The 71,651-nt window shown below is 40.6% G+C and overlaps 3 protein-coding genes and 2 pseudogenes across 4 annotated transcripts; 3 read left to right on the top strand and 2 right to left on the bottom strand.

Moving 5' to 3' along the window:
- The first annotated feature begins 7,141 nt into the window (after positions 1–7,141).
- LOC105732374 (importin subunit alpha-1-like) lies at positions 7,142–8,730 on the top strand (annotated as a pseudogene).
- Positions 8,731–26,535: 17,805 nt separating this feature from the next.
- On the bottom strand, positions 26,536–29,357 carry CUNH7orf25 (chromosome unknown C7orf25 homolog). Of its 2 annotated transcripts, none has more exons than XM_012473462.3 (2): positions 29,201–29,357; positions 26,536–28,202 (listed from the first exon to the last, which is right to left on the bottom strand). In XM_012473462.3, exon 2 carries the CDS (start codon positions 28,179–28,181, stop codon positions 26,916–26,918), a length of 1,266 nt encoding a protein of 421 aa, XP_012328885.2. In that variant the 5' UTR covers positions 28,182–28,202; positions 29,201–29,357; the 3' UTR covers positions 26,536–26,915. The 2 variants fall into 2 exon arrangements, with proteins under 2 accessions (XP_012328885.2, XP_012328881.2); XM_012473458.3 differs by lacking the exon at positions 29,201–29,357 and adding an exon at positions 28,358–28,671.
- A 5,567-nt stretch (positions 29,358–34,924) lies between these two features.
- Positions 34,925–49,260, bottom strand: PSMA2 (proteasome 20S subunit alpha 2). Its single transcript, XM_012473437.2, has 8 exons — positions 49,177–49,260; positions 44,466–44,542; positions 43,638–43,770; positions 41,958–42,080; positions 40,893–40,974; positions 38,994–39,067; positions 35,290–35,347; positions 34,925–35,202 (listed from the first exon to the last, which is right to left on the bottom strand). Exons 1-8 carry the CDS (start codon positions 49,215–49,217, stop codon positions 35,086–35,088), a joined length of 705 nt encoding a protein of 234 aa, XP_012328860.1. The 5' UTR covers positions 49,218–49,260; the 3' UTR covers positions 34,925–35,085.
- On the top strand, positions 35,937–37,365 carry LOC105731599 (serine-threonine kinase receptor-associated protein-like; annotated as a pseudogene).
- A 179-nt stretch (positions 49,261–49,439) lies between the features above and the next one.
- Positions 49,440–54,595, top strand: MRPL32 (mitochondrial ribosomal protein L32). The gene is made up of 3 exons (XM_012473426.3): positions 49,440–49,600; positions 51,758–51,939; positions 54,068–54,595. The coding sequence occupies exons 1-3, from the start codon at positions 49,471–49,473 to the stop codon at positions 54,320–54,322; spliced, it is 567 nt and encodes a 188-aa protein (XP_012328849.1). The 5' UTR covers positions 49,440–49,470; the 3' UTR covers positions 54,323–54,595.
- Positions 54,596–71,651: the final 17,056 nt, after the last annotated feature.

Raw genomic sequence — 71,651 nt, 5'->3', positions numbered from 1 at the left:
ATGAGATAGGCTGAACAAAAATGATCCCCAAAGTCCGTTTTGTTTCCAGCATTCTTCATTGCACCTAGTAAGGAAAGTACGTTCACATATCAAATTGATTTTTAAATATCTTGACCTCATGACCAAAACGATAGCAGTTCGTTCAGCGTAGAATTTATAAATTACATGTAATGAACAATTAGTTGCACAGCCCAGTCCTGAAAAATGGAATTCGTAGAATATACAAAGCTCCATGAGAACCAGAAACAAGTTAACTTCATTCGCCTCTGTGTTCCTGGCATCAAGAACATCTTTCACACTAGACAGGCTCACAAATGACTGGTGAATACTAAGGGATTAACGTAAGATCACTAAACCACCTCTATGATCCTCTTTTTGAGAAAAAGAAAAGAAAAATGGGAAATAGTGGGTCTTCAGAGCTAAGTTGAAGTTAAGGATTACTTAGTTTACTCTCTTTGTTTTATAAGTAACTAAAATAGGCCCAGAGAGGACATTTTTATCATTGATACTGCTATGATTAGTACTGTTGTTGCTGTTATCATTGTCTTCATGTTCTGGGGTAATTCCATTGGCTGAGAAATCTTCCTTTTTCATCTGCTTCTTTCTTCAACTAGAGATTTAGGAACCACAGCCCTCTGCCCACCAGTCACCCTCCTGCACTCCCCACTCCTTAAGGGTAGAATTATTCATTGAGTTATATATATGTGTGTGTGTGTGTGTGTGTGTGTGTGTATGTATATATATAAAACTATGTATATATATACACAACAATATATATTCATTGAGAATTATTTTTTGAGTTATATATATATATATGTATATATAGATACCTAACTTTAAGGGTAGGATTATTCATTGAGTTATATATATATATATATATATATATATATTCATTGAGTTATATACATACAACTCAACAAATATATATATACACATATAACTCAATGACTATATGTATGTGTGTGTGTGTGTGTGTGTGTGTGTATCAATGAATAATTCTACCGTTAAAGGTGAGGAGCTTTATCGAACAATAAAGGGGGCGGGTCCCTGGTGAGGTCCCACCTTCAGGCCAAGGAGGGCCTGAAGGCTGAGGGCCAGTCTGCCAGTCCCACAGACCAGAGTGGGAATTTGTGGTGCCTTTTCCAGGCCTGCCCATGGCCACACATGGATCAATCAGCACATAATTCCCCCTCTCCAGGGCCCATAAAAGCCCCAGGATCAGCCAGAGCAGAGCAGACATCAGGACAACCAGCTGTAGAGAGGAGCAACCCACTTCCGGGCTGCCTCTCTGCTGAGAGCTAGGCAGACAATGGGACCACCTACCTGCACAGAGGAGCTTCCCACCCCAGGGTCTCCTCTCTGCCAGGAGCTGAACACTTGTCGGGACACCCTGGCTGTGGAAAGGAGCTACTCTGTTGCTCAATAAAGCTTCTCTTTATCTTGCTCACCCTCCACTTGTCTGTGTACCTCATTCTTCTTGGTCACAGGACAAGAACTTGGGACCCATCAAGTGGTGGGGACTTGTCAAGTGTTGGAGCTGAAAGAGCTATAACACAAACAGGGCTGAAACATACCCCTTGATCACCAAATTGCAGGGAAAAAGAAGAAGAGCTATAGTCCTTTGGGGACCTCAGACCTGGGAACTGTCCGAGCCAGGTCGGTGACTTCCTCTTTGAAGCTCTGTGGTTCCTGGTGTCTCCAAGCTTCCATGTTCCCTGGTTCCAGCTGTGGAAGCTGCCTGCGGTCCACCTGGTCCAGCCGCAACCTCACAGAAGAGTAGCACCTGGAGCTGCCCGCCCACTCCGGCAGCCAGCATGTCTGACTGCACAGTGGCTGGACAGCAGGCTCACTCACATACCTCTTGCTTCTCCACACAGTCTCCCTTGGCAGGCATGGGATCCAGGCTGGTAGTGTGAGCTGAGCACAGCCTGCCAGGCTGAGTGGGCAGAACAAGCCCCACAGGATCGAGTAAACTTGAGCAAAGGTGACTGGCCACAGGTTTCCAGCCAGAAAAGCAACACCCCAAAGATCCTCTAACATAAAGACCACACCTTAGCATAAGGGCTGTGCTGTAGCACTAACAGCAAAACTGAAAGTCATGCTGCCCAGTAGACCAAAACCAGACTTCGACGGGATCAAGTTATCTGTAAGTAATGAGCTGTCCACCAGAAAAAAATTCAGCAAATCTTTAGAGGAAGAATCTCCAAAATTATAATCCACAATGTCTGCAAAAAAAAAAAAAAAATGATTATGATGAGGCACATAAAAAAGGAAAAACTTAAAGATAATTGAGAGAAAAAATAACCAAGAGAAATACTGATCTAGAAGATATATATTTGGGAGTTAGCATGCAAGGACTTACTTGAATAAAATTTTTAAAAATATGAAAGATACATTAGTTAGGGATTAACAGAACAAATTGTGTGTGTGTGTGTGTGTGTGTGTGTGTGTGTGTGTGTAGAGAGAGAGAAGAAAGAGAGAGATTTATTATAAAGAATTAACTCATGCAACTATGGAGGCTGAGAAGTTCAGACCCAGAAGAGCTGATGGTGTCAGTTCCAGTCTGAGTTTTAGTCAAAGGCAGGAGAAGACCAGTGTCCCAGACTGAAGACAGGCAGAGAAAGAGCTCTTTCTTACTTAGCCTTTTATTCTATTCAGGCCTTTAACAAACTGGGTGAGGCCCATTCAAAATAGAGACAGCAATCTGCTTTCCTCGGTCTACCCCTTCAAATATGAATCTTACCCAGAAACACCCTCACAGATATACCCAGAAATAGTGTCTAACCGACTATCTGGGCATCATGTGGCCCAGTCAAATTAACATGTGCAGTTAATCATCACACACAGAAACTGGGAAAATTTCAACACACCTGTGTGTCTACATATCCATATATAAATTTCACACAAGACATTTACCACAGACCACAAGATGGAACCATATCCTAGGTTCATATAACAAGTTGACAAATTTCAAATGATTTAGATCTTATATTATGTTCTTTCACCACTATGGAATTGAGCGCTCAGTAAGAGAAAGATAAATAGAAGATAAAAAAGCAATATCTTTCAAATTACTCATGAGTTAAAAAAGAAATCACAATGAAAAAATAGAAACTATTTTGAGCTGAAAGATAAAGAAAATATAATAAACCAAACTTGTGGTGTATACCAAAAAGTGCTTTGGGGAATATTAATAGCTTTAAATACACATATTAGGTAAAAGGAAAAGACTGAACATCACTGAGGTAAGCTTCCATCTCAATATATGAGGAAAAGAACAATTAATTAAACCCAAGGATAAGAGGAGGAAATAATAAAAATAATAGCAGAAATCAATAAAATATAAAAAGCCAACGAAGTCAAAGTTGCTTCTTAGGAAACTTTAATAAATTAGTAAGTCCCTAGGTAGACTAATCAAGGGGAAAAAAGGAGAAAATTCAATTTATCAGTATCAGGCATAGAAAAGGAAAAATCACACAGATCTTAGAAATATTAAAAAGGCATTATGAAAAACTTCATGCCCATACATTTTGTAAATTTTGTATCAAAAACTAGATTACACGGAGATAAAAAAAAAATCTTCAAAATCCCAATATAGCACCATTGGCACAGGATGAAATAGAAAATGTGAATGATATTAAATCTGTAATAATTGTTGTTTTTAATTTTTTAAAAAAACTCTTTTACAAAGAAAACTTTAAGCCAGATGGCTTCATTAGTGAATTATCCTTCACATTTAAGAAATACTAAAAACCATCTTATCCATACTCTTAAAGAGAGAGAGAGAATAAAAAGAAGAAATAACATTCCAACACATTTTATGAGGCCATCAGAATTTTTCTTTCTAAACCTACGAGTGCATTATGTTAAAAAAGGAAAGCACAAACTAATATATTTTATGAACACAGGAGAAAATTGTAGTAAATCAAATGCAAGTACATATAAAAAAGATAATACATCTTGAACAAGGGTAGTTTATTTCAGGAATAAAAGGCTAGTTTAACATTTAAAAATCAATGTAGTTGATCATATTAACAAAACAAATGAGAAAAATCAACTGGTAAAATTCAAATAAACCTAGAAACAGACTATTCGTAAAATAATTTATCAAGGTCACTATATAAATCTAATGAGGAATGTGTAAGACTTTCATACCAAAAACTGCAAAACATTAATAAGAAAACGCTTGAAATACTTAAGTAAGATGTATCCTGTTCATCGACTGGAAAACGCAATGTTGTTAAGATGTCAATTCTCCCAAAATTGATCTATAGATTCAATGTAATTAAAAGTAACCCCAGTAAAACTCCCTTGGTTTTCTGTTGTTGTGTTGGGGGTGGGGGGTGTGGAAATTGACAAGTTGATTCTTCGTTTTTTTCCCCACTGGCTAGGCTCACTCCAGGCAGACAAGCTGATTCTAAAATTTGTATGGAAATACAAAGAGCCTAGATGCCCAAGGACATAGGGAAGTAGACCACAGCTCACATATTTAAACCATGAATATAAAGCCTATTCGAAAACTACAGAACTTAAGACAGTGCAGTACTGATTCTAGAATATGGAGACAGACCAATGCAATAGGAAGAGGAGTTCAGAAACAGACCCACAAGTCTCCACACCTTAATGGGGAGAGAGGGAACTCCATTGCAATCCAATGGGAAAAGGTACATGGTGCTGGGTCACCTCGCCAGGCATATATGGAAAATAAAAACAAGAAACCTTGGCCCCCTACTTTATGAAAGCTGAGAAAATCAAGTTTCTATAAGAAATGCAGGATAATGTCTTCATAAGCTTAGAAGAGGCAAAATATTTCTCAAATGTGACACCAAAACTGAAACTGCTTTTGCAAAACTATGACAATAAGAGATATCCATCCGATATGGCTGAGTTCGTCTTGCTTCTAGCCTCACAGGCTGGCTGTCTTCATTCATTCCTGCGTATAGACCAAGCTTACTTTGGGAGGAATTTAGTTTACAGGTTAAATGATAATGGCCCTTCCCAAAAACTAAACTTCCTTTGTAAAACTAATGAAAGGCCACAAAGTTAGGAGGATGAAAGGCACCTGAATTCTACCAGATGTAGACCTAATTAAATAATTACTAGTCATTATTCTGGAGATCCCAAGATTTACAACTTCCCCAATTACTCCTGCCGATAACATCACTGTTGTAGAACCTAAGATTGACCTTTTGAGATGTCTTTTAAGGCTTTGCATTTCTGACAACCAAGATGGTTCCACGTGGACCTAGACATTGGACCTGGACTCCTGTAGTAACCCCCACTCAGAAACAGCCTCAGCACACAAGGATCATTTTCCACACCCCTATGATTGCATCCTCAACCAATCAGCATGCCCCCTTCTGGACCCCTTTGCCCAACAAACTCTCCTTGGAAAACCCTAGTCTACAAATTTCTGGGGAGATTGATTTGAGTAACAACTGTCTTCCATGTGGCAAGGCCAGCCAAGTGTTAATTAAACACTTTCTTCACTGCAATGTCATGGTCTCAGCAGATTAATGTTGTTTGTGCAGCAGGCAGGAAGAACCTATCAGGCAATAATAAAATTACTATTAAGAAAGTAAAACAGGCCGAGCATAGTGGCTCATATCTATAATCCCAGCACTTTGGGAGGCTGAGGCAGGAGGATCATCTGAGCCTAGGAGTTTGAAACCAGCCTGGGCAACATAGGGAGACCCCACCTCTACAGAAAAAAAAAAAAACCTAAAATTTAGCTGAGTGTAATGGCCTGCATTAGTTCCAGTGTCACGGGATTTGGGGGGTATTGCTTTGCCATCCAGAAACCTCTGTGGCCACTGGCACCTTTGCCCGAGTATCACTTGGACTTACTGGGGTCATTCTGCCCACTCGGGCTGGCAGGCTACGTTCAGCTAGAACAACCTGCCTGGATCCCATGCCTGCCAAGTGCAAGTCAGGCACAGAGCAGCAAGGGGTGTGTGAGCGAGCGTTCGGTCCAGCCACTGTGCACAGTCAGGCATGGCAGCTGCAGTGGGGTGGGCAGCTCCAGGCACCGGCACAGGTGCCAGCTCCCTGAGAGTCTGTGGCTGGACCAGGTGTACCACAAGCAGCTTTCATGGCTGGCACTAGGGAACATAGTGGCACCTGAAAGAATAATTAAATAAGCAATGTAAGATATTAAATAATACCACAAATACAAAAATCACAACTCAGAAAACAGATGAACAAACAGTGAAATAACTAACTGGCCGATCACCATGGCTCATGCCTGTAACCCCAGCACTTTGGGATGCCGAGGTGGGCGGATCACTTGAGGTCGGGAGTTTGAGACCAGCCTGGCCAAAATGGATAAACCCCGTCTCTATCAAAAATACAAAAATTAACCAGGCGTGGTGGTGCATGCCTCTAATCCCAGCTACTCGGGAGGCTGAGGCATGAGAATCACTTGAACACAGGAGGCAGAGGTTGTAGTGAGCCAAGATTGCACCACTGCACTCCAGCCTGGGTGACAGAGCGATACTCTGTCTAGGAAAAAAAAAAAAGAAGAAGAACTGACATAATTAAGACTTCAGAAAAAGACAAATCTTAGAAACAAAAATTGCATTAGTAGGTAGCCAAGGGAGAATAGGAAGACAAAAAAGTACAGTAATAGACATAACAGAAATTATAAAAGCCAAGAAAATGAAAGCAGAGAGAACAGGATGCAAGCACACTCTAACACAAATGTCATTAGAGAACCTGAAGAAGAAACAAGCAAACAATAGACTAGCACTAATATGTAAAACTATAATCTAGAAAACTTTTCTGGGAAAAAAATAAGTTCTGAATCTACATATGGCAAAGATAAAGCACACATACGAAAAATAGACTGCAAAGCATATCTTAACAAATTATTGTGATTTATAGACCACTAAAAGCCTAGACTTCACCACTACACAATATATCCATGTAACACAACTGCACATATACTCCCTAAATCTATAAAAAATAAAATAAAATAAATAATCATTAATGATTCCCCAATGGATACCTTCCAGAAGACATGGAATCAGTCGGAGCCGAGGTGGTGGCTTTCAGCACAGCCGCCCCACAGCTGCCGATCCCCGCATAGCCTCCTGTGGAAGCCCAGGCCCGCTTCGCAGCTTTCTCCCTTTGTCTCATAACCATGTCCACCAACGAGAATGTTAATACACCAGCTGCTCGTCCTAACGGATTCAAGAACAAGGAAAAAGACAGTACAGAAATGAGGTGTCACAGAACAGAAGTCACTGTGGAGCTGAGGAAAGCTAAGAAGGATGACCAGATGCTGAACAGGAGAAACATAAGCTCATTTCCTGATGGTGCTACTTCTCTGCTGCAGGAAAACCACAACAACCAGGACACTGTAAATTGGTGTGTTGATGGCATTATCAAAGGCATAAATAGCAGCAACATGGAAAATCAGCTCCAAGTTACTCAAGCTGCCAGGAAACTACTTTCTAGAGAAAAACAGCCTCCCATAGACAACAAAATCTGGGCTCGTTTGATTCCAGAATTTGTGTCCTTCTTGGGCAGAATTGATTGTAGTCCCATTCTGTTTGAATGTGCTTGGGCACTCACTAGCATTGCTTCTGGGACATCAGAACAAACCAAGGCTGTGGTGGAAGGAGGTGTCATCCCAGCATTCATTTCTCTGTTGGCATCTCCCCATGCTCACATCAGTGAACAAGCCGTATGGGCTCTAGGAAACATTGCAGGTGATGGCTCAGTGTTCCGAGACTTGGTTATTAAGTACGGTGCAGCTGATCCACTGTTGGCTCTTCTTGCAGTTCCTGGTATGTCATCTTTAGCAATGTGGTTACTTACATAATCTTACCTGGACACTTTCAAATCTTTGCCGCAACAAGAATCCTGCACCCCCGTTAGATGCTGTTGAGCAGATTCTTCCTACCTTAGCTGGGGTCCTGCATCATGATGATCCAGAAGTATTAGCAGATACCTGCTGGGCTATTTCCTACCTTACTGCTGGTCCAAATGAATGAATTGACATGGTTGTGAAAACAGGAGTTGTGCCCCAACTTGTGAAGCTTCTAGGAGCTTCAAAATTGCCAATTGTGACCCCGGCACTAAGAGCCGTAGGGAATATTGTCACTGGTACAGATGAACAGACAGGTTGTGATCGATGCAGGAGCACTCGCCGTCTTTCCCAGCCTGCTCACCAACCCTAAAACTAACATTCAGAAGGAAGCTACATGACAATGTCAAACATCACAGCTGGCCGTCAGGACCAGATACAGCAAGTTGTGAATCATGGATTAGTCACATTCCTTGTCAGTGCTTAAATCTAAGGCAGATTTTAAGACACAAAAGGAAGCTGTATGGGCTGTCACCAACTAGATCAGTGGTAGAACAGTTAAACAGATTGTGTACCTTGTTCATTGTGACTTAATAGAACCGTTGATGAAACTCTTAACTGCAAAAGAAACCAAGATTATTCTGGTTATCCTGGATGCCATTTCAAATATCTTTCAGGCTGCTGAGAAACTAGGTGAAACTGAGAAACTTAGTATAATGATTGAAGAATGTGGAGGCTTAGACAAAATTGAAGCTCTACAAAACCATGAAAACGAGTCTGTGTATAAGGCTTCATTAAACTTAATTGAGAAGTATTTCTCTGTAGAGGAAGAGGAAGATCAAAATGTTGCCCCAGAAACTATCTCTGAAAGCTGTACCTTCCGAGTTCAGGGGGGGAATCCTGGGACCTTTAACTTTTAGATCATGTAGCTGAGGCATAAATTTGCTGTGTACTATGTTTGGTATTTTGTCTTCTTGTTTCTCTACAAAGAACTCTTCTAAATGTGGTTATTGTAGCACTTTTTACACTGAAACTATACTTCAACAGGTCCAACTGTACATACTGTATAAAGCTTGTCCGATGGCTAGATTTCTTATTTCTATGTGGAATTTCATATTTTACAGCCTCCTGTAAATAAACATTAAAGTCCACCCTTTACTTCACCATGGAAACAAAGAAATAGAATCAGTCTTCCCCCTTGTGGATAACTAGAAAAGTACCTTATTTTCCCCACTAAAATTAGCATGTTAAAGTTTTGTGGGAACCACAAACTGTGAGTTTTTTCCTTCTCATCTAAAAGTAATAGCAAGTCATTTTATGTAAAATCTGTGAGCTGGGCACGGTGGCTCATGCCTGTAATCCCAGCAGTTTGGGAGGCAGAGGGGGGCAGGTCACTTGAGCCCCCGAGCCCCCGGGCCCCCGAGTTAGAGACCAGCCTGGGCAACATGGTGAAACCCCTTCTCTACTATAAATACAAAAACTTACTCAGGAGGCTGAGGTGGTGGTTTCGCTTGAGTCTGGGAGGTCTAGGCTACAGTGAGCCCTGATCGCACCACTGAACTACAGCCTGGGCCACAGAGTGAGACCCTGCCTCACAAAATATATAATAATAGTAATAGCAAGAACAATAAATCAAATAAAATAAAATTTGTGTTAAAGTAACTACATATATCTTTGTAATCGCTAGCTGACTTTATGACTAGTATTATTTATTTATTTATTTATTTATTTATTTTTGAGAAAATGTCTCACTTTTGTCTCCCAGGCTGGAGTGCAATAGTGAGATCTCAGCTCACTGCAGCCTCCACCTCCTGGGTTCAAGTGATTCTCCTGCCTCAGCCTCCTTAGTAGCTGGGATTACAGGTGCCTTCCACCATATCTGGCTAATTTTTGTATTTTTAGTAGAGACGGAGTTTCATCATGTTGGCCAGGCTGGTCTCAAACTCCTGACCTCAGGTGATCTGCAGGCCTTGGCCTCCCAAAGTGCTGGGATTACAGGCGTCAGCCAACGCACCAGGCCATGACTGGTATTTTAAAACAGCACTTAAAAAGTAAAAGGGAGTCAAAGAGAACAAAATGGAAGAACGTTTACAAGAAAACATGGAGGCATGTTTACAAGAAAACAAGGAAAGTGTGAAGTGAGGCTTCCGTAACCAAGCAAGATTCTTTCACATATTCAGGCTATGGAGAAGCAATTTTGAACATGCTGAAACTCAGGGGATGCTGACCCAGGAGCTCTCTTTGAGAAACCTGACACCGGGGAAAACTGGTGAAACAAGATTAGTAGTGAGTGTTTCATATATTCAACTGAAGATCTAAGACTAAAACAAAGGTGAGATAAGAGTCAGAGGATGATATGGAAACACATTCTCTGACAAAGTTAGAAAAAGCACAACCTAAAAAGAGAAAGAGGGAAAAGCATAATTAGCTCGCTCATTTACTTACAAGAGTTGGGAAACAAATGACATCATTTCAAGCTAAAAAAAAAAAAAAAAAAAAGCAGAAGCTTAAATATATTTAGGCGCAGAGAGTGAAAGCAAAGAAAGAGAATATGCATTTTACAATAATTAAAATTGAATGACAGAGAGAGGGACGAGAGGAAAGAAGAATTTACAAAACAAATTATATTCTTGCTTACAGTAGAGATCCAGTCAATATCATCTAAAGGAAAGAAGGAAGAATGGGTATTATAAAAAGCTAAGTACTAATGCAAAAGTTCAAACATTTCCAATTATCAAGAGCAAAAAAAAAACAGAGCAGAAAAGCTAAGAAAACAGAACAGAAGGTAAAAGTTTTTTATAACTTTTTGGGAAAAAATGAAGCATTTTTTAATGCCAGAACTCAGTATCAACATGTTGTGAGTGCTTATAATTTTATGTTGCCTTGGCATTGTTAAAAACTTGCGCTTTGAATGAAGAGACCCCCCCAAACAGGCTTTGTGTGAGCAACATGGCTGTTTATTCACCTGGGTGCAGGTGAGGGTGAGCTAAGGCCAAAAAGGGCATTAGCAAAGGACAGTGGGACGAGTTGGTTTTATAGGTTTGGGGTGGGCAGTGGAAAGTTACAGAGTAAGATCAGTTATAGTGGCGGGGGAAGGGGCAAGGAGTATACATTGCCGTAAGTTCAGTTACAATGGCGGGTGTGGGTGAGGCAGAAAAGCAGTTAAGATGGCAGGATGGGTGAATGGCAGGGTTGGGTGAGGGGTTTGTCCGGGGAAGCTCCGCTGGGCGATCAGGGACAAGGGCGAACGCGAGGGTGAGGGGTGGGGGTGAGGGGTGGGGGTGGGGGGTGATGATCAGCCAAGGCAAGCAGGACTTCAGACTTGACTTTCAGGCTCCAGGCTTGCGTATGGAGATCTGACAGGCATCCATCTTAAAACGTTTTAACTTTCTCATACCAGAAGCAGGGCTCAGTCAGCCTTGGCACCGTTTCTAACACTATTCCCTACTAGAATGGCTCCAGTCGGTGGCCAGAGATAAAACACAGAGGCATCTTTCTGCCTAGTCGGATGGGCTTCTACCTTCCTGCTGCTTCCTTTCAGGGGACCACTCAGACATTTGCCTGCAAACTTTAAGTGACAGCCTCTCAGTCAGGGGGACCCCCTGGAACCAGTGCCTGCTTGCTTTAAATTCACCAATTAAACCCGTTTGGATAACAGTCTGAATCCAATAAAGGTATTAGCCCAAGGGTCCCTTCTCTCTCTCTCTCTCTCTCTCTCTGCCTGTGCTCCGTGTGTGTGTGTGTGTGTATGAGCGCGCGCGCCCTCCAGGATCTGTAAGTACCAAAAACGCTTAAACTTTCACACTGCGGTGGTGTCACTGAAGCAGTGCCTGAAATCTAATCCCTGAGGGTGAAGCCGCCCCAAAGGGCCCCAAGCAGGTGGATCCCATGCTGATGCTCTTTTATCCTGGCCTCTCCGCTGCTGAGGACCGTAATTGCCGGGCTAAATTGGTAAAGATTCATTCCAAAGAATTGGCCTAGTCAGCCGGACTGCGGTCGCGGCTTGGGCACAATCCCGGTGTCTGTCCCCAGCAGAGGGCTTGCTACCTTGCTGTATCAGCTGGTCCAGTAGGTCTGGTCTGCGCGCTGCTTGCTGGCGCTGGATCTCGCTACCAGGTCCTGCTGTCATCTGTGTTGCCTCCGGGACTCTCCGGAATTGCGGCGGCTGTAGCCGGCTCTTTGCCTGCAGCGCGGAGGGCAGGTCCCGGTGGTAGGAGGATGTGTTTCCCTTTGCAGAATCAGACCCCCTCCTCGGACCGTGGGGACCCTCGGTCGCCGGCCTCCATTGGAGGATGCGTTGTCTCTTGAGCCGGGTGCGCCCTTGCGTGGCCTGGGGCCTCGGTGCGAGGCGCGCCTGTCCCTGGCGAAGTGCACCGCGGCGCGCTGCTTTTGGACAACCCATCAGCGGGTTTCCGGGAGGCAGCGATTTCTCCTTAGCCACAGTCGGAGAGGGTGATGCAACACGGGTTCACTGTGTTGGTAAAATGGAGCCAGGGTGAAAGGATTCGATGGCCTAACCCTAACCCCAATGGGAGTAACTTCACCTGCGTCCCGCGGGCCCCGGGAGAGTACGTGCTGCCAGGCAAGCGCCTTCCTTGTCGGTTCCTGCTGCTGTCGCTCCTCGCTCCCGGCTCCCCACCACCTCCAGAGCTCCAGTGGGTCACCCTGGAAAAGGAAGCTGCTGCCTGCAAGGCCAGCAGACACAGAGGTCACCCCCGCACCGCCCCAATTTTTTCAGGTAACAATCTGTGAGGCCAGAACACCAGAAGGCTACTCATACCACCAGGAGCTTGTCAGGTAAACATCCAGAGAGAGGAAGGAAGAAAAATTTTTATTTTAGCCACCTAGAAATACAGGCTGTTCTAAAGATCATACTTAAAAGGAAAAAAAAAAAGAAGGAAATAGGAGACCAAAGCCTGCCTAGAGACACTGGGCCCTTCCCTCCTCCCTCTTTTTTTCTTATTAACCATAGACAAAGAACATCTTCAAGCAACTAAAGACTAAAATAAAAAGGAAAGAAGAGAGAGAGAGAGAAAGAAAGAGAGACAGACTGTTGCTTAGGCTACTACCAAGTCCAAGAAAAAAAAAAAGGGATGAACTTTAAACTTTTAAGTACTGAGTGACTACCAGGTCTAGCAAACATGTTAGCCCTAGATCACTTACTGATTTATGAACCAATCCCTAGATACAGAGGGGGGAAACAAAGGTAATTAAATAAAGTTATGGCCGGGTATCGTGGCTCACACCTGTAATCCCAACACTTTGAGAGGCCAAGGTGGGTGGATCACAAGGTCAGGAGTTCAAGACCAGCCTGGCCAAGATGGTGAAACCCCATTTTTACTAAAAATACAAAAATTAGTGTGGCCCGGTGGCAGTCTTGCAATCTCAGCTACTGGGGAGGGTGAGGCAGGAGAATCGCTTGAACCCGAGAGGCAGAGGTTGCAATGAGCCAAGACACCACCACGCTCGGCTAATTTTGTAGAGACAGGGTTTCTCCATGTTGGTCAGGCTGGTCTTGAACTCCCGACCTCAGGTGATCCGCCTGCCTCGGCCTTCCAAAGTGCTGGGATTACAGGCTTGAGCCACCACACCCGGCCCACACACAATCTTTATAGACGAGAATTTAATGACATCCACCTTCTCTAAGAGCACTAGTATGAGAGTACATCCAGGACATTCCCAGCTAAGGAGACTCATTTAATACACACATTAATGATATTTAAGACCAATATTTCTTAATACTTTTGGGTTTTGGTGGCCACATATTCCTCCTTTATAAATTTTCCTTCTAAATCAAAGTCTATATACACTCCTGTAAGTACCTTCCAAAAAAAAAAAAAAAAAGCCTTTACTGTAGAGTCTTTGCAACCTTTTCAAATGCCGCCTGCAGTCTCTTGATCATTTAGGATGGCCATCAGTTGCCCCAGGATTTCTGGCCTCATGTTATACAGCATTAATACAACAGATGACTGGCCCCCACTTACTGGGCTCTCCCAAAATAGAGGCTCGCACAGACCCTGAGCTCGCGACCCTCTATACCCACCTGCTTTGGGCCATGGAACAGATCCCACAAGTTCAACACAGCTATTGAGACTCCCCTAAGACAGATGGGAACAAATCTGAGTCCTCTGGTATATTCTACCCACAGAAAGGCATGGCTTCCCCTGTTCTAAACTTCTTGCCAGATGCCAGGGTGCTGGAGGATAACATCCCTTCCCCAAACCCCTGGACTACCTAGAAAGCCCTGTGGGTTAACTGAGTGATCAGTAAAGGCAGTTCACAGACTATGTGAATGGCACTGCCAGCCCTTGTGTGTGGTGAAGCCGGGATGTGCTGCTTTCTATTCCTTAGCCAGGATGCCCCTAATAAAGGATGAGCCCAAACACAACACACTTGGCCGAAACCCCAGGAGGTCATCTTAGCACTGGATACCCTGATCAACAACCAGTCCTGTCTTCATGTTTATTATAAACTATTAGGCCATTATCAAAAAATTGTCCCCTTCAAGGTTAAAAAGAAAAAAGAAAAAAAAGTCTCTGGGAATCTCTTCTAATATCTTAAGATAATTAAAATATTAACTATATTAACTGGGGGTACAAGGGGTTCCATTTTCTTAAGCCAATTTGTAAGTGCCGAAGACTTACTTAAATTTTAATTTATTATTTATTGTGTCAGAGCATCTATGCATAATATGGAATACCATACTTTACATACACACCAAGTACAAATTAGAATCACACTTCTCCACTTAAGAGTAAGGCCACAACGCAAGGCCTTGCTAGGCCACCCCTTCTTCCCTTCAGAGTCACAATTGTTAACTAATAGTAACCAAGACACTTGGTTCGCTTCTTAGAACATATCATGCTAGGCTCTTGAGAAACGTTCAATAGACCTTTCATGTCCATGACAGGACCCAAATAACTGGTCTCGATAAGAGACATCATGATGGCCTTAAACAACTCCTTTTCAAACTTCAATACCACAAATAAACTGAAGTCCTCTAGTTTGCCCCAGGCCTTAACCTATTTTTTTAACAGATTTTTTATCTTGTCCCCATCCCTTAAGGGCTGTAGGTCAGAACAAGGACACAGACTCTCTTGGGACTCATTAACCATACATTGTCCCACAGGCCTGACAGCTGCTCATCTTATATGAAACCTATGTGAACCTAAACTTCCACCCAAAACAAAACCCTGTCAGGTACAGCTGCTCATCATTCCTTTGATTGTTGGTCTTATTTCTGTCAGTTTGGGTGCTTTCATCGGTTTATAATCAGACACCCAAACTCTCCAGTAGATCGTTGTTTCAACCAGTTATGACAAATTCTGAGGTCCACACCAACTCAGGTGACTACCCATTAGAAAGAACACCCCAGCCCCACCTCCTGGAGGACACTTCCCCAATTTAAGACCTCAGCATTGGAGACGACTTTGCTCCCTGTGCCAGAGATGGCTTCACTCCAGACACTAAAATCTCCACCCAGTGACACTCACAGACTGCCTCTCCAAAAGCAGAAAATGCACACAGGACACTTACTATTTTTCTTCCTGAACTCATTGTCTGCCAGATCTGGATATTCTTCTTACTCTCTGCTACCTCCACACTCCCATACAGGTTACTAAAATGAACAAAGATTATTGTCTTTCCCAGGAGGAACCAACCCCATGTCAGTCAGTCCTGTGACTCCCTGAGAAGACGACAACCTGCTCCCTGAAATCTTTCCTACTAAGCCCCTCCAGTTTTCACCACAATATCTTGCCCTGCATCTCCGAACATAACCACTATGATCCCACTCTCCCCTTATTCTTGAGAAATCTCCAGCACTCAACCACAACTACCTTACTTTTGAATAAGATGCCGAGGCATCAAGAGGTGAATTGCAATGAATTTCATTCAAAATGAAACATAAAGTCATATATGAACTTAATTGACCAATTAAATATCATGATTTTCAAATTAAATATCGTAATCACATAGCAAAACTCAAACCTGTGCTATAAAACAAGAGACATATTTCAAATATAATAACTCAGAGGACTAGATTGTAGCTCTGGACAAAGCAGCATGTGGAGGCTTGCACTGTGAATTTTAGCTCCAGATCAACTGCAAGAAAAATCCAGCAATCCCGAGAGGACCCACAGACCCTCTGAAGGAAGTGGGTTGCTCCTGCAGGACCCCAGAGACACCCCAAATACTGTGAGTGCCCCAACTGTGTAAGTGGGTAAGGGAGACCCTCCTCTCCAAAACATGTACCCTCACTGGAGAAGCTGAAGGTCTGTTTGTGGGAGAAATTTCCGACTTCACCTGGACCTGAGTCAGGTTAGAGAGCTGAGCAAAGTTCAGGGGTAGAGGAAGCAGCAGAAAGGCACTGGGAGCTCACTGGGTCCCCAACTAGCCCATTCCTGCCTGGAACCACAGGAATCCATCAGGAGGGTGGCCAGAGGAGCAGGAGTAAAACTCCATGGGGAGAAGGAATTCTCTAGCTGAACTTTCTAACAATTTGAATGGGGTGAGAAGCCTCCTGGCCAGAACTCGGCGGGGAGGGCACAAACTGGGTATGCAGACTTCACAGGCAGGGGAAGAACTAAAGCCCCTTTCTCTCAAAGCTGGGAGGCAGATAGCCTCAGACAAATTTTCAAGCCAGTCTCACCCTCCACCTGGAAATGGACTCCAGAAGTTGCAGGGTGGGAAGTGTGCCTGGTGGGGATGAGACCAGCCCTTCAGTTTTCGTGGGAGCTGGGTGAGGCCTGTGATTGCCAGCTTTCCCCCACTTCCCTGACAACCTGCATGACTCAGCAGAGGCAGCCATAATCCTCCTAGGTACACAATTCCAGTGACCTGGGAATCTCATCCCATCCCCCACAGAATCCCCAGCAAGATTGGCCCAAGGAGAGTTTGAGCTCAGACACACCTAGCCCTGCCCCCGCCTGATGGTCCTTCCCTACCTACCCAGCAGCAGAAGACAAAGGGCATATAATATTGCGTGTTCTATGGCCCCACCCATAGCTGGTCCCTCTCCACACTACTACAGCTGACGCTTTCTGGAAAGTGCCACCTCCTAGCAGGGGGCCAACCAGCACAAAAATAGAGCTACTCGGGAGGCTGAGGCAGGAGAATCAATTGAACCCGGGAGGCAGACATTGCAGTGAGATGAGATCATACCACTGCACTCCAGCATGGGCAACAAGAGCAAAACTCCATCTCAAAAAAAAAAAAAAAAAAGAAAAGAAAAAGAAATGAATAATATAATCAAAAAGGTAGACCCTAAGAACACATGAAAAGTTCACAGAAAAAAAATAAAAATGCAAATTTCCCCTAATCGCAGAAAAAGTTTCTCAAGTTCATTCTTAAAAAGGAAAATGCAAATAATTAACTAATTAAATAATGCCATAGCGAGACAATACACTGTACTGATGAAGCTATGGAAAAACAGTCACACTCACATCGCCGGTGAGAATGCAAACTGTTAAAATCCCCAGTGAGAAACATTGGATAATACCTGGCTACCAAGACACCCTTTGATAATGAATTCTCACTCGTATAGATGCACTTACACAAAAACAAACGACAACAAAACAAAACAACCAAGATGCACAAGCTATCCTACTGGCTTTATTTATGAAAGCGAAAGACTGAAAACAATGCAAACATCCATCAGGACGGGGTAGTGGCCTACGCTGTGGCCGACCCTCACTTTCAACTACTATGCCCCTTCCATAGGCTTGATGAGGACCGCTGTCTCAAGGAGTGACCTCAGGCTTATACTTTTAAATAAATTTTTTTTAAAGGCAAATTTCTACCTCTTACGGAGAAAAGGAATGGAAAAAAGGAGTATTTGTATGCATGTGCTTTATGTGAGACAGGAAAGAGGGAGAAAGGAAGAAAGAGAGGAAGGAAAGAAGGGAGGGAATGGGAGGGGAGGGGAGAGTAATGAGGTGGAGAGAGAGGAACATATAGAAACAATACATTTGTGATGGCAATTTTTATATAGTTTTTACTTTTGAGCCACAAATTTTATATCCTTATATTTTAAAGAATAAAATTAAGTTAAAAAAGAAAACTCTCCAATTGAAAATAAACAAGAACAAATGAAGCTCATTAGATGTCAAATTAGTAACACAGTCCCACAAGAAAAAAAATACATAATCATATGACTTTAAAACAGTGCTTTAACCTTATATCTGGGCTAAAAGGACACAAGAACTGCAAATAAATATTCATATTCATTCACTGACTTTATTGTAAGCAGTAATAATCATATTTTGAAACTTTTTCATGTATAGCACAGCATAAAGCAAATAAGTATGTTAGGAAAAAAGATATGTAGAGAAAGAGAAAAAAGTTTGAAATTAATGCTAAGTAAAAATCTAAGAATGTTCTATAATGTTAATTTTGGCCTTCCCCATCAGTCGAAGATATTTTAATTAATTTGAAATACATAAACATTTCCATTTTTGTGCGCTGCAAGAGCCCATGATCAATGACAGCTGAGTGGCACTGAGTACCCCTAATAGCCCTTGGACTTTTCTTCGGAAATGCCACGAACTAGGAAAGGCTCCTTGAAGAAACAGTGGATTCCAGGTCTCCGGCAGAAAGCACAGGCAACTCTGAGACATCTTGTTCTGCCAGAAAGCATGAAATCAAAGAGAATGGGATTATGTGAAAAAGACACAGGGATCTTGAAGGTGTTTCTACTGGCCAAAGTTTGGACAGTTAAAGCATCAAAAACAATAATAAATAAAAGGACAACATGAGAGATCACAGTGATGGAAATACTTGGCATCTTGACATAATCAATATCAATATCCTTGTGATATTGTACTACAGTTTTTCAAGATGTTCCCAATGGGGAAAACTGGGTACAATTTACATAGGTTCTCTCTGTATTATTTCTTACAACTTCACATGAATCTATAATTATCTCAAAATAATAAGTTTAATTTAAAAAAGTGAAGTAATTGATTTGGGCATATTTGAATATATAATAATTCATGAGTCCAACATAGTACTTACAAGATAGAATCTTCCTCCTGAAAGGTTCACATGATGTTATTGGAGGTGAGCATAACAGGAATCCCTCTCTGAAATCATTAACTGGAGAGAATCGAGGATACATACTGCCATTCCAGAAGGGGAGCCAAATGACCCCAGTTCCTAAGGCAAAGTGCTTCTTTATGAAAGAATGATAACTAATAAGTGTAGAGGAAATGATAGAATCGGGGAAATCACCATTTTGTCACTTGAATGGAAATATTTGATTAGGGTAATAATCATCAACACATGCTAAAATCTTAGGCAAAAGGGCAATCGGTAACTGAACATTCACACTGGTGCCAAAGCATGACTTCACAGTTTACTTGTCACAAGGGCAAAAACGGAACTTCACAATGGAGAGTTCTGGCTGTTACCACCTTATTCAAGGGACAATACTTGACATCACTAACGGTGGAAAAAACAGATATTATGTGCCCCCAGGTGTAACGAAAACGAGGAACACAGTATCAACTACAAAGTGTTCTTGCCTAAAATGTTTAACCAGAATTGAATTAGATTTCCTTTTCAGTTTACAGGAAATAAAACTGACCACTGGAAAACAACCAGAGAAATCAAGAAGATAGGATATTCTGTAAGACAACTGTCCTGGTGTCTTAAAGAAACTCGAAGTCATAAAAGGGTAGGGTAGTACTATAGATTGCAACTGAATTAAGAAACATTAAACCCAAATGCAGTATCTGGTGTTTCACTGGATTCTGGCAGACAACTCCCCCGACATCTGAATACAGATTGGGCACTAGATGATGCTCAGAATTATTAATTTCGTTAGATGTACTCATGGAATCATGGTTGTATAGAAAAAGGTTCTTTTTAGAGCCAAGTACTGAGGGATATACAGGTTAAATATCATAATGTCTATAATTTATTTTAAAATAATTTCAGCAAAAGAAAAACCAAGATAAAGCAAATACAGCAAAATAATCACTCTGTTTAAACCTTAGCGAATGGTACACCGGTGTTTGTATTCTAATTTTTTTCTGTATGTTTGAAAAATGAATTCGTTCCGTCTCCCCCATTCTGTCTATTGCGTCTTTTTAGAACAAATAAACTTTAATAACAGTTAGAAATATTTTCAACTACAAGTAATGGAAAAGCCAATTACAGTGGCTTAAATAAATTGGGACTGATCTTCTCACATAGCAAGAATTCCCGCGGGAAGCATACGTCAGCCCCAAAGCCTACACGCTACACTTGGTCTCTCTCTCATTACCATAACATGGAGGCAAGCACAGCTATCAACCACATCCAACCCTGCGGTGGAAGGAGAAGGCAGCGCTACTGCACTTCCACCCGTGTCTCAGAGGCAAGGAATCCGGCCGCCCAGCTAAATGCAACATTGGGAGCCTGAGGGTGTTAGTCTCCAGCCTCTATGGCACAGGCAGGCAAAGGCAGTGAGAACCGGGAGCCCGGTTTTATGCTCATATTCTCTGCCAGAACCTTTGATGGAATGCACTCATCTTTTCTCCATGTTTCAACATCTTGTTTATATTTTTTTATTGTTTAATTTCTTTTTGAATCCTGGGAAATTTACTAAGATTTATTCATTTCAGAATTTTTTTTAGCTTATCTACCTACTATTTTAAGGTTTATTTCTGAGATTTTTTATTTTAGTGAGTCTTTCTATTTCCTGAAGTTTTATTTGCTTGTACTCTTTTTTTTATACTTTCTTGTTTTTTTCTTTTTCTTTTTGCTCTGTTGCCCAAGCTAGAGTGCGGTGATGCAATCTCAACTCACTACAACCTCCAACCCCCGGGTTCAAGCGATTCTCCTGCCTCAGCCTTCCTACTAGCTGGGATTACAGGCACACGCCACCATGCCCAGCTAATTTTTGTAGTTTTAGTAGAGATGGGGTTTCACCATGTTAGCCAGGCTGGTCTCAAACTCCTGACCTCAGGTGATCTGCCTACCTTGGCCTCTCAAAGTTCTGAGATTACAGGTGTGAGCCACCATGCCCAGCCCCTTATAGTTTCTAGGCCTTCTTTTATCCTCTTTAATCATTTGCTATTTAGGTGAAGAGGGAAATGCCGTTTTTCCCCCTTTCGGATTTGCATGATGGTGGGGAAGTGCGGTTATATCCCCCAGTATACTCCTAGCCCTTCTCTCCTGGGAATATAGAGAAATGTATTTGATTGCAAGTTTGAGAGGAATGACCAGAGGCTTGGCTTGGCTCATCACTGCGCTTTTTCCTCTTGCGAACAAGCTTGCCACAGGGTGAGGTGTTCTCTGCAGCCCTTTTGGGACAAGCTCTCCTGCCACATGCCCCAGAACTACCTGCAACCAGGTAGTTAACGCCTGCCTGATTCTGGGCTTCATTATTAGGAAGCATTCGTGCTGCACATACAGACCACATCCTCCACCTCCACTGTGTGTGCAATGTTTGGTTGCAGGTGGTATTTTCAGCCTCCCTCTGCCACTTTGAATTTCTACATCTTTTTTTTTTATACAAAGGATAAATAAGGAACACTTCGAAGACCCCCAAACTTACTTTATATTATATTTTGCTATTATATATTTTTACCTATTATATATTCTATTTTATGTATTTTGTTATAATCTTACATTCTTGAACTAATGCTCCTCTTTATGTGTTGCTGATTCACTGGTGGTGAAAGGTTTCCTTCTACGTTTTGACAATTTCTCACTGTAAGCGCATCCAATCAAAGCTCAGTTCTTCTATAGAAATTTGTGTAGCTGGGAAACCGAAAAATCCCTAAGTCCAGAATGAGGTTGCATATGTTGCTCTCAGGTGTCTGAGGGAAAGTACTTGCCAGCGACCAATTTTTATACTAAGTTCACATCTCTAGATTTCCCCTGTGATACTATTAAAAGATTTGAACTCTGTGGGGCACAAGCTGGGCTTTGATTTCTTTCAGACTTTTCCCCCTCCCCCACTGAGAACCACTAGAGTCAAATCCTTGCTGTGTCCCTAGGCAATGTTTACAAGATCCTCTTTCATGGCACTACAGCCTTAAGGTTCTGAATCATGCAAAGGAGGTCTTGGGGTTACCTCTTTACCTCAAGCAGGCCTTACGCCTCTGATTCTATCCCAGCATAAAGGTTAATCCCCATGTCCCTACAATTAAAGTTGGGAACTCATCCTTGCCTTTTTTCCTCTTGGGAACAAGATTCTCAGGCTGGGTGCGATGGCTCATGCCTGTAATCACAGCATTTTGGGAGGCCAAGGCAGGGAGATCACCTGAAGTCAGGAGTTCAAGACTGGCCTGGCCAACGTGGCGAAGTCCTGTCTCTACTAAAAATACAAAATTAGCTGGCCATGGTGGTGTGTGCCTGTAATCCCAGCTACTCAGGAGACTGAGGCAGGAGAATCACTTGAACCCGTGAGGTGGAGGTTACAGTGAGCCAAGATTTCGCCACTGCACTCCAGCTCGCGCAACAAGAGTGAAACTCCATCTCAAAAAACAAAAAAATAAGATTCCCACAGGGTGAAGTGTTCTCTGCCTGAATCCATTTTATCTGCAAGGCCATTTTGTCTGGGATGTTTATGTATCTTTTTAAACTGAAATTTTGCTCCAGTTTCTTTTTTATGCAATCTTGTCAGGTTTTAGTATCAGAGTTATACTCATCTTCTGTAAAAAGAGTTTGAAAACATTTCCAATACAGTGGTGACCTAAGACAGTCATCCTATTATAACATAAGTCAAGAAACACCCCATGGGGCCTGCACCCAGGCCCTGTTCTCAAACAGGAGAGCAGGCCAAAGTTCTCCTCCTGGAGCAAGGGATGGGGAGTAAGCAGAACACCGCATCTTACCACTTTACATATTTCAAAACCACAATCCCAGCACTTTGGGAGGCTGAGGCGGGTGGATCACGAGGTCAAGAGATCGAGACCATCCTGGTCAACATGGTGAAACCCCGTCTCTACTAAAAATACAAAAAAATTAGCTGGGCACGGTGGCGCGTGCCTGTAATCCCAGCTACTCAGGAGGCTGAGGCAGGAGAATTGCCTGAACCCAGGAGGCAGAGGTTGCGGTGAGCCGAGATCGCGCCATTGCACTCCAGCCTGGGTAACAAGAGCGAAACTCTGTCTCAAAAAAAAAAAAAAAAAACCACTTATGGGGCTGTGCTCCATATTACCTTTTACAGCACAAGGATTATTAGGTATTTAAAAAGTTTTTTCTTGCCTAATAAAGTTAAACAACTTGCCTAATAAAGTTAACTGGACCTGCACATATTTTGGAGAACTTATTTAACTACTTTAACAATTTTTTAAATGGTTATTGCTTATTTAGGCTTTCTATTCTTCAATTCTAATTTACATTTTCTAAGACAGTCATCTGTTCCAATGAGATTTCCCAGTATATCACAATTATCTATATATTTCCCTCAAAGCTGTTTTATATCGTTCTTGGGCTTGCAGCTAGCACTCTTATTTTATGCTGTCTGGTTTTTATGCCTCATTCACAATTCTTTTGATTTATCTTTTTTCTTGTTTTCTTTTTTCTTTTTTTTTTTTTTTTTGAGAAGGGGTTTCACTCTGTTGCCCAGGCTGGAGTGCAGTGGTACAATCACAGTTCACTGCAGCCTCAACCTCCCAGGCTCAGGTGAACCTCCCACCTCAGCCTCCCTGGTACCTGGGACTGAAGGAGCACACCACCACGCCTGGCTAATTTTTGCATTTTTTTTTAGAACTGCGGTTTCACCATGTTGCCCAGGCTGTTCTCAAAGTCCTGTGCTCAAGGAATCCACTCTGTCTCAGGCTCTCAAAATGCTGAGATTACAGCTGTGAGCCACAGTGCCCAGCCTGACTTGTCTTTTTCTACATGGACTACATTTATTCTCCATCCTCACCCTTCATTTGAAATTTATTCAGCTATTCAGATTGGTTTAATTAATACTATCACTTATGTTCCCTGTTTGATACTCAAAACTAAATAGTTCTATTTTTCAATAACAGAATTTCAAAGTGTCTGTTGACTGTAAGAAAGATGAGGATTTTTAGCTTGTTTTTACTTTCCTCGACCACTTCCAATTCCCAGGCATAATGATAGTTTATTACACATCTACACTCTTCAGAACTATTTGGACATTTGTTTGCTTTATAGCTGTGATTCCTTTGACTTGCCAGTTAACTGATATTTAATTGAACCTTCCTTTTATAACTTCCCTCATTGTTTTTATTGTCTTTTTTTTTTTTTTGAGATGATGTCTTGCTCTCAGCTTACTGCAGTCTCTACTTCCTAGGTTCAAGCGATTCTTTCTCCTGCCTCAGCCTCCTGAATAGCTGGGATTACAGGCACCCGCCACCATGCCTGGCTATTTTTTTTTTTTTTTTTTTTTTTTTTGAGACGGAGTTTCGCTCTTGTTACCCAGGCTGGAGTGCAATGGCGCGATCTTGGCTCACCGCAACCTCTGCCTCCTGGGTTCAGGCAATTCTCCTGCCTCAGCCTCCTGAGTAGCTGGGATTACAGGCACGTTTCACCGTGCCCGGCTAATTTTTTGTATTTTTAATAGAGACGGTGTTTCACCATGTTGACCAGGATGGTCTCGATCTCTTGACCTCGTGATCCACCCGCCTCGGCCTCCCAAAGTGCTGGGATTACAGGCTTGAGCCACCGCGCCCGGCAATTTTTGTACTTTTAGTAGAGGTGGGGTTTCACCACATTGCCCAGGCTAGTATCGAACTCCTGACCTCAGGTGATTTGCCCACCTCGGCCTCCCAAAGTGCTGGGATTACAGGCATGAGCCACCGCGTCCAGCCTTTATTGTTTCATTTTTTACCTTTATGAAAGGAATGTTCTGGCCAGTGGGAATAGACCTTGAGTGTAGGTCATGTGTGTGGTTTCTAGGGAAGATGCCGTTTCTTACATTCCAGGATCCAGTGCCCTCCTATTTGCGCCTATCTATTGCTTGCGTTATTTATTATATTGTTAGGAATTGTAATCACTAGAATGCTAAGAAGAACATCATGGTTTTTGGCAGGGCCACATCTGTGGCCACTTCACATAGCAGTTTCTTCAAAGAGTGCTGTGGCCTGTCCACTTTCTAGTTGGCAAAGATCCCAAGTTCTTAGTACTGACTGATTCATAGAGAGCAGGGATAGAAATCTACCTTCTTCCTGCTACTCCTTGAAAACAAGTATTTTATATGTCATTCCTTTTGTACTGTGTCTGGCATATGGCTGTCACTCAATGCTTATTAATGAATGAGTACATTAATGTCAATTCTGCCTCAAACAAATCCAAGATGTATCTATGACTCTACAGTCCATCATTCCTGCTCTAGCTAAGGGCATTATAGTCCGAGCTTTACTTCCTTCTTTCTCCACACTACAGATTTTTGAGTTTTCCTGAAGAGACCTGATCATAAGCCACCCTTTCTTAAAAATTACCAATTGTTCTCTAACGCCAAACTCTTTAAAGAACGACTATTTTTCTAGCTCCAGCTCGTTTTATAAACTGTCCACTTGAGCCTGGTCCCTGAACAGGTCTTAATATTCACAGCTGTGTACTTTTCCAATCCCACTCCCCCATGTACTTTTGAGTACCCTTTCTCACACATCTTGTGAAATTTCACACCCCAAACCCTCAAAATGTCACTTCCTCTCTGACTTCCTGACCTCATAGCAAGTATTCCTTTACTCTGTCCCCATAGTATTTTCAACATAACCTAGAGAATTTAGTAAATTTAATTGCACTTCAGTTGTTTACTTCCATTTTAGACGTAAGAATTCCTTAGAGCAAATATTCATCTTTTCATACCAAACTATTATAATGCTTGGTACCTAATAGTAGTACGAAGCACTACATGACCTTAATAGGTGTTCAGAAAGCTTAAATTCAATTTCTAACACTAGACAATATACCACTCTACACTAAATTGGAAGCAAATTACAGCCTTTCTGCTAGGAAATGTATTCTGACTTAGTAAAACACTCTCTCCCCAGAGAACCACCCCCATACACTTAAATTTGCATTCATTTCAGGGTGTTCATGAATGCCAATAATCAAATTCCACCCCCTCAACAAACACTGTGGCTGTAAATTGAGATTCTCTTCACACAAATAGGACATTTGGCATGGTAGAAGATCAGGCTGTGGCTACAAACATCCAAGTATTAAAACCAGCTCCTACACTAAGCATAAGTTAATATTTAAGCTCCAAGACTCAAATTCCAAATTTTTGTGTGAATACCTATCAACTTCACTAATTAGTTTTGCTTTATTGAAAACTGATAAAGTATCTAGTGCAATGTAGCCATTAAAGTGTATTATTAACCACAACTTGTGTCACGCAATTGGCATGGAATATCCTGTCACTATCTCATGAAAGTGAGGTAGTGCATTTGTCACTTGCCACTTGCAAATGAAACATGACAGTATTCATTGTTCAAATACTTGCAATATGGGGGCTCTTTGTATTTAAAAATCAAATTTGAATTTTTAAAATCTTTTACATAGTCCTTTTTCAATTCATTCAAATTAGTATTTTACCTTAAGTGTTCTATCTTATAGTAGTAAGACTGTTGGCTTTTTCACAAAAGTATACCAATGGTTTCATGGCACTCAGATAACCATAATTCACTTTTTGCAAATACACCTATCAGACTGCACCTGATATATAGCAATCAATTAAGTTTTTCATTAATGGTTAACTTTAGAATCTAAAATTAATTATAAACAACTACCTCCCAGCCTAAACCACATAAAGCAATACAATGAAAAGCAGACTTTAGTTTTCTCCAGATATTTAATGCAAGATGCAATGTAGCCATATTCCATGAAACGTGGTTACCAGTAGGGGAGTTGTAGCCCTACCGAATCAAAGTATTACAATACAGCTGAAAGCTTTATATAGACGTATTTCTGTTCTTACTTGCACTAATGTAGACAGTTTGATAGATAAGCTTGTCTCTTGTGCTTTTTCTACCTTGGGGAGTTACATACTTTAGATGAGACACAAAGAAACTCTACTGGTTCAAGAGTTCTAAGTTTTACTTTGACTACAGCCTTTTTTTCCCCCAGTTTAGATGGGAAGAGCCAGCCTTTGGTATAAATAACTTACTTCCACAACAATATTTAAAGGGCATCTTTAGTGTTCACTGTCAGTTGTGTAGTCTTTTGGTAAGGGGGTGGCTAGAGCCTCTTTACTCTCAGTAAGTGCTCTGGGCTGATGGATAAACACACTGAATTTAACACCCTGGTTGTTTGCAGCTCTGACAAAACCACTATTAGCAGTCATTGTGATGGCTTTTAGGGTGTCTCCTGTCCCAAAAATTGTTAATGAGCGGCTATTAATTTTTGAACTGGCCACTAGTCTCAAGGCACGCTCAGAAGGCTGATCTGGTACTACATTAATTCGCTTAATTAACATAGTGGCCCTCTCTCTCTCCCCACGTCCTCCTAAGGTATCTAAAATAGACTGAAAGTCCTTGACAGCAGATTCACAAGCAAACAACTCTTTGTCCTTCATAAAGGCCTCCAGCTGAGGTAGAACCTGCTCTTTCCTCTCTTGCTCTGCTTGTTCTGTGAGCACTTTTTCTTTGAAAATAAAGTGGCAGCCTCCATAGCTGAGGGCAGATACATATGTGATTAAAGTAGTAATGTCCAGATTTACCCTTCTGCACACATCGACCTTAATTTCTGTTGGAAATGCAACACTTGCTAGTATATTTTCTCGGTCTACTCTGGTCACCTGCAAAAGTTCAGGGCCCTCATCATCTGATTCACTCTCACTCGGTTGGAGCTCTTCAGGGTGATCTAACAGAGAGTTGACTGCTACTATGTCTCCTCTCACAGATATGCCCATTTCTTTCAACTTCTCTGCCATGGGACTGGAGACACTGTTGTAAAATGCAAAGATGATGTGAGGGTTGCTATATTGCACGGGCTGCTGGTGACTGGCCTGGAGGAAGTCTTCGGCCTGCTCAATGATGCTTTTGTCACCATACTGGCCCCTGCCCAGCCAGATGTTATGAAGAGCTTCAGCCTTCCGGCCAATGGCTTTCACCCAAGTATGACCACCATTTGCAACTACATCTACCACAAGGGTCTGCTTTTCTCCCAAGGTATCCGTGTAACCAAAGACGTGAAGAACACTAACAACTTCTTCCAGGTTTTCTGCTGATTCCACAATGGCTCTCAGGTGTGTTAGGTTAGTGCTCTGTAAATGAGATTCTTTAATAGCTACTTTCCCAGCTTCTACTTTCTGTAAGAATTTTAATTCTGCCTTCAATTTGCTGCACAGCTTTGCACCACCTTCTATGCCACCTTTTCTTGACCTAGAAAGTGATTCTGCTCTCTTGATCAGTTCCTTGGCTATGGCGATTCGTTCACAGAGCATGGAATGTGCAGACATGCTGTCAGCATTATTCCTTTCCTAGGGAAAGAAACAAGGCAAATTTGAGTAGTCTCCTAAAATTATGACAATCAATTCTTCACTGATGATTAAAAACTTCAATCTAGCAAGACAGCTTATGGAGGCTGAGTCTAGAACCTGGGCTTGTGTATGTCTCATTTTGGTGTGACTCTCACCTCTGATAGCTAAGGAAAGGATGGCAGCTATACTTTTGAACTCTTCTTCAGCTATGTCTGACACACTTTAGACCTTCATTTCTTCAGCTTGAAAGCCATGGGGACACGGCATGTCCTAGGTTAGGATAAAATGCAAGATTTGGGCAATCTGCTATATAAATAATTCCTTTATGTCTATCAGCGGCCTAACTGCTGAGAAATTTTAATAGAAAGCTTGGAGGTCAAGGTAAAAATGCTGAAAACAAAAATACACACAAACTGTCCAAACCAAGTGTCTGTCCTAAACTGAGCACTTCAGCCTCCCTAACCTTTTACTCCTTCCCGAGTTGGTCTCCTTTAACCGGTTGCCTCATGATTTTCCCCCAGGCTTGGGGTACTTACAGCAAAAAAAAAAAAAAAAAAAAAAAAAACCTGCCTCACTTCTGCATTTGACGTCAACCCAGACTATTTTAAAAGACCAAAGAAGACCACCAACTTAGTCCCACTCCCACTCCGACTCCGACTCTGAAGGAAAAACCCGAAGATGAAACTAAACTCCAAGCTGCACCCCGCGGCGGCCGTGCAGGCGCCCACAGCGCAGGTCGCCAGGTGGGCGGGCCAGAGGCCGGCGTGGCCTTCCCGGTGGGCTGCCGGCCCTAGGCCCTGCCAGGCTATCTGCACAGCTGGGCCCTGCCTGGAGGGGCCTGGCGAAAAGCTCCCACGGCTAGCGCCGCGACTCAGGGGCGAGGCGCGGAGAGCGCGCGGCCGACCCCCTTCCCGCCGGCCCGGCCCGGCCCAACCCCCTCTAGCCTCACAAGGGGCGCCCCGCTCCCAGCCACCCCGCCTCGCTCCCCGGCTCCTCACCGGCAGCGCCCAAAACCGCGAGCGCGAGCACGCAAGCGCGTGCACGCAAAGGCCAGGACCCGCCGGAAAACCTCAACCGGGCAGCCCCCACCCCGCTCGAACGCCGAGGCGGCTCCACCAGCGCGAGCCCCGCCGCCTCGGGCGCCTCTTGCGTCACGTGGTTCCGGGCCGAGTGACGCCAAACCTGAGATTCCCAAGCGGCAGCGCGGCCTCCAGAGCTGGGTTGACGCTGGCGTGACGTCCATGTTTGTTGAGGGCACCTGGCTTCTCCCGCTTTCGCCGTCGGGTGAGCCTGGAAGTGCGCACCCACCTGGCTCCAGGAAGAAGCAGGGACCTAGCTCGCAGGCTGGGTTCTCACTCCCACTGGGGGTGTCGGCCACTGGATCGCAACCGGGTCCTAGGCATTTGGGGGGCTCATTTTAGCAGAAGAAACACGCTGGAGAAGCTTGTCATTGTTGACAGCTGAGAAGCACTGCCGCTGGGACTTCTGCCTCCGAACCAAAGCACTTCCACTGCATTGTCCTGGGCCCTCCACACAACGTGTGCCGTCTTTCTGAAGAGGAGAAATGATTGCATAGCTTCCTAGGAGCTGGGATATTCATGTTAGCCTAGTAGAGTGTCCAAAGTCACCCAGAAAGATTAGGGCTATAATAAGGTAAAGCTAATTTAAAATATTAAAGAGGACTTCCAGTTGTAATTAATCCTGTGTATCCTGCTCCTTCTCCAAATCTTAAATAACAGTAAAGCAATGACAAAGGAAATAAACCCACAAAGACAGAAAGAACAAGAGATGACTGCTGACAGGTTCTACCAACATTTTTGGAGGACAAGAGCAGTAACTTATTCAGTCCTTACAACGTGGCAGACATTGTTCTAAGTGTTTTACACATTATTCAATCCTCTAAACTACCTAAAAGGTGGATATTAAGTATATTTTACAGATAAGTGAGCCATAGAGAGGTTACCTCCTGACACCCTCTCTGCAGATGGAGGTGTCAGGAGAGCTGAGCAAACTGCCTGTAGAAGGGGATATTTAGCCAGTGATTCACAAAGCAGGACCCCAGAAGGCTTCAGGTGCCTTGTAGGTAGAAAGAAGGGGAGGCAGGATTGAAAATGTAGATTGTTCAGGCAGAAGACTAGTTTTAAGAAGCTGAAGATAGGGCATCCAGACACAAAGCCTAACAGTATGAGAGGTGCCATCATGAAGTTTTCCTACTGAATAGTGCAATGCCAGTATCCACTTCTCTGCCCCTCCCATAATGAAAGCACCCCTCTACCACTCCCTACCACTCTCCCCCCAAAACCCTATTTTTCTTTGAAGAAATAAGTAGATGAGAGACCCTAGAGAAATGTCTTGGAGATACCAACATTCTGCATCCCCCTGGTGTGAGCCTCACAAACACAGCATTTTCCAACATTTTTGTTTGGAATTTGAAGGAAATGGAAAACGGAACAAAATGGTCTCAAAAAGTATTCTATAACTAACATCTTCTAATAAAAGATATTTTGGCTACAAAACAAGAGGATTTCTTTTTTTAAGGGGAGACAGCAGAGCACAGGAAATGGTTCTTCTATAGTAAAAATTATATCCCAAATTTTAAAACATCAATGTAAGAGTTGGAAAAACTTAGAAAGTAGAAATAGATGAAAAATGAGCAAAAATGAAAGGATTCAATATCCAATTAACAGGAGTTTAGAAACAAAAACAAAATGAAGAGAAAAATTTTCAAAAACTTAATACTAGAAAATTTATCAAACAGAAAGGTTGTTTTTCACAGTGCAAGGGCCTACTGAGTGCTCACCACAATGACTATTAAGAAACTCACACAAAGGAGCATGGTTGTAAAACTTCAGAACACAGCAGATAAGAGAAAAACTAAGAGCTGCAGAGGGGGAAACTTACAAAGGATTTGGCATCACATACACAATAGTATCAGGCTTCCCATCAGCAACACTGGAATTTAGAAGGGAGTAATGCTTTCAAAACGTGGAGATAAATTTATTTCTAACTTAGAATTTTTAACCCAGCCAATTCAGAGAGAAAGCAAGGAGAATAAAGATAGTTTCAAACAAGCACCTAGCCTGGATTGGAACAGGAAGTCAGAGGGTTCTAGAGAAACTTCTCTGAGGTGTGGGGAAGAGAACTGTTACAGACTGCCTAATACCTTATTTATGAGGTAAACAGTATGCAGAGGGTGTTTTCTCTGAAAACAAAGTAACCAAAAAAGTGGGCTGGGTGCCGCCATGGCTCATTTGATTACAAGTGTTGGGATTACTACAAGTAGTGAGATCTGTCTCCACAAAAAATAGAATTAGCTGGGCATGGCAGCTGACATCTGTATTCCCACCTACTGCAATGACTGGGCTGGGAGGATCATTTGAGCCCAGGAGCTCAAGGCTACAGTGAACCGACTTGTGCCACCTCACACCTCACTCTAGCCTGGGAGATAGAGCAAGACAGTCTCGAAAATTAAAAAAAGCAGTATCATCCCCCAGGAATGTTGTTTAGGAATGTAATAGTAGTATACCATCATAAGAAAAACCCTCAACATGATTTAATTGAGGTAAGGAGAGGGAAGTCAGTGTGATATGATTCTAAATTCTCATCTTGCACAATGGAAAGTTTGGCAGCTCAACTCCAGAAATCCAAGAAAAAGGCATATAATCCTATTTTGAAATATGGAGACAAGTACCTGATGAAATACCTAAAAAAGTCAAAACTGATAGCTTTCAGGGAGAACTCACATGTTACTTAACTTTTTAAATATGCTCATGCTTAAGTTATCAATTAATTGGCAGCAGATATTGCCAGGTCCATAAGTTCTTTGAGAACAGGGTGGAGGGAAGAGCTCTAAATTGAAGGAACTGAGGCAATGTGACTTTCATACAGAACCACCAGGACTAGTTTTCAGGAAATTTAGAATTCTAATCCAAGGGAACTCTCAACTCCTATGCTCTTGGGCAATTCACTGAACATCAACTTGCTCTTCTTTGCAATGCCAGGGCTCAGAGAGCTTGCCTACACGGGTGATGAGACTCCTGATAAAAAGGTGAGGTAAGTACCAAGAGTTGGCAGTTTCATTCTATGAAAAAAATTGAGCAATAAAAACCCTTCAATGTTCCCTTATCACCTACTTGATGCCTGAGAGGCTGTGCAAGGTAATTACCTCAAAGTTGGGTTGCTTTTTTTCCTCCCCCACAGGGATGCTTGAGTGTATCAGCACTCAATAATTATAAAGCTCTGTATTAGTATTTTTTTTTTTTTTTTTTTTTTTGAGACGGAGTCTCGCTCTTGTTACCCAGGCTGGAGTGCAATGGCGCGATCTCGGCTCACCGCAACCTCCTCCTCCTGGGTTCAGGCAATTCTCCTGCCTCAGCCTGCTGAGTAGCTGGGATTACAGGCACGCGCCACCGTGCCCAGCTAATTTTTTTGTATTAATAGAGACTGGGTTTCACCATGTTGACCAGGATGGTCTCGATCTCTTGACCTCGTGATCCACCCGCCTCGGCCTCCCAAAGTGCTGGGATTACAGGCTTGAGCCACCGCGCCCGGCCCTGTATTAGTCTTCTTTAGTCCCCCTTTCAACTGCCTCCTGTCCCCGTGTATGTGAATATTAAACATCTCCATGTTTCATTGCCAATAATTGCTTTGCAAATTTAAATTCATGGTTCAGTAAGGAACTGGGAAGAAGTAGAACAAATGGGGTTAAAATGTTTTAAGGGTGAAAACCACAAAAATGAAAAGATACAAAATGAACCAAAAGAAGGGAAAGGCTATGAACATTAGGAACATTATGACACTTAAGCCAAAATCTACAGGCTGGAAATCGTTCAAGAGTTTTGGAATGTTTAGGGAGGCAGTGGGTTGCTACATCAAAGAACCCTTTCCCAAGAACTAGAACAAAAAGTAACAACTTAATTTTAAGGCTCATGGAAAAAATAAACAGAACAAAGGGAGAAGTGTTGTAGGCAGCTTCAACTGGAACTGGGCTTTGCATTTAATGAGGGCAAGAGGCAGAAAACAGAACCTGGATCAAATCTGATTCAGCTGATTTTTCCTCCCTTTATTCTTTAGGACTAATTCTGCTGGCACACAATAAAAACCTACATGAGTTTTCCTTACATCTTAAATATTACATGCCTTTAATTTTCCCTTCTTTGTAGAATTTTGACATTCCTTTGGTCTTTTGATACTGGACATTACAGAAAGACTATACAAATTTAACAGCAGCTAAACAAGTACTTAACTATTAACCATGCCAGGCTTTAATTTGTGTTATCAAATTCAGTCCTTAGAAAACCCTGAGATAAGGCTGGACACAGAGGTTCATGCCTATAATCCCAGTACTTTCAGAGGCCGAGGCAGGTAAATCGCTTGAGCCTAGGAGGTGGAGACCAGTCTGGGCAACATGGTGAAACCCCATGTCTACTAAAAATACAAATATTAGCCAGACGCGGTGGTACAAACCTGTAGTCCCAGCTACTCGGGGGGCTGAGGTAAAAGGATGGATCACCTAAGCTGGGGTGGATGAGGCTGCAATGAGCCAAGATCACACCACTGCACTCCCATCTGGGTGACACAGCAAGACTGTCTCAAAAAAACCAAACCAACCCTGAGATTGCCTCCACCGTCACTCAGCCAGTAAGTGGGAGAGTTGAGACTTGACTTCAAAGGTCGTTCTTTTTTGCTACTAGGTCCTTTCTAGTGTGCTAAAGTCAAAATATATCAAGAGCCTCCAAGAGAGATTATTAGATGAGGCCAAGATAAACATCTTGAAACAGGAAGCCAGAGTTACCATCTTTCATTTCCTATAATGCTTTTGTCACCTAAAACAAGATATGGGTATTACAGTAATGGTAGGTAACAGAACTGGTGATCCTGACAAAAATCTCCAAAATAAGGTTATTTTCCCTAAACTAAATCTTAGAATCTTTTGAGCTACATTTTTAAATCGTGGAATTGCCCATATACTTTCACGTTGGTAAGAATGATTGTGCTTATAAACTCTCCTTATTTTCTATAAACCAGATTAATGATTTTTTATCCTAAGATACCTTAAAAAAAACAAAAAACTAAGCACTGCCTTCACATGAGAGTTCAGATAATTATAACTTTCATTATAGTGAAGGTACTGATTATACTGAGATTATATTAATGAATTAACAAGAGCCTTAAGCCACAGTTTTGACACTTAAGTATTAACGTTTTATTTCAAACACTTATGCTCATCCTTGTTAAAAAGTCTAACAAAATCTAAGGGGTTCCTTTAAAACATTTACCTACTTGTGATGGAGACACCGACAGGAACCAGCAAACCAGTTTATTTACTTACACAATATATCTCCCATGGAGACCTATTCAGCTTACCACTCTTCATAGCCTCAATACAATCTCATAGAGCACCCTAGGATTTCACTGATCATTACCTAATGGCACCTAAAAGCACCTATGCTTTTCTTGTCCCATGAATCCGTGAAAGTCTGCAGATCCTTCTAGCTCTAGAAGCAGTGCTGTTTTTACCAAAATCAGCATTTTGCTTTATGGAAACACAGGCAACATCTGGTAGTGACGAGGGCAGTAAGATTTGACTTAACCAAAATTGGCTGACAACTAAAAGAAGTGATTTCATCATTTTGCTTTGCAATGTGGTCTTCAGAAATCAATTATGATAAAAAAGCAGGAAATAACTATTAAAATTTTAGCAACTCCTAAAAGGCTGGGAGGTGGGTTTAGCAGTTTATTAGGATTTATAAGTCATTTTAAAAACAGTCGATTTAAACCAAGTAGAAATAAGTATGCAAAAAGTCTGCAAAACAAAACATACTTTAAACATGTTTAAGTAGACAGATTATCTGAAATTCTCGATTTTTCAGTCACTTCACTGTTATGCTATGGCAGCCAAGTAATCCTTAACTTCAGTTGGAGTAAGCCTCCTAAATCCAGCTTCATTGCAGATTCCAACTTCTATGTTATCCTCTGTCATTTGCCCTTCAAAGCTTTCCTATCGAGGAGGGAGGAAAAAAGGTCAATTTTCTAAGCAGTTAATTATGAAAGCATTATAAATCCAGTTGTTAACTACTGAGCAAACCTTTAGGGTTAAGATGGCTGTATGAATGGCATCTTCAAGTTCCAGATCTTCATTATATCTGAAGAATTAAAAGAAGTTATAGCATTGTTTATATTCTGTATGACTCTTTAAATACGACAGCAACAACATTGTTTTTAAAACTCTAAAAATCTTAAAAATACTAAATTACACATTTACTTTTAGTCACCTCCTTGAGATAGCTGTCCCAGATAAAAAACTGACAATAGTTGGTGCTCAATTCCCAACATCATGAAGAGTATGGCCCTAAAATCAGTTTATTTTAGGAAACTTCTTAAGTATAAATATTTTAACATAATCAGGATGTGGTAGTGGTATAATTTTTAAAACAGAAAAATCAAACCTTTGCTAAAATCTCATCTTTTTCTTAAAAGCTAAAACATAACATGTCACTTCCTGGCGATACCAATGTGGACAGTGCGAATAGTGGCTGGGCCGGTTCTTCAGTCATCCCTCGTCAACTTTTGCTTGCCCTTTGCAGACTCCCTGGCCCGTCCCTAGCCACCTTTTTTCATTTCCTGGCTGAGTCCCAGAGTCAGGATAAGGCGGGGAGGAGCCCAAGGCGCTGCAGCAGAGGAGAGAAGAATGAGCCTCAGCCCAACAGCCCAATCACTGGGTTCGCTGTGGCCATGGCAATGAGACTGATGCTGCTCACCTGTTCTGGCCACCCGTGGCCTGTGGGTCACTTGGCCTTCAGTGGCATCATGCCTTTCAGGATTTTTTTTTTTTCTGAGACAGAGTCTTGCTCTGTCTCTCAGGCTAGGGTGTAGTGGCGCAATCTTGGCTCTGCAACCCTGCCTCCTGAGTTCAAGCAATTCTCCTGCTTCAGCCTCCCAAATATCTGGGATTACATGCACGTACCACCATGCCCAGCTAATTTCTGCATTTTTAGGAGAGACAGGGTTTCACCTTGTTGGCTAGGCTGATCTTGAACTTCTAACCTTGTGATCCACCCGCCTTGGCCTCCCAAAGTTCTGGGATTACAGGCATGAGCCACTGAGCCCGGCAAGTCTTACTAGTACTTCTTAATCAGTGCTTGCAAAGACAGTAAACCTATGCTATGCCAGGGAGATACAGGCGACTGGACTGGAACATTTTTGGGTCATAAAGATGCTGTTTGGGGTGCAACATTGAATAAGGATGCCATAAAAGCAGCCACTGCAGCTGCAGATTTCATAGCCAAAGTGTGGGATGCTGTCCCAGGAGATGAACTGATGACCCTGGCTCATAAACGCACTGTCCAGACTATGGATTTAATGTAGGATAGTATTTATTTGTTAACCGGGGACAGGGTAAACTGTTACACATATATGATTTGAACAAACCCAAAGCAGAACCTGAGGAAATTCGTGACCACAGCTCTGGTATACAAAAGGCCCTATGGTACGGTGAGGATAAATGGATTCTTTCTTCTGATGACAACAGTTTGACTTTGGGATCATGCTATTATGACAGAAGTAAAATCTCTAAATTTTAATATGCCTCCCAGTACTAGAGAATCTATTCCTGAGGAAGATTTTGGTAATAACTTATGGCTGACCTATTGCTTTTGATAGTGCAATAAATTTGGAACCAATTAAATCCTTTCAAGCTCCTGAAACCATTAATTCTCCGTCTCTTCATCCTGAGAAAAAAATTTCTTGTTGCAAGTGGTGAAGACTTTAAACCTGTAAGTATGATGGTAACAATGGAGAATTAGAATCCTACAAAGGACACTCCTGTCCTACTCACTCTGTGAGATTTAGTCCTGATGGAGAACTCTATGCCAGTGTTTCCAAAGATGGAACGACGAGACTGGCAAACTGTGGTAGGAGAAACATATGGCCTTTGGAAATGTGTGCTTCCCGAAGAAGATAGTGGTGAGCTGGCGAAGCCTAGGATTGGTTTTCCAGTGACAAGAAGAGGAGCTGGAAGAAACTGCTTCAGAGAATTCAGATTCTATCTACTCTTCAACTCCTCAAGTTAAGGCCTGAGCATCAAGCATGTGCCACAGATAGTATACAACCTATGGACTAGAACGAACAAGCAGAGGAAAGCATCAGCCTTCCAGAGTTACTCTCTGCTTAAAGCAAAAGCAGCAGTAAATAATGGGGAATATGAATTAGCTCCTGTGCTGGAATAACTAAGTTGGTATTACCTGTAAGTGAAATCTCAAGAGCATCAGATGAAGGGAGGCTGAGTTATCCTCTTGTAGTACAATGGCCTGTTATCTTTTTAATGAATATGTACAAGACAACATCTGACTTCTCTTACTGCAATTAGAGTTCTTGCAGCTATTTATGTCATTGTGGAGAAGAAAAATATATTGGCGTATTTGTCTGATTTTTCCCTTAAAGCAGAATGTCTTTGTTATTGTTGTTTTTTGCTTTTGTTGTAAAGAAGGAATATATGATAAAGTAACTGGTTTAATTTTTATTGTACACTGCTTTTGAACATCTAATTGTTTTTAGTTGTCTAAATAAAATGCTTCTAAAACAAAAATAAAACAAAACATAAAATGTAATAACAACGTGTAATCTTTGGAAGACTCGTTAATATGTAAAAGAAAACGTGCTTTAAGAGCCTAAGATTTGCCACTTAAAACCAGGCCTAAGATTTTTAATAACCTTAGCATTATATGAAAAATGTACTGTGAAGGTTTATCTGTTAAATGGAGTTACAAAATTTTTTATTATTATTCAGCCATTAAAAAATCCTGTCATCTGCAGGAACAGGATTGAACTGGAGGTCATTATGTTAAGTAAAATAAGCCAGACACAGAAAGATGAATATTGCATGTTCTCACTCATATGTAGGGGCTAGGGTGGATCTCATGGAGGTAGAGAGTAGCACAGCGGTTACTAGAGGCTGGGAAGCGAGGAGGAAGAAGAAATGATGGAAGTTGGTTAAGGGTTATAAAAATACAATCAGATAAAAGGAGTAAGTTCTGGTGTCCAATCATGCAGTCAGGAAAGGATCATTAACAATTTACTGTATATTTCAGAATAGCTAGAAGATTTGCGATGTTCCCAACACAAAGAAAAGACACTGTATACAGGTATCAAAATATCACATGTACTGCAAAGATATGCGCAACTATTACATATCAAGAAATAAAACAGTTTCCTCTTCAAAAACTTAGAGAGGTTTGAAGGACCATTACAACACTAAGACTAGAATACATCTGGAAATAAGTGAGAGCAGCTTGTGCTTGGGCACTGACAGCAGATTATTACATAGTGTTTCACTTTTTATCAAGCACATACATCAAATATTTAATATACCTTCAACTCCAGGCATTTGCTTTCACAATTCTTCTTTACTGTCATAATGTAAACTGTTATCATTAAATCATTAAAAAATTTTTCTCCCCAGATTTTTTATTCCAGATTCAATGCTTTTTTTTTTCCCCCTCCTGAAATGGCAGGAAAAGTAAAGTAAAAAGTAAAAAAAAAAAAAAAAAAAAAAAAAAAATTTAGGAAACCATAGAATGTAGAAAGAGAACTCCTTAGGAAATGAATATTATTACCACTTAATATACTGAAGGCTAGGAAACTAGGAGGGATAGAAGTTTTTTGTTTATCTGCAACTAGATTCATACACAGAGTAATAAAGCAAATGTCTTTCATCCCATGAAATTAATTAAAGAGCACCAAAAACCATAAAGTGAGTTTTCTAATGAATGTAGTTAGAACGAGTAAGCCTACCTTTTCTCAAGGAAAGTTTTCCCATTTACATAGTTCTTTCCCATTGCTGTAGCTTTCCAGGCAAAGTATGCTCCCTAATCAGGAAGGAAAGAGTAAAGAGCCATATTTTAAAACACTTATGTAATTATATTGCCCTGCCATTTAACTTTTAGCTTTATTAATTGTTCTAACTTTGAAGGTCACAGAATATTATTAGAATGGAAATCATCACAGAATAGGTTACTTTTTAAGAAGGCTAGAAGGATGGAAACCAAAGAGGCATGAAGAAACTTTTGGAAGTTCTAAGGGAAAAATTTCTTTTCTTTTTTTTTTTTTGAGATGGAGCTTTGCTCTTATTCCCCAGGCTGGAGTGCAACGGCGCAATCTCGGCTCACTGCAACCTCCACCTCCCAGGTTCAAGCTATTCTCCTGCCTCAGCCTTCCTAGTAGCTGGGATTACAGGCACCAGCCACCAGGCCCAGCTAATTTTTTTTGTATTTTCAGTAGAGATGAGGTTTCACTATGTTGGCCTGGCTGTCCTCAAACTCCTGATCTCAGGCAATCCACCCACCTCAGCCTCCCAAAGTGCTGGGATTAGAGGCATGAGCCACTGTGCCCGGCTGGTTCTGGAAATTTCTGATATCCTGATTGTAGTGACGGTTTCTTCAGGCATTTACATATATCAGAACTCATCAAATTGATGAGTTGATGATGATGCAATTCAGTGTACATAAACTATGCAAAAAAGCCAGTTCAAAGAAACTGAAGTTAAAGCAAATAAGAGTAATATTTTAGCTTAATAGACTGAAGGGATTTAAAAATCTATCATATAAATCTGAAAAATGGCAATCAACTCTTGATCATTAGTGAATAAATTAAAAAGAGTGTGTCATTAAAAATATTCAAAGCTCCTGATATTTTGTAATATGAGGGTGAAATACAAGTGGCAGCAATTATGTCACGTATGGTCATGGCCTCATCTGCTGAAAAATATACATATGCACTTAGAAAAAATACCAAAAGAAACACAATCCAATATGTTTTAAATGATAACAATTGCTTTTTTAGATACAACAGGGGAAAATAGGACAAAAGATGAAATCGGGATTCCAGAAATGTGGCTTTTGCTACCTTCTTGAAAGGAAGGTAAGAGGGCTTGTCATTTAGCTTCGGAAGCTCAGAGATGGAGTAACAACACTATCAAAGTTCCCAAAATACTTATTTTTCTGATTTAAGTAACAACCAAAATATTTCTCTTTTGCCATTTCAGGTTATAAGAGTAGATAATAAGGTTTGCATTGAGTGAACTTGTAATTATCTAATAAGTCATAAAACATGAAAGATTATTTCTTAATCTTTAATTTTGTCTTAAGGTTCTCAAAGCAAATGGGACAGATGTGGAGTAGTATTATCCTTTACACCTTCTACTCAGATACCAATCTTCTGCATTAGAACAGACAACTCACCCAAGATACCAATTACACAATCATTTTTGCAAAACATTGGATTCAAGATAGATCAATGTTTTTGCTGGAGGAGTCACTCAAGTCAGCCCCAAGATTCAACTAATGGCAAACAGTACAACACTGTTCTCCAGATCCATACCTTCAATTGCAGTATTTCCCAAAGTAACATTTAAATACATTTGATAAAAACTATTTCAACAAATCACCCAAATGTATGAAGTTAATGAACATGGCAGAAGAAAAGAGGGTAGAACTCACACAGCTTCCTTATCAGAAGACCAAATTACCAAAATTTTAAATATATACACAAAAATGCATGACTTCATACTTTCTAAAGCCCAAGTGAAAAAGAAGAAAATACTGCTAAATTGTAAACTTTTTATGGTTTCTATTTCTGTTAGATATTCAAAGAGCACTTTTAACAAATTCCTCAAATATATCTAATGATACTTACAGATGGATCTGACTGAAATAAATATGGTCGCCCTTCATTCCAACCACAAATAAGTAAAGAAACTCCAAATGGACGAACACCACTGCAGACAGGAAAATGAAAATTACTTGGCATTTTCATGGTGTTAAAGTCATCCTCAAGAACTTATCAGTACTCTCAAATAAAGCAAATTATCAGGCAAACTGAATTAGACTTGTAAGTATCTGAAAAAGTATTTAACACCTTTCTGAATGAATCAATTCAAAACTAATTCTCCTTACAGTAGTGAGGAACGTAGCGAAATAAAAAAAATTTTGGATTGAACAGAGTGTCACCTAAGACACTGGGGCTAGTGTTCTAACAAAATAACAACTTTCAATTAATGCAGCTTTTCTACTAGGTTTACATATCAACAACTACCTGTATGCTATCTTATCCACACCCAAACTTAAGAAACTGGAATGAAAAGGAATATGAATGTGTCAAAAAGTTGCTTTCATCATATGCTTACAATCATTTCTGGTTAGAAAGATAAATTTGAAAGTAGCAGCCAGGTGCAGTCTCAACACTTTGGGAGGCCAAGACAGGCAGATCACTTGAGGTCAGGAGTTTGAAACCAGACTGGCCAACATGGTGAAACCACCTCTCTACCAAAACAATACAAAACAAAATTAGCTGGGCATGGTGATGCATGCTTGTGGTGCCAGCTACTTGGGAGGCTGAGGCATGAGAATCACCTGAGCCCAGGAGGCAGAGGTTGCAGTGAGCCGGGATTACGCCATTGCACTCCAGCTTGAGTGACAGAGTGAGACTCTGACTCAAAGAAAAAAAAATTAAAAGTAGCAAGACTGTCTGCCCATAAAGTGTTTTAATCACTGGCAAAACGACTTTTAATATCTAGAAGCTGCTTTCTGCTATTATACGAGCAACAAAAAAAACACGTTTTCCTTAGTAAATATTCTATTCCTTCAGCACTGCCTGGTGAAGAAAAACAAATAAAGAAAAGAAAAAAATAATAATAAAAAAATAAAATGACTTCCCCCGACAATTCATGGCACATTTCAAGTAAAAAAAAAAGCAACTTACCCTGACTGAGTATATTCTTGCATCACAGAAGCTACTCTCTGTACCAGCTGAGCTGTGGGAATGGGTTCTTGGTACACAAGATAGTACTGTTGAGCTAGTTTTCGAGCTCTGTGCACAAGCACTCTAACAAGGAAAAAATAAGATTTAATTACAGGGAAGATGCTTTACTACCTAAAGACTCATTCTCCTTTTACAGGCCTGTACCTGCAGCACAAGTTTAACATGTATCTCTTTAATGGTGGCTATGGGCTCAAAGCTAGTCTTACTCTAACACTGGATTCCAGTTGACACAGAAAATACGGAGCATCAGAGTACCAGTCAGCTTAAAAGTAACAGATTTAATGTACAAAATGAGAACTTTACCTTGCTCCATGGCTTCTTCAAGACTGTCATCCTTATCCAAGGGCAGCCACTTGTCTTTTTATATCTCACCCCACCCCCACACACATACACACACAAGAACATACAGGTACACAATTCTGGGCATATTTTTCTCGTTTCAGGTCACTACTTTCTGCAGACTGTTCTAATCTCTCTGCCTGCACTTCAAAGAGTACCCTTCAGAGATTGAGAAACAAGAAACTACTTGTAACTAAAAATGTAAAATTCAGCTGGGTGCAGTGGCTCATGCCTGTATTCCCAACACTTTACAAGGCTGAGGCACGAAGATCACTTGAGGCCAGAAGTTTGAGACCAGCCTGGGCAACAAAGCAAGACCCTGTCTCTTAAAATTTTTTTCAAAAGTAAAATTTGTCAAAAGAGATTAAGAAGATATTACACAAAAATCAAATATATTAGCAAGACAAATAGGATTTATCTTTACCTGCTTGTATGCTACTGATCTGAAATATGCACATTATCCCTCTGTGAGACAGTCATGTCCCATCCCTCAGTTAATTGTATCAGTGGCAGCACACTGTAGTATCCATCCTATATAGTGGTGACAAGATTCACTGTCTGATCACATTCCAGTGATCTTGTTGCATTTTATGATTCATTAAAGTGAAATTTTGGCTCTACCTATCTTGCCCCACAAAATCACTAGCAATAAAGTAATATTCCTTTTATTGTTTAAATGACAGACACAGAAAGCTATCAATCTCTTTCAACTTGCTGGTATCCTGGGTAACAAGATTATTCTCTCTTCCTGTGAAATATAAAGGGGGTGATTATATGAGCATCTGGATCCTGGTTGGCTGCCATACTCAACAACTTGCAGTGGTGTTTGAGAATTCGGTCCCTTTGTGAAGAACAGGGAAAAAAGATGAGGTTCTACTGATGGTGATGCTTTCTCTTGTTGCCTCATACTTTTAAAATATAGTTTACTATAAAATGTATTGCTTTTTGTCATTTTTAAACTGCACTGAAGAAAACTAAAACCTTTATGCCCAGTTCCGGGGTAGTAAAAGAGGAATACATCAGAAGGGAAAGTCCACTAAACAGAGAAAAGAGGAGTTATGTACTCTATGTATCTCCGCTTTCACATGAGTTATTCTCTTTAAGGTAACCCGTATAGGCAAACTAAATTCAGCTCTCAATGCGGCTGCTATTGCTAAACAAAGCACACAGAAAAGGAAGAATTGGAAGATTAAAGGAAAACAACATTGATTTTTCTCCTGAAAATACAGATTACAATCAATTCATGAGATGGCAAGAAACACCATAAAAAGTATAAAGTACCTGTAATCTGGGCCCATGCCACTGTACACCAAACCTATATGCTTGGTAATTGGTTCTACTTTGTGCACACTTCGTTCATCATACAGAATGGATTTCTGTTTTTTCTCAGTTGCTAATACCACACCATTTGCAGCTTAAAAAAAAAAAGAGAGACCTAAATGTTTAATCATTTATACGATTGTTTTAATAGCTTTCTAATTATGGATGCATTAAACTCAAACTTCTTTATTTTCTCTCATTTATAAAACCTTTTCTTCCAGATTCCTATTACCAAATTAGCTAAGGAATGGTAAGTCAGTTTTTCCCTCATTGGTCATTTACTACTATACACACAAAAAAATCCCTACAGCTAAAGGCATTACATAACCTTTCGTAAAGCACTCTAAGGATACCTGAGAGTTTACACATTTTAAAACAATGGATTTCTGCCTACTTTTCCCACTATTCTTATAACATGAAATTTACAATAAATGATACAGATTTTTAAGGTGAAACACCTAAAACACCTTATAATTTCCTAAATTATAAGGCTAAAAACCGCCAGCCACTAGTGATATAATCAGTGGGAAAACAAAAAAAGACTCAGTTTTCTGAATGGGAAAGACTACTGTGGACATCACAACAGATAAAGATGTTATTATTTACTTTGAAAAAAAAATTTGAATGACCTTAGGCTTATTACTATTTAAATTATAAAACACTGTAAATTAACAAAAAATTGTTAAAAATTATAGTGCTACAGCTCTGTATAAATTAATTACTAATTAATTCCAAAATAATTAGGATAACTACTAACAGGCATCTGAAATGAATGAAGCATTTCATTACCTTTAATTCCCACTGACGGGGCTCCTCCAGCTACAGCAGCCAAAGCATATTCAATCTGGACAAGTTTACCAGATGGGCTTAAAAGAAACACAGGTATTTGGTAAGTTCACATATCATAAAATATTTATTGTAGGAACATCTCTGAGACAGGACAGATATACAGGTCAAATTCTATTAATCCAACTCCAGGGAACAGCTGCCGTTTGATGTCTATCATAAAGTGGCACAGAAACCAAGTTTATGGCTGGGCGCAGTGACTCACACCTGTAATCCCAGCACTTTGGAAGGCCAAGGCAGGTGAATCACCGGAGGTCAGGAGTTTGAGACCAACCTAACATGGTGAAGCCCCATCTCTACTAAAAATATAAAAATTAGCCAGCTGTGGTGGTGCATGCCTGTAATCCCAGCTACTTGGGAGGCTGAGGAAGGAGAATTGCTTGAACCTGGTAGGTGGAGGTTGCAGTGAGCCAAGATCCATGCCATTGTACTCCAGCCTGGGCAACAAGAGCAAAACTTCATCTCAAAAAAAGAAACCAAGTTTACAAGGCAATTGGAACATACTACTACTGAAGCCCTACTTTCTCTTTGGTTGTTTTTTGTCTGCCACATGGAGCAGTGGCATTACTGATGCCTCTTTTCACCACTTAAGTTCTCTGTATCGGTTTTCTCACCTATAAAAATGGGGACACGGTAACTACAACTGGCTTTCCATATCAGTGGATTCCACAGCGCTGACTACAGGACTTGAGTACACCATGACTTGGTATGCATGAGGGTCCTGAAAACACCACCCCCTACAGGACTCCTGGAATCAATTCCCCAAGGAAAAGCAGGGACAAATGTACCTATTTCAAAGCATTGTTGTGATGAAGTGAAATCATTCCCATAAGACTGTCTGGCACAAAATCAGTAACAAGCACACACTGAATAGTAATGTTATTAAGAACATGTATGTGTCTGTTAAAAACCAAACAGCAGCATATATTTTATTTGAGAGGGGGGTGGTTTTAAAAAGCAGACATGGCCTAAGACATAAGGCCTAGATATCACTCACAATGAAGTATTTTCTATATATATAATACACAACTATTTCTAGACGCCACAAGATCGTCATACTTAACAGATATGGTTCCATGGGTTTGGTAGCTAAACACTAGTATCAAACTGGCCTTTTAGAGTTATATTTTATTTCAACCTAGTTACCTAGTTGTTTAATTAGAATCATCATAAACCAACCTAATTTCATAAACAAAAAGTCTGAGTGAAACTAATTTGTTCAAAGTGACACAGCTAGATCCTTATCTCCTGTCTACTATTGAAAAGATAAATTTCAGAAGGCCATGTTTTCTCTTCATATAATTACAGATATTCCCTTTGTCACTCAAAACTCAATTCCATCTCTCCTAGCTCCAAACACAGACTACTGTCAGACTTCAAAAACCTCATTGACAAGCTAATCCCTCTGTCTGAAATGCATTTCTCTATTGCACTGTGAACTCCTCTGACAATCCTTCAATCATGTCCTCAGGGAAATTGCCCTGACCCTTCACCTATTCACTGAAGCCTGTGATGTCCTGTACTTCCTCTTTGCCTAAGATTCATCATATCTGAATTATTATTATTATTTTTTTTTGTAGAAACAGGGTCTCGCTATGTTGCCCAGGCTGGTCTCAAACTCCTGGCCTCAAACAGTCCTCCTGCCTCAGCCTCTTTATTGTTTTTATAGTATTTGTCTTCCTCAATACAGTTAGCTCTTTTCAGTCAGGATTCCAGCACATAACCTAGTATCAAGAATCCACAATCATGCTCATGATGAGCAAACTGAAAAAAAAAAAAACCCACAATCATTTGGCTGATAGAGATACATCTAGACCAATTAGAGAAACAGAACTATGGGTGACAGTTCTAAGACTCTTGATATAATTAGTTAATTTGAGCAGAATAACAGCAACTGACATTTAAATTAAAAAATTAGGCTGAACTTTTTTTCCTTCAATAGTCACTATTTCAATAATCATATCATGACTTTTTGGGTCCATCCAGCTTTCAATTACTGTTCAATACCAGTTCATATACCCCTGGGTAACATTTAAAGCTCATGTAAACTTAATAGTTACCTTTTCTCTGTTTCCATTCCCTGTATATACCTATCTTTACCACTGCATCTTTCTGTGTGAAAGGTCACAAACCCGTGACCTGGGTGAGCAATCAACCATTTTATATTCCATAATGCCACTATTCCATTCCATAGCATCAGCATCCCTACATAGGGTAACTGAAATAGCCTTCTAAGTGGTTTTCCTCCTTCTCAACCTTACTTCTACCCCCAGACAAAGTCAGCTTTGTACCATGTCACCTCCACTTAAAGAGTCTGTAATAACTTTTTTGTTCACTTAAAATAAAATCTCCTTCTCTGGCCTACAAAGCCCCACACATTTAGCCCTCTCCCACATTACCTCCTTGCTCACTATAGCACACTTGCCTCATTTCAGTTCCTTTAAGAGCTCAAGCTCCTTTCCCATTTCAGGGCTTTTATACATGCTGTTCCCTCTGTCTACAATTCTCCTTATTCCTAAATCTTCGAATAGCTGGCTATTTTTAACTTTCCAGTCTCAAAAATCACCCCCAAGAACAAGCTTTCCTGACTACTCAACCTAAAGTCATATTCTTTCCTTCACCCTTTTAAAAATAAAATTTCTTAGTAAGAGAATTTATTAGCAGGCACCAATTTGTTTACTCATTTATTGTCAATGCCCCAACCAAATGCAATCCACAAGAACTGTTTCATCCTGTATGGTCTCTAGTCCCTTTCACCTTTAGTTCAATTCTGATTACAACAGGCTAGAAACAAATATTTTCTTTCTATCTAAAACAGTTGAATCCACTATGTTAAAAACATAAGTTTCATTTTCAAAAAACATTTTTTTTGATATGGGGTATCGCTTTGTGACCCAGGCTGGAGTGCAGTGGCAGAATCACAGCTCATTGCATCCTAAACTCTTGGGCTCAAGTGCTCCTCTCGCCCTCAGTCTCCCAAATAGCTTGGATTACAGGCATATGCCTGGCTAATTTTTTAATTTTTTCAGAGATAGGGTCTTGCTGTGTTACCCAGGCTAGTCTTGAACTCCCGGACTAAACTAATCCTCCTGCCTCAGCCTCCCAAGTAGCTGGGATTACGGATGTGAGTCACCCGGTCTGGCCAAAAGTTTATTTTAATAAAGAAATCTGTTATCGGAAAAAAAAAAAAAATTCAGTCCCTGAAAGTATATGGTTTGTTTTATGTTTCCGCTCCACTAGAATTACACTTTCTTCGAGATAAAAGACCACATTTGCAGGCTATGCAACATAGCAAGACCCCGTGTCTAAAAAAAAAAAAAAAGGAAAAGGAAAAAAAATACTGAGGCAGGATGATCCCTTGAGCCCAAGAGCTGGAGGATGCCAAGTCTGTCTCTAAAAAAGGGAGCACATTTGTTTTCTTCACAAATATGAACAGTGACTACACCCTGCACACACCATTGTCATATATGAGACCTTTTATTGCATAATTAATCTCGTTCAAAGGTTACAAAAAAAACTTATTACATGCACTCACTGCTTACCGAAAACTGCCAACAAAAAAGCACTTTTGGAATTTAAGACATTATGTAATGGAAAGTGAATTAGTTTTGTTAACAGAAAAAAACCCAGTTTGAATGTCAACTCAGCTACTCATCGATGACCACAGACAAGTTATTTAATTTGTGCAAGCTGGTTGGTTTATCTGTAAGAAGCTGACAGAACATTCATTATAGCAGTGGAAAGAGATGGAATAGGTTAAGGTTAAGTTGCACCTACACGGAAAGTACTCAACAAGTTAGATCCCACCTGCCTTCAGTTGTCAGGAGTACATTTGAAGTAAACTGGGCATTACTGATCCTCAAGAAAATGGTTAAATCAGGAAATTTCCCCAGTCAACTTTTAAAAAGTCTTCGGTGATGGTTCGCTTCAACTGTATTTTGGAAAGTAAACTTATTCTAATCCCGTTCTACAACAGAAAAGTCTACGATCTTGTTCAACGTAAACATCCCCCTCCCACATTCCCCCTCTCAAAAAAAAGCCCAAACGTAAACTGTTGCCTCATTGTTAGGCGTTCACAAAAAAGTGACAGGCAAGAGCTTTCGGTTTTTAGTCCTTATGCTTCTAATTGGTACATCGCAGAAACCGAAAGCGGGAGGTTTTAAAAGACACTAGTGCCAAATGGAGGCCAAGACTCCGTCCGACTTAACTGTAAAGCTGACAGTTTTCCAAGAAAAGGGGACACCACATATTTGACCAAGATTCCGAGTTTCAGAAACCACCGCATCAGGTCTACTTGGGACAGGAAAAAAATCCTGGGTACCGAACAGGCCACCCAGAGATGATTAATCTAAAACTGCCTTCTTTTCTAGTCTCCAAAGTAAAAGCAAATCCTTGGATAAGTGCCTCACCGTCCCGCAGCCCCAAATTAACCCCGCAGAACCGCATCCCCCAGACCCTCCAGCAGCCTCCGACCATGGAAGCTCCCGGAATCCCGAGCCAGCCTGACAAGTGACTTTGCAAAGCGGCATTTCCACCTCCATTCCCTACTGGATCCTCCAGAAGCACCAATCCCGACGTCAAGATGGGAAAAACTAAGTCGACGAAGCTCCTGCAACGTCGGCTACGCTAAGGACCTCGAGGGTCCCTTCCATACCTGAATGTAGTCAGCGAAAAGCTGTACCCGCGCTCCGCCATCTTTACCCGAAGAGCCAAAGCACATCCGCACACATGCGCACTGTGGCCGATTTTCTTTCATTTCCCCGCCCCTCGCCTTTCCTTTTCTCTCTGTGATTGGAGGAGAGTCAGAGCTGCTCCAAGAGCATGCTGGGTGTTGTAGTTCTAGGAGGTGAGGCTTGCCCAGTTCTGTGCCTGTGCGCATGCTGAAAGCAGGGGCGGAACGGGCATCCCGGGGCCCGGGAGAGAGAGGGGCGGTCTTCCGGCGGGGAAGATGGCGCTGGCCATGCTGTTGGTGGTGGTTCCGCCGTGGCCTGCGGCCCAAGGACTGCTTCGAAACCACTGGGAGCGACTACTGCGAAAGCTTCCGCAGGGCTGGCCGGGCTTTCCTAGTCCTCCTTGGGGTAGGTAAAGAAGGGCTCCGTGGGAGAAGGGGCTGATGACGCGACCCCAGGCAGCGCGTAGCAGACGCAGCTCACACTCTTCGCCCTCAGCCTGGGTTCTGATCCGCGGCCGTACGTCAGGGACGTTGTTCCTGACATTCACATATTAGCGAGAACACAACGGCTGTTTTTGCCCTCCCTCCACCGCCAAAAAAAGAAAAAAATCCTCTGCTTGATCCATTCGCACACAGAATGTAATCCAAGTTTGTGTCAAAGATAAATCATAGCCAGCCAATAATTAAAGCGCTGAAAACAGATTTCATTCAGTAACTACTGCAGGTAAAGAGCTGAGCTCCATCTCGGTTTGTGCAGAGGTGACTTGGGCAGGGAGAATGAGCGAGGGGGGAGTGTGGGGGCTAAGTAGAGTCAAAGAATTGTAGTACAGTGAAGTCAGTGCAAATGTGATTAGCCGGCTGTGTCTGCTAGCTCGCAGTTATCGAAGGTAGGATTCTGTCCTCCTGCAGAAACTGGGAGACAGAGGCCCTATCCTAATGATTAGATTTCAAAGGAATGGCTCTCAGGGCCTTGAGAGAAACGCTTCCGAATTAGCTGCAAAGGATACGTATTAACAATTATAAGCCCTTTCTAGGAAATGCTGTAAGGGAGTTCAGGGATCTATTTTCAGGGATATGTTGGCTAAAATAAATTGGAAATTTTCCAGGCAGCGTTGTTTTCTCAGGCAGGCACTTTAAAGGGGGGCCGAGGTCATCCTAGGATACAGCCTTGTGCTGCTAGAAACGATGCTAGAGTTTGGTCAAGTTTCTTGAGTTTAGGGATTTATATAGAGTTGTCCAGAGAGGACAGTTATGCAGGTCTCACTTGGCATCAAAGCTCACCACTCTGACTCTGTCTTTTCTTTACAGCCCTGCCCTACCCTATCCTACGCTACCCTCCCCCTCCACCCTCTTTCTTCTCCTCTTCTCTCCCCTCCCCTCCCCTTCCCTCTCCCTTCCCTTCCTCCCTCCCTCCCCCTCTCTTCCCTCGCAGTACATGTTTTCTGTGGTGTTTGAGCTCTGAGGAGATGAATTCTGTTTTCCTTTGAATTAATCTTAATTAGAAGTATCTTGGATGTTGAAACTGTTATTGTTTTGGCATTTACATTCCATTCAATTTCTAAGCAGCCCAAAAGTGATAATACCCAAAGATACCAAGAAAATGTATATACCACTATAGGCCAAGCAATGTGCCAAGCTTTCTACATGTACTTCCTGGGATCATCTTGACAACAGTCCCATTAGGTGTCTACACTTTCCAGTTGAAGCAGTAGGCTCACAATGGTCCCAGGTTCACAGACAGTCCTGAGCCTGTGTTGTTAACCACCAGGCTATGCTTGGCAACACTTTTGGACATTGAAAAGAAATGCCAATTGTTAAGTATTAGAGAGCTTTGTGTATTTTTAAGAGTTCTTAATATCAAAAGAAGTATGGCGCGTTTAAGGAATAGCAAAGAAAGGGGAAAGGAATCTCTTGATTTTATAAGCAATTCAGAAAAAGAGAAACTTTGATAGTCACATAAATAAGGCCATACAGAGAAATGATGAGCTGGCTTTTTTTTTAGAGAGCAGACAGGAATCAAGATTAAATATTATGAGGAACTTAAGTGACTTAAGGGGTTGTATGATAAAGGGCCTGACTCAGTTTGAATATAAGAAAGGGCTAATCAACAGTTACCTCAGTGCTGGTCAGAAGTATATTCAGCAATTCTGTCTAGATTTACTTGTAAATTAATCAGGAACTTACTGCCTACCAAGTATTAATAGATTGTGGAGAGTTGAGTGATTCTTTGCTTGTTTTGTTCAAATTAGGTGCCTATCAGAACCCTGTATTTTAGAGGTAAGAAACTTGATGGAATTTCACTGATCTCATTTCAGCAGGATCCACTAAGAAAAAATTGTGTTCCTTAAAATTGTATTGTATAAGCTTTAGTGTATTTTTAATAGCTAAGGTTTCCTATTATTGAGTTTCACATTCTAAATTTCATGTCATCTTTGTGTGTGTGTGTGTGTGTGTGTGTGTGTGTGTGTATGTTTGACCATTGATTGTTAAGGAAAATGATATCCGTAAATAGAAATTTAGAAGCTAGAAACCAATTTTGTATCTCTTACATTTTATTTCCTAGGACCAGCATTAGCAGTACAGGGCCCAGCCATATTTACAGAGCCAGCAAATGATACCAGTGGAAGTAAAGAGAACTCTGGCCTTTTAGACAGTATCTTTTGGATGGCAGCTCCCAAAAACAGACGCACCATTGAAGTTAACCGGTGTAGGAGAAGAAACCCAAAGAAGCTTATTAAAGTTAAGGTAATGCATTAACTTCTGTGGGTGTGCTTTTCCTCAGGTCCTCCATTGAATAAGCTCATGGTGGATTCCTATAGCCTGGGAATAAATTACTCTCAGATCATATGAGTCTACTTTCCCCTGGCCTAAATGAAATGCAATATTCTCATTATGTATGCCTGCTGTTTTCTAGCCTAAATGTTAGGAACCCAGTCAAGGAAGGTGTGAGTTTGGAGACTGGACAAGGAATGAGGCTGTGAAGTGCCTGTGTGACTTGAATTGTGAACTGTGTCAGTCTTGAGCTGTGTGAGTTTTGAACTACAGATGAGTAAACATCCTAACTATGCAGAGCCTAGAATTAAAGCTAGAAGCAGTAGGTATATTGACTCTTGGGTTTTACAAACACTCACATAATTATTTTTTAATCGTTTCCAAAAACAATACTGCGAAGGAAAACCCGAAGATAAGTAATAAAATAGCTATCATCTATTAAGTGTCTATGATGTATCTCAGCGCCTTATGTTTATTATATCTCTGTGTCTTCACAATAGCCCTCCAAAGTAAATATGAATGCTTCATTTTTAGGATGAGGAAACTGAGGCAAAAAGAATTTGCCTGTGGTCACACAGCTATTAAGCAGTAGGTTTTTGAGCTCATGTTCTTTTGAAATTTTTCTTTGTGTTCTCCTGTCCTCAGACAATTCCAGATTCTCCTCTCTGACAACATGGATGTACTGGCTTCATTGATCTAGTAAAAAGAAAAATGACAATGTGAATTATCTCTGATCTGTTAATGGATGGCTTTAACAGTGCTATCCATTGGCACTGTTGAAACTCAAGACGAAACTCAAGAACAGAAAACTGACTTTCATAAATTTCCACATTCTGTTAGGCAAAACATTAGAACTTAAGCCAAAAAGTATTACAGAGTACCATGTTTGGGTTGAACTTAAAAGTAGAACTGAAAAACACTTTATTACTTAGGACTTAAAATAATTCATAAATTTGCTCAAGAGGACTTAGGATTTTAGGAATGAGATCTTGCACTGATCTATTACATGACTTCCCTGATTGCATTTATTCTGAGGGAATAGATCTTATCCTGTGCATTTGTTTTCTTCCTTGAGTGATTTTCTTCCTTGAGTAACACAGTGTATACTACGTAACATAGTCTATGCTGTATAATAACATATAGTGTATTATGTTGGGTACTTTGATCATGAAAAGACCACCTGACTGTGGCTGCCCTCATGCCTTCCAGTTTCTAATAGAGTGGAGTAAAATGAGAATATAGTTAAGCGAGTAAAAGTGGCAAGCCTCTTTCTTCCTTTCAGAAAATGAATTCTTTCGTTATCTGCCTCACAAATGTTAGTATATTAATCTTGTCAAGTGTTTAAAGATTCTTTAATGTTCCTGTTTACTATTTTTCTTTGTATTTCCTTTCAAACCTGCAGTTGATAAGTCTTTTAGAGGTTATAATTATTCTATTTTATATTTAAAGTTAGATAGATATATATAAAAACTCATCAAAATACCCTTAAAATGTAACATATAAAAGAATTTTACATTAAGGAATAGTCAGTGTTCATTTTTAAAAAGAAAAATTTTACCATATGCCAAACCTGTATTCTATACAGGAATTTGAATTACACTCTGATAAAAAGGGGAAGCCGAGAAAGTCAACTTGTAATGTTCTTATCATCTTGTTTTCCCTTCTTATCATCTTGTTTTCCCTAAGATAGATTGAAAGATAAAGGGAAGTCAATTTTCTTTGGTGTCTTATTTAAGATGCTGATTGTATGGGTCATTTCATTATGTTGGTGAATTCCTTATTTGATATTTAGTATTTGGAGTTAGAGGAAATGAGTTTTTTGTTTGTTTGTTTGTTTTTACATAACTACAGCTGCTATGTTTAAGTAAAAATGTATCAGATTCAAGTTGACTGAATTCTAGTTCTAGTTTTTCACTAATTCAAACCCAGTGTTGCTTGTCTTCAGTCTTCCTGTTAAAGTGAGGTGGAACTAGATGGTGTATGATGACCATGTAGCCTGAACAGTCTAAGAAAGTTAACATAGAAGCATTGCTCCTGTCAGTAAGTATTTGTTCATTATATCGCCTCTTGTTAAACGATGTTTTTGTTTGTTGTTTTAAAGAACAATATAGACGTTTGTCCTGAATGTGGTCACCTGAAACTGAAACATGTCCTTTGTGGCTACTGCTATGAGAAGGTGTGCAAGGAGACTGCAGAAATCAGACGACAGATAGGGAAACAAGAAGGGGGCCCTTTTAAGGCTCCCACCATAGAGACTGTGGTGCTGTACTCAGGAGAGACACCATCTGAACAAGATCAGGGCAAGAGGATCATTGAACGAGACAGAAAGCGACCATCCTGGTTCACCCAGAATTGACACCAAAGATGTTAAAATGGTAACTTCACAGTAATCATTTCTCCTGAAATAGAGAAAGATTCTTTATGTTGTTGTGCTTGTTTTTAAATCATCAATATAGTTTAACACATTCTAAGCAGTTTTGTGTGGGATAATTTGAAGAATATATTATGAGTAAACTCTGAAAATGTTGTTTATCCAAAGGCTCAATGGATTATGTTTCTATTACATACAAGGTTTTAAGTAAACATAAAATTTCCAGAACAAAAATAAATTTAAAATTCATAGCAAGAATTCTGTGTTTCGGCTTTGATTTTGTTTGTTTGCCAGTGCTTTTTCTTAGACAAGAATACTTAACACAGATAACTATTTAAGTAACATCTGGAAATAGGCTATTATTTGCATTTTTAGTATTTTTTTTAAGATGGTGGTTGTGGCAGTAAGAAAAGGTTTTGTAGTTTTTTTGTCTTCGCAAATTAAAATTGCTTTGGAGGAAATTCCTTTTATGGAACATATTATACTAATTTACTTAGGTGCTAGAAGTACTTGTTTACATTTTACATTTAATCAAAATCATATTCAGAATACATTAGATATAGGCTCTTTAACTTAACTTTCTACAGTTCATTTCTTATTTTCTTCTACCTCTTTAAATTCTGTGTCCACCCTGAGCCCAAGGTTTGCTATTTGGTTTCCTGCCTCATTCAAAATGGAAAAAAAAGTGAGGGTAGCTATTTAAAACACATAGTAATAAGCAACTTAGGTTAATTATAGTTAAAGGGAACATTGGTAGACAAGATAAAGCCCAGGAAAGTACAGCAAATACATGCTGCAGTAACCTGAACACATATTATATTAGGTAGCATGTTTAACTCTGAACTTTTTTTTATTTTTGAGATGGAGTCTCGCTCTGTCACCCAGGCTGGAGTGCAGTGGAGCATTCTTGGCTCACTGCAACCTCCACCTCCCAGGTTCAAGAGAGTCTCCTGCCCTCAACTTCCAAACTAGCTGGGATTACAGGCACCCACTACCTTGCCCAGCTGATTTTTGTATTTTTAGTAGAGACAGGGTTTCACCATGTTAGCTGGGCTGGTCTCCCAACTCCTGACCTCAGGTGATCTGCCCACCTTGGCCTTCCAAAGTGCCAGATTATATGCTGAACTTTTTTTCTTTGGAAAGAAGGAAGATTCACTTGCATAGATCAGTCTTCACAAAGTAAGACATAATCTAGAAGATGCATTACTATCTTGGTACTAAGGCCTGAAGAGTATTTCTCTCATGGTAGTTCATAATAAAAATTGTGTAATGGTGCAGTCTATGTTAACATTCCTAGAGGTAAAATCACCCGTTTCATTGGGTATATTATAAGTCAATGATATGTTGAAGTGCAATTCAGTAAAAGCAAATCTTTAAAACTTCTGAAGTGTTGGAATCCCAGCAAATAGCTCTTTCAAGACTGGGCTTAATCCGAGCATTAAAAAGTTGAAATTCCAGAGGAATTGGTTATCTATATATTATTAAGACAATCCTCTACAGATAATTATTTTTAACTGAGAAGTCATACACATGCTATGTGTCAAAGATATACTTGAGGTGGAATCAATGGTTCATGAACACTGGGGTTGAATATATTCAACTGCCTACTCAGTATCCTCAGTTGACTAATAGGTTGCAAAGTGTATCTCCAGGTAACAAATTGTCCTTTGATAGTATGGACTGAATGTATTTCCCCAAAATTCATATATTGGTCGGGCTGCTATGGATATGAGAGGAAAAAAAATTATTATGTTGAAAGCCTAACCTTCAATGTGATGGTATTAGGAAGTAAGGCCTTTGAGGGGTAATTAGGGAATAAGGGTAGACCCCTTACGAATAAGATTGATGCTCTTAGAAGAAGAGACACAAGAGTTTGTTCTCTCTGCTCTCTGCCATGTAAGGTTCGAAGGAGAAGACCATCTGCAAATTAGGTAGCGGGTCTTCACTAGAAGCAAATCTGCCAGCACCTTGATCTTGGACTTTACAGCTTCTAGAACTGTGAGATAAATCATTTAGGACACCCTGTTTGTTAATTTCTTAACAGGCGCTTGAACTGAGACAGAAGGCTCTATATGCAGGTGACCTAGTGAGAATATGTGGGCAGAGTTACCGTTTTCTGTTTTCAATTCATGAACAGAGAAACATTATAAAATGCATCCCCAAATTAGGCAATTATTAGATAGCAAAACCAGATGTCTAGTTCAAGTCCGAAAACCATGTCATAAAGGAGAATTTTAGGAAGGGGTTGTCCCCTCAAAGTTTTCTTTATAATATATTTTATCACTTCATGCCTCCGGTTTTTACTATGGCAGAAAATCATGAGTTTGAATTAAACCATTTATGTCACTGATTCATGTTTTGAATAATAAATTAAGTCCCTTGTCCCTACTTATTCCCTACAACATGAAGATATTGAGATATTTTACTAGGTTATTTTGGAAGGAGTCATCCTTGACTCACATCTCACCTTTTCTCCCTTTCACATCCAACCTGTGAGCAAATCCACAAATCCCATTGGTTCTACCTTCAATATGTACTTAGAATCTGACCATTTAACATGAAGTTTTATGCATACATATTTTTTCTTAGAAAACCAAAAATAGTTTTGATGCATTATGGATGATGACCCCAGTTTAAGTAAATTGTGATCTTTTTAAAATATGATTTTTTTTCATAAGTTGTGTGGTGTGACTTTTAAGTTAAAAATCTATTATTTAAAGAAGCACAGGCCAGGCACAGTGGCTCCTGCCTGTAATCTCGGCAATTTGGGAGGCCGAGGTGGGTGGATCACAAGGTCAAGAGATCAAGCCCATCCTGGCTAACATGATGAAACCCCATCTTTACTAAAAATACAAAAATTAGCTGAGCATGGTGGTGCGCACCTGTAGTCCAGCTACTAGGGAGGCTGCAGCAGGAGAATCACTTGAACCCAGGAGGCAGAGGTTGCAGTGAGCCAGGATTGTGCCACTGCACTCCAGTCTCACAACAGAGTGAGGCGCCATCTCAAAAAAAAAAAAGTACATAAGTAGGGGCCTCTGTAACATTGGTGATATGGGGATTGCCCTCCCACTCTCCTCAGAGAACTGTTTTGTACACCTACCTCCACCCTCCCTATGCAATTATGTTTCAGGGACAGGATTTGCCCCTCAATTTTTCCAAACCTGTGCTAAGGAATTCTGCTGTCTATGATTAGCGTTTTTCTGGCAAATATACGAACATAGATGCTCTGTCTTCAGCTGCAACTCTTAGGGAGCAATTTCATTCCATGGTCTAGATTAGTAAATAACATTTCCATCTTGCCTTTGTAAACATGATGGTGTCGCTTCCAGCTGCTGTCCTCCCGATTTTTCAGCAAAGTGCATCCAGAAGCGTAGCACCTAAGGCGAATAGAGAGCATGTTCCCTGGTGCTCAGTGGAATGTCCTGGGCTACTCTTTACCTTACTGACAACACTCCTTCCAGGATCATGCCTTTGTGTGACCCTGCCCCTGTGTTCCTCTGCTGGCCCTGGTGACCAACTGTGTGCTCACCCTCTCCAGGTTTGTGGAGTCGCTAGTGAGCATTAGGGATGCAATTTTGAGGAAGGAAAGGAGGAAAGTTAGAGGGTTAACAAGTTCCGGTCTCTGGGCCCTAGTGTTCAAGCTCAGAGCCAGCTTGACAGTTTCAGCCTTTAAACTCACATCAGGAACTAAGACAATTTACTAGGCATCACCAAGCGGCTCCACTAGGGGGCAGCAGGTGAATTGCACTGAAATTCTCAAATGAAATAATAAACCATCAGATCCAGCAATGTTGGGGACATTATCTGTTTCTGCCAAAGCCATCAGCCTGTGGCTAGTGGACAGAATTACTGCAGGGAGAGAAAAGGCTGTCTCTAACACTGAAGGTTACGGGCTGCCAACAAAACTGAGCCTCGCTCTCACTGTGTCCAGGGCTTCTCTTCCTCCGCCCTGGGTCAGTTTTGCTCTCCACCGGTATTCCCTCCTTGACCCTCTTCTTTTCCAACCCTACATCCTTGGGTACATGCAGCAAGCTTAATTCTAAAATGCTTTCCAAGACCATTTTTCAAGATAAAAGCTCTGAATGCTACCGCTATGTATCTCTTTCTCCAATATTCCCCAATATTAAATTTTTCTGACTAAAAAGAAGTACTGATTTTCTCACTGACATTTTTCTAATCAGTAGTTCTCAACCAGTGGTGATCCCCTTCCCACCCCGGGGACATTTGGCAATGCCTACAGACATTTTTGGTTGTCAGACTGGGGTAGGGGGGTGGGGGATGGTGAGCGCTACTGGCTTCCAGTGGGTAGAAGCCAAGAACGTTGCTCATTATTTCCCTATATCAGACTCAATAAAAATTTTTAAAAAAAAAAGTGACATAAAAACATTTTAATTTTCTGGAAGTGTCACTAAGCCATCTTATTTTCTTCCATAATTTAAACACTCGTGATGACCCTCAGGTCTATGTATCTAGCTCTCATTTTTCTACTAATCTCCAGACCCATGTTTCCAAATAATACAAGATTTCCATTAGAACGTCACATAAATCTCAAACACATCATAGCGTAACAACTTTTCCAAATCTCTCCCTATAAATTTGCTTCGCTGGTAGCCTAGCTTGGTTCGCTTATTCATTCAACAAATACGTCTAACATTTCTTTCCAACCATAGCACACTTCTGATTGACTAATGGACATTTCGGGGTAAGCACATTGAAAACAGACTGCTGAGCACCCCATCCCTTACCCCACTAGCCAAGCTTGTACCTCTTCCAAACTTTCCCACCTCGACAAAAATCAAGTTGCTCTAGCAAAATCCTACTCATTCTCGATTTCTCTCTTCTCATCCTACATAAGCAACTCCTTTGACTCTACCCCTATAACATATCCTGAGTCCCCAGTAGCATTGAGTTTGGAGTGACAGGAAGGGGTGCCAGTGTAAGGAGAATGTGCTGGGAAGGGGCAGGAATGGATCTAGGGAGACAGGCTAAGGGTCTCTGGAAGAAATCTAGGCTGGAGATGATGTAGCCCAGACCAGAATGGTGGCCAAGGACAGAAAGGACTAGAGGAAATCGAGATGTATATTTCAGAAGTGGAACTGGTGATGACTTGGTTGTAGAAATGCAAGCGAGAGGGAAACATGATAATTCCCTGGTTTCTAGCTTGAGTAACAGAGGATGTGATTAGGGAGCCTGTGAGAGGTGAGGGCAGATTATGCAGGAAATTCAAGAGACCCATTTTCAATAAGCTATATTTGAAATACTTACTGGACATCCAAACTGAGATGGCAAGCAGGCTAATGGATATGTGAGTATGTAAATTTGGAAACAGTCAGCAGATGGAGTGTATTTAAAGCCATTAAAATGAATGAGATTATCCACAGCAAGTACTGATGAAAGAAGAGAACCCTAAACTGAGCCCTGAGGAGGGGAAGCCTGTCGAGGAGGACATTAGACTGTCACGCCAGATTCCAAGAAGGAGAGCATTTCAAGAAGAGGAAAGCAGCCACCCTGTCAAATGCTGCTGGGAGGTGAAGATGAGGATAGGAAAGTACCCAATGACTGTGGCAAATGGAATTCATCTGCAAGATGACAAAGTGATTTTACTTCAGTGTTGATGGCAGAAGACAGATTGGAGTGGGCTAAAGAGAAGATATTTGCTGAGGTGGTAGAGGCAGTGTTCCTAGACAGTTCTTCCCAAAAGTTTTCTTCTGCAAGGGAGTAGAGAAATGAGGCAATAGCTAGAGGAAGATAGGGAATTAAGAGGCCAATGTGTGTATGAGTGTCTGTGAGTGTGTGTGCTGCAAACTGAGAGATCGACAGGTATTTATGCTGCTGGGAATTATCGAGCAGGAGAGGAGACTGTTGATCCAATGATGCCAGGTTCAGGGGAGGTTTTTTTTTTGTTTTTTTTTTTTCTGAGACGGAGTCTTGCTCTGTCACCAGGCTGGAGCACAGTGGCACAGTCTCGGCTCACTGCAACCTCTGCCTCCTGGGTTCAAATGATCCTTCCGCCTCAGCCTCCCGAGTAGAGGGACTACAGGTGTGTGCCACCATGCCCAGCTAATTTTTGTATTTTTAATAGAGACGGGGTTTCACCATGTTGGCCAGTATGGTCTCGATCTCTTGACCTCGTGATCCGCCCGCCTCGGCCTCCCAAAGTGCTGGGATTACAGGCGTGAGCCACCGCCCCCGGCTCAGGGGAGGTCTTTAATACAGCTCTATCATGAGAGGATGGGCCTCAAGGCTTGCACTGGTTAAGAGGAATGCATTCTCTATTGTTACACCTGAAGGTTAAACCAGGAGGAAGACCTAGGACAATACCTTAGAAGCCTGATTCATTTTCCTGCTTTTCTGGAATATGTTGATATGGTTTGGATCTGTGTCCCCACCAAATCTCACATTGAAACGTAATCCCTAATGGTGGTGGGGCCTGGGGGAAGGTGACTGGATCAGCGGGGGCAGATTTCTTATGAATGGTTTAGCACCATCTTCTTGGTACTATCTTCACGATAGTGAGCGAGTTCTTGTGAGATCTGGTCATTTAAAAGTGTGTAGCACCTCTCTCCTCTCTCTTTCACTCCTGCTTTGGCCACGGGATGTGCCTGCTCCTCCTTCGGCTTCCACTATGATTGGAAGCTTCCTGAGGCCTCACCAGGAGTAGATGCTGCTATTCTTCCTGTACAGCCTGCAGAACCATGAGCCGATTAAACTTCTGTTCTTATAAATTACTCAGTCTCAGGTGTTTCTAGCAATGCAAGAATGAACTAATACACATGTGTAGAAGCCTGAGTATCTGAACCTGCCATCACCACAGCCCCATCTATAATTTTGCTTTTCATGTTTTTCTACCACTAGATTTAGACAAAACAAAGAATTCTATTCAGTCAAATATGTTGATGATTTAATGGCCAGTGTCATATGGCATGTGTTTTTCTAAAGGTTTAATGCTTATTTTTGCTGATTTTATCTTGCAGAGTATGAAGGCCAGGGAAGTCAAAGTGTGTACTTCCAGTTAGCATAAGATGTAGTTTATAGGGGGTTAAAAATAGCAAAAGTAAGAAACATTCTCAAAGCTTTTAAAAAAGTTATTGCCAGTAAGTTTCCTCATTTAAAAACTATATATTTATCAATGTTTATTAATATATGTACAGATATACTATTTTTAAAATATTTATTAACATTCTTTACATTGAGCTCAAAATCATTTCTCTTCAATATGACCGGTGGCATTCACTCAACACCTATTATGTGTCAGGCATTTTGCCTATGTTAATCCTTAAAATAATATTATGGAGCAGAGAGTAATAATTATGGTCACTATTTATTAGTGTCTACTATGCATCAGGCACTGTGCCAAGAGTTTTACATAAATTACTGTTGACATAAAGGAAAAAAATCTGAGGCTAAATTAATATAAGTAGAGAGCTTATCTGGGCCAAGTTTGAGAACTGCAGCCCAGAAACATAAATTCAAGTTGCCCTGAATATATACTCAGATAAGCAGCAGTTACAAGCAGGTTTTCAAAGGAAAAAAAAAAAAAAAAAAGAAGCAATTTCTAAGTTGTTTACAAAAATTTGCATTAGATAGCACAAGCTGTTGATTGGCTATACATTGTTCTTTGTAGCACATATTCCAGAAACATGAAGATAACAGTGAGCCCTCAAGTCAGGAACAAAATAATCTTAAACAATTGCCCCAGGTGGGGGTCGTGACAGAAGACTGATGTTCTTGTCTCTCTGAGCCTTTCACAAAGGACTGCAAAGGCTCTCTGAGGCTTTTGCAGACCTCACATAGTGCAGGCTGCTCTGAGCTATTTTTCTTTTCTTACTACTTATTAAATTTTTATATGGCATATTATAAAATTTTAACTGGTATTTTTTTCTGTGACATGTTCTTGTGTCTTTTGGTCTCCATCTGATTCAGAGAGCCAGAGCATTTTATTCATTTCTCCCAAGGAAAGAAAAGCAGAAAGTTGGAGTGGGAAGCATTTCAAAATCCTAGCCTTTTGGGGGGAAAAAGCAAAGAACTAAAGTTTTGGAAAAACAATTGGGGAAAACACATGTTTATTTAGTAGCTGGGCTTTTCTGCCGTGCCGTGGGCCAGAGGAGGGGGAGGGGCGTTGTATGAGGGAAGCCAGCGAGCTTGTCCAACCCACCTTATTTTGTGGTTGTTACTTTTCGTTTTAGGCTTTTAGCAGCCTGAAGCCATGGTTTTTACTTTCTGTCTCTTGTGATGAGCAGAAAAGAGGGCCAAGGAAGGGGCTTTACTGGCCCAACCAGAAATAGAAACTAAGAACCCACGACTGTATTATCTGCCCTGGACAACCCTGTCAGAGAGCAGGAGTCTGAAAAAGATCCCTGTCCTGTCCACCTCACCCAGTCCCCAGCCATGGTCCACCCTCACAGGGAGGGCTGCTGTAAGCTTTCTGGGTGGAGCCCCAGGGAGGCAGAAAGACTCCCAGGAGGAAGTGGATGTGTGGTGTTTTTAGGTGAGTGGAGCCCTTTGTAGTAATTCAGAGAAGTGAAGGAACACAGCAGTCCCTGGTCCGATAATGTCATGCAGACAGGAACCAAGGATGACCGTTCAGATTGTAAGTACATGAAGACTAAAGGCCAGAAGTCTGATGACTTCTCATTGGATGCTGAGGGTCCCCATTCTCTCTGTTATCACTAGGCAAGCCCACCAACAATTAAAGAAAAAAAGTAAAAGCGTCTGTGGGAAAGACAGTGTGTTGTGTGTGTGCATGTGTGTATGTGTGTGTTGGGCACATAGGGAACTCATTGTCCCGAGCTGGCAATTGTGTCATGATCTGGTGCAACAGAGTCTCACGGTAGGAATTAGGTAACCCTGTGATGTACATTTGGGTGTAGAAGCAAAGTTTTGCCAATGTCAAACCAGCAAAGGGGCTAAGTTTTGAGCCTCAACTGACTTTAGATTCTAAATCCTGGGGACTCTAACACTATGCTAGATTGCCTTGGGATTTATAGATGGTGAACGTGACTCACGGGAAGATGAAAACACTTGCCCACAATCCAGAGCTCATGGAGCGAAGTTAGTGTGTGAACCCAGTCTTGGCTCTTTCTTCACATGCCTCACTGCTTCCTTAGAGTTAGTATGTACTAATTTTAAAGATGCACTTTTTCTTTTTCTTTCTTTTTTTTTTTTTTGAGACAGCGTTTTACTCTGTCACCCACACTGGAGTGCAGTGGCGCCATCTCGGCTCACTACAACCTCTGCCTCCTGAGTTTAAGCAATTCTCATGCCTCAGCCTCCCAAGTAGCTGGGACTACAGTCGCGTATCACCATGCCCAGCTAATTTTTGTATTTTTAGGAGAGACGGGGTTTCACCTTGCTGGCCAGGCTCGTCTCGAATTCCTGACCTCAAGTGATCCACTCGCCTTGTTCTCCCAAAGTGCTGGGATTACAGGTGTGAGTCACTACACCTGGCCAGCTATACTTTTTAAATTCTAAAACACTGTATTCATTTGTCAGTCTCTCAAATGGAATATGGATATTTACAGCAGAATAGGTTATAATAGTTTGAAAGGAAATGTCTAGTCCAGTGATTTCATTTTGGAATAAGAGGTGTTCCTGCAGAGGGCATAGAAGATGCAGTCCCCATGAGCCCCTAGTATTTATTCCCAGGAATAGACTGAGATAGCAAAAGATTCTTGTAGCTAAAGACAGTTAAGGATAGTGTTTGTGCTTATGTTGCTCTGGGTATCTCACAAATTTGTGGGGGGCCACCAGTCATCACAAACTCATCAATTCATTGCTTTGAATATCTCACAAATTTCTGGGGGGCTGCCAGTCACCAGATGGGCCCTCCTAGGATCGAACCTCCCAAGGATTAACCAGGCAACCAGGGTTGAGACCACTTACAGATGGGACTACTTACGACAACCTATCCTGAAGCTTGACTGGTTTGGAACAAAGAGTGTGCTATTTAAAATATTACTTTTCTTGGGGTTTCTAATTTGTTTAGTCTGGCCACTGACTGTGAGCAGAGCATCACGCCTCTCAGATGGCAGAGACCAAAAGAGAGCACTTTCTCACGACTCAAACTCTCAAGGATATAAAATAAGATGAGAGGGGATCCTCATCCAGTTTTATTTTGGAGACTTACAGCAAAAATTGTCTAAATAGACAAAAATCTGGTCAAAACCACAAAACTCGCAGTTTGCAAGGCCAGCTTGAACAATAGGCTTATCAGGGTTTTAGGCCCATGTTCTACCCTCATGGTACTATGAAAATAAGTAATTCAAAATCTAAGCTGTTGAAACTCTAAATTACGTTTGACCCTTAAAGGGATGTGATTATGGTATCTGAGTCACATGACAGGTAGCTGTAACCTTTGTTTCTCTGATAATAGATTAAGCCTTCTTCCTTACCTGCACTGTTTTGTAAAATGTTGTAAATGACTGAAGGGCACCAAGGAAGACCCCTTCCCTTTACACTGTCATCTTCATTATAGATTAACCTCCCTCTTACCTTTGTCGCACAAAGACTTCTTGGCTATCACATTGTCTTAAGGTGGAAGGTTAGATTCACTCTTTCAATTGGAAAGGAAATGAAAACCAGCTATAAAGAAAACAAGTCATACAGAAAAGAAACAAATGTTACCTAATTAATTTGTTATAACTTGTATAGAAAATGTTGAGATCCTATTAAATTTTTTTGTCTTCTTCCTATATAAGCAAGAACTTAACTTTTAACTTCAGAGCACTGATCCCATTTCTCTAGAGTTTGAGTCCCAGAATGACCATTCCCAGCTTTTCACTTGAATAAACTCTTTAAAACTGGATTCTGACCCTTTTTATTATACTATTTCAGGTTGACATATGTGGCTACCCAAGAAGGGACAAAGTAAATCTTGCCTTGACCCCTGCTGCTTTGTCAATCAATGCCTGGTACCAGCAGGACTGTTTTTATCCAATTGACTTTTGCCAAAGTTTGCGGGAGCCCTTGGCAAGGCCCCTCCTTGGTTCCTAACATTATCTCTAATGCCTCCCACCTTATTACAAGGTCCCATTCCTCAGAGTAAACACTTGGTCCAAATGGTGGGTGTTACAAATACTCCTGTATCAGCACATAAGTCTCAACCTGTAACTTTGCATTACTTAGTTCCCAAAGACTGAAATACAGTAACTAGATTTTTTTTCTAATTGCCACTTTCATAAGGCTACAAACATGTCCTGGTAATTATTTGCATGTTTTCTTATTGGATAGAAGCATTTCCATGAAATAGCAATAGCCTTAACCATAAGAATTACTGTAGAAAAAGTTATTCCAACCTGGGCATTTCATTGGAACTTCATAGCAACAGAGATACCCACTTCACTGGAGAGAGAATTCAATCAGCATGTAGCATCTGGCCTATTTTTCAGCATTTCCATTGTGCTTATTACTCCCCATCATCTGGGTTAGTAGAATGCACAGACGGAATAATAAAAACTCAATTGGCAAAATTAACTGAGGCTTTTAAAATTCTTTGGCCAAAATCCCTCCCATTGGTTTTGCAAAACAAAAGACTTACTCCTTTTGGTAAATTCCAGTTATCTCCATTTAAAATAACAGGCAAATCTATGAAAATGTCTCCTAGAAATTATGTCTCCTTATTACTTAGTAAAATAATCTTTTCATAGGGAGCTTTCTGGAAACATAAATCTAAAGAACCACAGACTTGAACCTGGAGATTTTGTCTATTGGAAACATCTCTCAAAGGACTCTCTTCAACCAGGATACAATAGACTTCACCAGGTACTTCTTACTAATCTTTGTGCTGGTAAACTAGAAGACATAGACTCCTGGATTCACATCTCATATCTAAGGAAAATGGAGCCTCCTCAGTAGACTGTTTCACCAGAGGGTAATCTTCTGCTTAAGATAAGGTGACACCCAACTGAGAAGAAGATGGCAGCAGACGTGGCTGTCTCTCCAAAGACCTGGGGCAGGTCTTTATCTAAATTAATGCTTCATGTTAACAATTGTTAATAGATGGGGAACATTTTATTTTACAAGCTTCTACTAAACTTCTTTCTTTTTCTTTTTAGTTCTCATGCCTTGGTACTACTATATCACTTGTTGCCCATAAAGGAACCTCTTTTTGCAACGGGCTCAAGACAATACTAATAGTTTACAAAAGGATGCTCACTGGGTATGTGGTACCATGTCCCTTTCCAGTAGTTGTGGCTTTCCCGTGGTGGAAATCCCTTCTCCAAGGACACGATTGGATAGAATATGAGAAATATTATATATCCATGTTTCTCCAGAACAGTTATTGGTACATAGCGCTAGTATGACTAAACATAGTGACCATCACTGGTCTGTTACTAATAGCTTACAAAATAAAGGGTCAGGGAAGAACTTCTCAGTAAAAGGAACTAATTCACTAGCTCTAATGCTGTGCTGCTGCAATTGAGAGATGAAACAGACAGTGCCCCAACTGAGAAATAAGACTATAATCAAATGTAGGTTCAGCCGCTCACCACTTGCAAAACTGAATAACAAGGACAAGGTGCAGTAGGAGAGTGACTTCATTTTCCAAAGCTAACAGTGGGGAAGTGGTTCAGGCTCCTCCCTTAATGAGACTGCTTCAAAATTCTTGGGCAAAATGCTAGGGTTTAAGAAGGGGACGTTTGATATGGAGGATATGCGGTGGGTGGGGGGTAGGGGCATGCGAGGCAGTGCTGGCCTATGTGTCCTGTTTTGATGACTTACCTTGAGTTATTGTCCCATCTTGAGAATGGGTTGGCACCATCTCAGGCTTGGCCAGGTTGTAAATTAGCTGCAGCCTTGAAGTAATCTCCTGGTGAGGGATAATTCCATAGGTACCTGGATTGTCTCTAGATTCAATCCCTGGGACTTCTAAGTAAACATAATTAGATAAGCTAGCAATGCAAGGAAGTACCTGGTAGAAAGAAGGAGAGTAAGCATTATTATTTCATTACTAATAACTTGTACAAAGGACTGCAGAAGGAAAAAGAAAAAATAACAAAAATAGGGTCCTTAGTTACAATGCCTCATTGTCAAATGCCATTCTATTTCTATGGAACACAGATAACATATTCATCCTAGCTACTTCCTGTTGAAAAGGGGTGTAGTTAAAAGGTATTGGAATGGAACTGACCTACTTGGAGGTGAAAGTGTTCATAGTACCTGGGCTCACAGATGAAACCTGTTGCAGCATTATGGTGTAGAGCCTTGAAAGTCTCTGGGAAATTCTATCTTGTATCCCATGCAAAAGATGCAGCAGCAGTAAAACCCACAGCAAAGAAGTGTCCCTATTTCCCTCAATTATAGTGAGAGTTACCAGTAACTCTTCCCATTAGGGTGGTCCTGACTCAAACTAGGATGTAAACCATCTACTGACAACGTAGTCTGGGTCTGTTATGGCTTGAATTTTGTTTATGCATGTCTTATGTATATATGTATACATACTTATGTGTGTGTGTGTGTGTATATATATTTAACAGATTACAGGAGGAGCTATGAATATTCATGAAGATGGTGATAAACACTGTCTAGTTCTTGAGAATGGATCAGTTTAGTTAAATAGCGGTTTCCCATTCCAGGAGGTGCCATTACAGATGGGCTAGGTCTCAATATGTGACGAAGGTAAATATGAGGCATTTTTATGGTAACAGAAGAAAAACAAAGGTTGATGTTGGGCACAATCTCTCTTTAGTTTCAGAGGAAGAAGGCAGTGGCAATCTGACACAGTTTTCTCACTTGTGTCTCAAGGAATAAGCTTTAGCCTGCAGGGGCCTCAGTAAAAAGGTAGCAGCAATTTCATTGAGTCCAAGTCAAAAAAATGGAAAAAGAAATTTAAAAGCATTAGTTTGGGGACTTGTTGCTTGGAAAAAATTAAAGATTCAATCCAAATTGCAGAAAATAATAAAATTCAAAAACAATGGACAAGACTAGACTCTAACAATAGGTGTACTATAGTTTTTTTTGAAACACAAATTTTCTCTTTTTAGTCCCCATTTTTACTAAAGACAAATCATAGTAGAACAAATTCATTTGTAAAACAAGTTTTAGTATTATTATATTTGGCTTGATTAGCCTCATTATTATATGTATAAAGTGCAACAAGAATAATTCTTTTCCATATAGGTCATTTTTTAAAAATTGACTTTGCTGGAATGCTATTTTTTTTTTTTAATTTTTAGAATGCTATTTTTTTTATAAGCCATCTCAGACTAGACCTTTTAAAGCCTCGAGTTCAGCCACAGATTTATCTGCCTGCAAATATCTGTATGAATTCAGTAAATTCTTTTTCTTTCAAGATCCCATATTAACTTGGGGTTCCTAGGCCTGTCAGAAAGTGACATTCTTTACTTACTACAGGTCAGGAAACCTATATAGGGACTACATAGACAAGATATGAGGCCAGTTTTTCTTAGGGGCTTTTTATCAGCTCTATAAGTCAACTTTGATTCCTTAAAGCAGTCTGTTTATAACTGAAAGCATGCTATTCCAGTCAAAGCCTTAGTAAAATAACAAGTGCCTCCAATGGTGTCCTGTTAAAAAAAAGCAACAACAGATTTTTATTGAACTTATGCAAATAACTATACTGCCATAAATTAAGTATACTTACAAATAGTTTTCAAATTCTGGAGAAATCAGGTAAAGAGACAGAAATGTTTCAAAATTTTTTCACAAGAATATATTCTGTAAATAACACAAAAGAAAAGAAAGGTTTTCTGGACTCTGAAAAAATGATAGAATTACCAACACTTTAAGCAAAAAGTCATGAAAAGATTATTTTGTTCTTCCATTAATTCAGTCTGTGTAATCAATTCTTGTTCTGCTTGATATTCATGAGCACATTAGCTCTTCCTGGGGGTCTTGGAAGTTTTTTACTTTATTCTAATGTAACAATTTCAAAAGTTATCAGAAACTTGCATTCAAGAATACCTACCTATAGGATCAGAGTCCTATAGCTGATAATAAAACCACATTTTGAAAAGAATCAAAATAAAACAACAATTATGGATGACAGCAGTTTCAGAACATCCATGGTTGGATACACAATTGACAAGGAAATTCCATCATCTCTGTGGCACACAATAATTTAACATAACAATCATTAATTATTATTGATAGCATATACTGAGACATATCAGAATTATAAAAATCATACAGTTTTGAAACAGATATTAGTGATACATTTATATGAATGTATAATGAATCCGAAGAAGTTAAACATTATTTTACATTTTACAATGCTTCCTGTATGATTTTAATATCCAAATAAGTGAGATATGTCTCCTTTAGACTTCAGGAGACATAATATCTAAAAAGGTTATAAGGTCTAAAAAGGCTTAATATAGAACTTGGAATTACAATTTTGGAAGGTTTATCAAATATCAAAGGCTTAAAACATTTGATAACACAAAATGGAATCACAGGTTATTCATTTGGTTGAAATGACAACTCAAAAATATCAAAAGACAAAATCCTTTACTCATTAATAGAGAGGAGACTCAGTTTTCTAAACAATAAACTGATATAGTTTGTATATTAGTCCCCACCCAAATCTCCTATTGAATTGTATTTCCCAGCATTGGAGCTGGGGCATGGTGAGAGGTGATTAGATTATGGGGGCGCATTTCTCATGAATGGTTTAGCATCATCCCCTTGGTGCTATTCTCACAATAATGGGTGAGTTCTTGTGAGATCTGGATGTTGAAGAGTGTGTGGAACCCATACTATAACTCTCTTGCTCTTGCTCTGTGAGATGTCTGCTCCCCGTTTGCCTTCTGTCATAATTGTCAGCTTCCTGAGGCCTCCCAGAAGTGCAGCAGATGCCAGCACCACGCTTTTTATAAAGCTTGCAGAACTGCGAGCCAATTAAACCTCTTTACTTTATAAATTATCCAGTCTCATGTATATCTTTATAGCAAGAAAAGCCTAATACAAAGACCCAATAAAGTAATCATTAGGCCAACTAAATCTGTCTCTTCTCTCTTTCTCTCTTCTTTTTTCTTTGTTTTCTTTTTTTTCTTGTAGCTTACTCAAAAGGCAAAGAAAACCCTTTCATTATCTATCAATATTACATGAAAATTTTATTTAAAAAAGACAAACAAATTTCATCTTTGTATTGGTGCATCATTAAAATTGAAATTTTTCTTTTCTTTTTTGAGACATAATCTCACTTTGTCACCCAGCCTGGAGTGCAGTGGCATGATCTCAGCTCACTGCAACCTCCACCTCCCAGGTTCAAGTGATTCTCATGTCTCAGCCTCCCCAGTAGCTGGGATCGCAGGCACGTGCTACTATGGCTGGCTAATTTTTGTATTCTTAGTAGAAACAGGGTTTCACCATGTTGGCCAGGCTGGTCTCAAACTCCTGGCCTCATGTGATCCACCCACCTTGGCCTTCCAAAGTGCAGGGATTACAGGCTTGAGCCACCATACCTGGCCTAAAGTTAATTTTTTATAAAATCTTATAAGCCAATCTATTAGTTTGACCATAAGGTAAGATTTTTATAAACTCTTTGTAACCCTTTATAATTTTTTTGTTAAAGAGCAGATCAATGCTCTAAGAGAGCTCTGTTATTTTGGCGCATGGGCCCAGATTCTGGCCTACATCAGTGTACTTTTATTTTAATTCTCAATTTATAGATATAAAAAATAATATTCTTTAATTTTAGCCAACTTGTTCACTGCAGAATTTCTTTTATAAGATTAATCAGGCCCAGCGCAGTGGCTCACACCTGTAATCCTAACAATTTGGGAGGCTGAGGCGGGTGGATCATTTGAGGTCAGGAGTACAAGACCAGCCTGGCCAACATGGTGAATCCCCGTCTCTACTAAAAATACAACAACTAACCGGGCATGATGGTGTGTGCCTGTGATCCCAGCAACCAGAGAGGCTAAGGCAGGAGAATCACTTGAACCTGGGAGGCAGAGGTTGCAGTGAGCCAAGATCACACCACTGCATTACAGCCTGGGTGACAGAGTGAGACTCCATCTCAAAAAAAAAAAAAAACTTCTATAAACCTTTTATAACTTGTTTAAACTTTATCTTTTTTTAAACTTAAAACAATCTTTAAACCATCTAAACTAGGCAAAATTAGTTTATCTTTAATAAAAACCATGTTTTCATACCTTTTTATAACTTTTTACCAACATATGCTACCTTGTTCACACAACTTGCATGTAAAACTGTTTTTCTAGTAGTCCCAATTACATATGTTATAATGTAAACTAGTAACTTTTATTCTTAATGAAAGACATAGGAAGTAAGCAATTTTAATTATGTACCAGGTATAGAACCTAGGAGACAGCATAGAACTTCAGATAAT

This window comes from Aotus nancymaae, unplaced genomic scaffold (assembly GCF_030222135.1).
Source record: "Aotus nancymaae isolate 86718 unplaced genomic scaffold, 86718_ANA_hifiasm-v0.15.2.pri h1tg000065l, whole genome shotgun sequence".
NCBI lineage: Eukaryota > Metazoa > Chordata > Mammalia > Primates > Aotidae > Aotus > Aotus nancymaae.
Note: the sequence above shows the minus strand (reverse complement) of the source record. Positions and strands in the feature narration are given on the sequence as shown.

What these genes read in the sequence shown, in the direction of transcription:
- CUNH7orf25 (XM_012473462.3), bottom strand. Translation starts at nt 28,181, where the DNA reads ATGTCTGCACATTCCATGCTCTGTGAACGAATCGCCATAGCCAAGGAA.
- PSMA2 (XM_012473437.2), bottom strand. Translation starts at nt 49,217, where the DNA reads ATGGCGGAGCGCGGGTACAGCTTTTCGCTGACTACATTCAG. An exon ending in GGCATGGGCCCAGATTACAG is followed by an intron (nt 42,081 to 43,637) that starts GTACTTTATACT and finishes TTTCCTTGTTAG; the next exon opens with AGTGCTTGTGCACAGAGCTC. An exon ending in CAGCCATCTTAACCCTAAAG is followed by an intron (nt 35,203 to 35,289) that starts GTTTGCTCAGTA and finishes CCTCCTCGATAG; the next exon opens with GAAAGCTTTGAAGGGCAAAT.
- MRPL32 (XM_012473426.3), top strand. Translation starts at nt 49,471, where the DNA reads ATGGCGCTGGCCATGCTGTTGGTGGTGGTTCCGCCGTGGCCTGCGGCC. An exon ending in CTTTCCTAGTCCTCCTTGGG is followed by an intron (nt 49,601 to 51,757) that starts GTAGGTAAAGAA and finishes TTTATTTCCTAG; the next exon opens with GACCAGCATTAGCAGTACAG. An exon ending in AGAAGCTTATTAAAGTTAAG is followed by an intron (nt 51,940 to 54,067) that starts GTAATGCATTAA and finishes GTTGTTTTAAAG; the next exon opens with AACAATATAGACGTTTGTCC.